The 72,089-nt window shown below is 40.8% G+C and overlaps 1 long non-coding RNA gene across 1 annotated transcript; it reads right to left on the bottom strand.

Moving 5' to 3' along the window:
• Positions 1-15,670: 15,670 nt before the first annotated feature.
• On the bottom strand, positions 15,671-62,871 carry LOC140458624 (uncharacterized). Its single transcript, XR_011953623.1, has 4 exons — positions 62,800-62,871; positions 62,054-62,160; positions 17,888-17,957; positions 15,671-16,187 (listed from the first exon to the last, which is right to left on the bottom strand). It is a non-coding gene; the product is annotated as an uncharacterized lncRNA (long non-coding RNA).
• Positions 62,872-72,089: the final 9,218 nt, after the last annotated feature.

The raw sequence follows: 72,089 nt of genomic DNA, 5'->3' as shown, positions 1-72,089 counted from the left end.
TGTGTCATGAAAAATACTTAAATCTTATGATGATTAGAAATACAGTAAATGTTCGCATCAAAGTGAAATATATTTAACTGTTTCCACGGGTAAAATAAGAATTAATATAAACAATGAATGAGAGATTGCACACTATATTAGTTATTCATGTAAAGAGCCATAATTCCACATTCACAGCACGTACTGGATTGAATAATTATTAGGTATGAGCAACAAATGAATTATAAAATTCGATCAATGAATTTAGAAATAATGAGAAATCTCGTTTTGCTATGTGACTGAGGAATATGTGCAAACAAACAGGAATTATTGCAATGAAAAATAATTGCAGGTCTGTGAATTTAAAGTCTTTGATTACGGAGATCATTCAAATAAGCAAACATTAGACATTCATAATTAATGTTGGATGGGAAGTCCTTGGATCCATTGTGGGGAAACTTGACCTGAAAATAAAGTTTCATATTGCAGTGTTGGTACTCAGAAACAATTGGTTAAATTAAAATGTGAGTCTCACTTTACTTGTTCAAAACACTTTCTTAAATAATTGTGCAATTATTATCATGACAATGACTTGATAATGTTGTTATACGAGCAATTAACATGATTCAATATTTCAAAAATACTTTGCTGTTATGTTGATTGGATATTTATTAAAATTGGTAAATTGTGGAATAAAATAGAGTAACTCCCTTTACGAATTGAAGAAAAAATGAGCCATTCAGCGATTATAGAAAAATTTTTTCTTTCTTTGCTAAAAAATGAAGGTAACACAAGAAATATGAATTTCTATCAAATGGTTTTATCAAAGAGACATGTTATTTTAATTGAGATGATTAATATTATGATCAGAGTTCAGACATTTGTGTCAGAATTTGGAAGAAAGTTAATAGATAATGAAAGTGAGCATGAAAATGAACAAATGATGCAGTCAATGACATTTGGTACATAAAGGAATTATAATAATTGTTCATTATTGTACAGTGATGAATAATGTTGGAATAGAAAATACAAAAAGAATCAACATGTTCAAAACAGTTCTTTTCTTACAATTAAATGAATCCAATAATCATTTTGCAGAGCACGTAATTTTGAAAAAAAAAGTCATTTACTGTGTTATATAAATTGAAAACTACTTCCATTTTGCAAAAATGGAGATTTTCCCAAATTCAAAATTTAGGTTTGCTGAATTATACAACAAAAATGGTTGTAATTTAAATATCTCTTGACACAAATTTAAAATAAGTAAACTTAAAGATTTTTAGAATGACAAACGTTTGTTGTTTATATTATTGTATTACAGTCAATATCTGTGATAAAGTAGAAGCATTGTTTTAAGCAACATAATCATCTTTAACTACTGAACTGAAATAGAAGATATCAATTGCACTTGTTGCATGGAATAGTAAACAAATGTTCACTGTTATCATTGGTTTCAGGAGCAATAAGTTACTTCCTCAGGTTATTCTACTGAACAATAATCAGATGGTGATGGAAGTCTTTGTGTTGCTTTATGTGTATCGTTTAGTGTGAACATTAAGTTCGATAAAATTGAGATATTTGCATGAATTAGGAACAGATTGATAATTGGCTGTGAATAATCTGATTTAAAATCAGACAGTTTTTGATTTTTTCGAGGATTGCTGAGTGAAATGTTCTTGAACCACCATGCAATCAACGGGATAAGTGAGAGATATGCAAATTGAACTTTCAAATGAACACACCCTGATATTTTCACACCATTTCAATATCACATTCAATATAAATAGATAACTGGAAAGCTAAAAACGAATCTCACACAATTCATAAACTGACCAATAATTAAAAATTGATAAATAATAGCAAGTGGCATTTGTTTACTTTACTGAGAAGTAGTTGATCTTTTCTCATATTTATAGCACTGGAGCATTAAATTCTGTGCTGTTTTAACTAAGATCTACAGAACAACAGAAAATGAATGACTCTCATGACTTTGTATATTTCAGCTTTATGACTGTAACATTCTCAAATATTTTCTGAGGAATCTTGATTGAGTGGAATTAGATACATTTTGCTATGAGTGACCATAAGAAAGTATACAGCAGATACTGTGATTATTCGAATGGATGATGATACCTCCAAATAATCCACTGATATTGTGATTGGATATACAGTATTTGTCAGCATCGAAATAAATTATAATCAAATCAATTCAAGGATGTTTCCAAGTTTAAAATAAATGCAATATTCACAATGATTAAGATTGTACATTGCAATGTCCTTGCAGTATTTATTGTACAGAAGCATAATTCCACACTTGTAGCCCTGACTGGATTGCACAATTATTAGATATAAGATACATTAGCAACAAAGGGATTTTTAAAAATATATATTCATGAATTTGAGAATAATGAGATAACTCATCTTGATATTAGACTGAGTAATATGTAGAAATGAAGAGTAATATTGCAGGGAAAAGGAATTGGAGCTCTCTGAATTTCAAAGGCTGAGATAATCATTATATTTCACCTGACCAAAAATCAGACATTTACAAAGAATATTGCAATGGATATTCTTGGTCGTTTGGTATGTGCATGGGCCTGAACAAATAGGTATTAATATAGTAGCATTGACAATAAGAAAAATGAATGGAATTTTTTTTAAAAAACACTGCATTATTACCAAGTCTATGTTAAATTGCTGTGCAATTATTGTAATTGATAATTGCTTTTAGAATCCTGACAGATAAATTGACTTAATATTTTGAAACACTTTGCTCTGATATTGATTGGATATTCATTAAGATTAAGGAACTGAAAATTAAAGCATAAAACTTAGCTGGATGATGTGAAAAAAATCATTCAGCAGCAATTGAAAAAAACAAGATTTTGTTTAAAAATGCAGGCAATGCAAGATTTATATGGTTCCAATAGTTTTCTTGAAGAGTCATGTCAATTTTGTTGATGTAATTTTTACCACAATAAATGTTTTGATATTTATTTCAGAATTAGGAGGAAAAGAATTAGGCCATGAAAGTGACTATTATTGTGAACAAAATACAGGGTCACTGACATGTGATACGGAAAGAAATTCTCATAATTGTGTGATTATTGTTCACTGATATCTAATATGGGAGGAAAAGGAGAATTGTCAACATTTTCAAGCAATTTTTTTCTTATAGTGATTTGAAAATAAAAATCATTTTGGAGGGCAATTTGTTCGAAAAAAGGAAACTGTCATTTCATATGACATTTGAGCTGAAGACTCGTTCTCGTTTCCCCCATTGTAGTCTTCACAATAATTTAAAACTTAGTGTTGGTTGAACAAAAGAACAAATGGATATAATCGAAATGTTTACTTGTACACCAAAAAAAGTAAATGTAAAGCAATTTTATCATGAAAATTATATCGCTCTGAATATAATAATTTCACACACAATAAATGTTTGTATTGAATTGAAATGTCATCATAGCTGTAGAATTGTTTTCCCTGGCAGGGAATGAGGACTCAGGAGGCAATCTGAGTTCAGGCATGTGGAAGATGTTTACTCATGCAGCAACCAGTTAATGAAGGGATCATCCCCGGAAGCCCATCTCGGAAGGGAGATCCATAACACACTGTAACATGTACAGTAAAAAGCAGCATTTTTATGGACTTTCTGCATCACAATGGCCACATGCAATGTGATTACAGCCCTTCCCTCCTCATCTAGCCACCCAATTGAAACACATAATCGCAGATGGGCATTCTAATGGACATCCCAAGACTCCTATTGGGATCTTTCCATGCATCTTATTGACTTAGATTCCAAAGTTATTCCTGAACTCTCTCGGGCATCTCAGGGTACCTTATCAGTTGAGACATTTTGAGTTCTGCCATTCATTTAATTTTATTTTATCAAAGCCAATTACTCCTCATATTGTTCACTGTCTTAATTATATATGTATAAAGAAATAGAAAAGACAGTTAATTTTAGCTTACTTGCTATAAGATTAGTAATATGACTTGTGTTATAAAGTTTGTTATGTTGTGTAAAATTATACAGCTACTCTTTTGGTCAGGACTTTATAATTAATGAGCAGTCAACATCATACCGTGAAGTTAATTCCTAAAACTAGCTAACTTCAAATCTCTGTCTAAATGCTTTTCTATAATGGTTTTAGGAGGCTTTGGTTACATATATCAAACTTATGTTGCAAAATTCCCCTATTATACTCAAGAATCTGTAATTAGAACCTTTGTTTAATATTCTGAGTAACTGTAAAATAATAACTATATCTGACAAATGAACTCTTCTGTTGTCATGATAGCTGCTTAGTGAGTTAACTGGGCTGCACCCTGCAGCTGCTGTTTATTCATTTACTGGGACAATTATCCTTTCATTTATGAAGATCAGGTTGGTCATTTGTCTGTATGTCGGCATGCTGTTATCAAGAAATGTCTGGAATGCTGTAGTCCTGGCGTTGGAGTAGGTCCATTGGTCGTGTGCTTTCTTTTAATTTAAGTCTGGAACAGAATGTTAGTCTAGTTTATCACCCCCCTGACACCTTGTATTTTAGTTCTAAGGTAGGCTGCCTGTTTTTGATTGTCAGGCATTTTGTATGAGCCAATATGGACCATTCTATTCCAGGTGGGGGCAGGCCATGCCCAGAACAGCAAATCAACTAAGATTCAAGTATTGAAATTAAAATCACCATTCGCTACCATTGGCTTCTGTACAATGCAATATGTTTACATTACTGAGCCTTAATTTCACACTTAAAGCTAGATATACTGGATTTGATCAATTCTTAAATATTAGATATAAGCAACAATTAATCTTAAAAACATTTTATAGCAAACTTAAAAATGATTAGAAATCTCATATAGCTGCCCGTTATGTGTAAAAATGAACAGCATTTATTGGTGTGTAAAATAATCAGACATCTCTTAATATGTAAGGACGAATATTAATCCAATGATTTCTGTGAATGTTCAAATGAGAAGGGAACAGATATTATCTGTGAGTGTTGGATAGGGGATCATTAATTAGTTTGTGTTTGTGCTATCCTGAAATAAGAGAACTATTATTCTTCTTTTAATATTGACATTAAGAAATAATGGATTAAATTAAAATTTGAATTTGACGATGTTTGTTACAAAACCTAAACTGAATTAGTGTGATTTTTGGAATGACAATGAATTGATAATTAATTTTAGAACTTTGGCAAAGTAAATGATTCAATATTTCCAAATGGATTTGCTCTGATGTTGACTAGATATTTCTTCATCTGTCAGCTGAGAATGCAAATTCTGGCATGATGACATGGAAAGACATTAGACATTCAGTGAACATTGATCAGAAATGGTTTGTCATTCAAAATTCTCAGATCTTCAAGATTTCTATACTTGGTTTCTCTTCTTTTCTTCTGGAGAAATATAATATATAACAAGAACAAATTCTGCATTGTATTTAATTCATGCAATTTTTCATATCATCAATATTTAGCCATTTGAGTCAGAATTATAATGAAAATTAGTCAATAAGGAAGATTTATTTTCACAGAAGCATACAGTCAACAGCATTTATCAACGTATTTGTTTCAATATTGTCTCTGAATAAATGGATAAATACGTTTAATGGGGATCTGTTGACAATGTAATGAACCACAATATCATTTTTATCATAATTTTTGGATTGGAAATCTATCAGAAAAAAAATCCTATAGTCAGGACTTGCTTCATCTCGATACATGTTACACGTAGTATCCTCGGTCATAACGTGTCATCATGGGTCTGGGAAAGATGTAGTGTGTAAATTATAATAAGGTGTCTTCTACATATGTTTGGATCTGGTGAGACTGTGATGTTTGCTATGATTATTCATCCTGAGCACAATAAGGCACGTACAAAGTCTTTTTCACCGAACAGTAATTAGGTGGTCTTGAAGACCATTAAAAGTACTTTGATTTCAATAATGTTGAGCTGATTTCCATGATCTGGGAAATGTTTCACAACATTTTACCAAAATTCTGGATTCTAAGCATTCAATGGGTTTCGTGCAAACACCCTTCACTTGTCGTCATTCTCAAGTGAGGTGTCTCATGCTCAGGCACTGGCTGGAAGTCAATTATAATTGGCACTGACAATTATAAGCTAATTGCAGGATTATTGAATTGAAAAAGGATACAGACGTACAGAGATTTTTTTTTTGGAAGGCATTGCTTTTTCATTCTAATATCTTTGTTGTCCAAGAAGTCTATGTAGCTGTTCATTGGTTCTCTTGTCCAGATAATAATTTTATAATTCATATCACTTTTATTGTGCCCGGAGATTTGAGATTTGAATCAGATTAAGAAGAAAACGAGGAGCTATTAAAACGAGAACTTGAGTGAATAGAAAGCACAGTAAATTTAAATTACTGAGCAAACAGAGAGTATTTGCTCCAAATAAGCAAATATTTTTTATGTCGAAAGTGTGGTGGTGGAAAAGCACAGCAGACCAGGCAGCATCCATGGAGCCGGAGATTCCCGATGAAGGCTTATTCCTGAAACATGGTTTCTCCTGCTCCTCAGATGCTGCCTGACATTCTGTGCTATTCCAGCACCACATTCTTGACTCTGATCTTCAGCATCTGCTTTCCTCACTTTCTTCAAATATTTGTAATGGACATGAACTGAAAATTTTAGCCTCGGCAGTTGAACAAAACCAAATTTACACTTTTTTGTGCAATATTTGGACTGAAAATTGTTTGTGATCATGCAACACATTAGGACATATGAACACCTCTTCCGTTAGAATCCTTTGCCATTCATAATAAAGAATAACCAATGCTTTGAACAACCAGTGTCGTGTGTAATTACTGAACTGAAATACCAGAGGACAACTTCTGCATTTATTGGAGGGAATGATAACCAGATCCTTACTGTGGCAGTGGGGATTGATCTCAGGAACAATCAGATAGTTACTCTGATTATTCCACTGAACAGGAATTAGATGGTCATGAAGACCTTTGTGTGGCCTCATGTTCAGTGTTTTGTGTGAGCAATGATTTTTAAAATATTGAGATATTTTACAAGATTTAGGAACACTGATAATCAAGTGTTAAAGGCATTAACTAAAGTCAACTTTAAAAAAGTTAGAATTGCTTAGAGAAGCGCAATTAAACTATTGTAGAATCCCTGTTAGCACAGTGTGGTAACAGGTCATTTCGTTGAAAAAAAAATGACCCTCCAAAGAGTAACCCATCCAAACATTTTCCCAACCATATTCCTCGACATTTACTGCTGACTAACATACACACCCCTGAACACAATGTGCAATTTAGCATGGCCAGCTCACCTAACCTGCACGTATTTGGATTGTTGGAGGAAACCACAGCAAAGTCACATAGACTTGGGGAGAATGGGTAAAGTACTCAAAGACAGTCACCGAGGATGGGATCAAACCTGGCACTGTGAGGTAGCATTGTTCATGACTGAGCCACTGTGCAACTACATGCAATAAGTAAAATCAGTGAGAGGTATGCAAAGACAAATTTCAAATAAACACCCTCCGCTATTGTCAAAGTATGTAAAATTTACATTCAATCCGAATAGATGAATGGAAAACCAAAAAAACTCCAACAATTCACGAATGAAAAATAATTAGAAATTTAATTTGATCAAAGGTCATTCCAATATTTAGATGAATTGCAATTTTTAATAACAAATGTAGGTAATTAGCTGACTAATGAATAATTGGAAGTGGCATATGTTTACTTTACAGACGAAGAAAGCGACTTGTTTTCCACCCTTGTAACACAGCAGAATAACAATGTGAATGTCCGAAATGTTTGAATCAAGCTCTTTCGAACAAAAAACTAATCACTTACAATCACTTAGCTTTTTACCTTTAAGACCGCAACATTCTCAAATATTTTTCAGGAATTTAGAACCAGCAGAACTAGTTAATTTCTTTTCTTGGGAACCCAAAGAAGAGAATAAACAGCAGATACTGTGAAGAAGTCATTCAATGCGAACATTCAACTGAAGACAACATTCCTTCTTTCTAAAAGTGTTCAACTTTCAAAAATTCTAAATTTATTGTCATTGTTTAATGAAACAATAAAGAGATGCTGATGCTTTTTTCATTGGATTTTGTTGCATGAAAAATGCTGAAGTCTTAAGTGTTAGTATTGAAGTGAAATATATTTACATTAATACAACTATGTTTCAACAGGTAAACTAAATATTGATTGTTACAATGAATGAGAGATTGTACACTGCAATACATATGAAGAATTAACATGATTCAATATTTCAAAAGCACTTTACTGTGATGTCGATTGAATATTTATTAAGATCAGTGAACTAAGGAATAAAACATAGTAGCTAGCTTTACGTATTAAAGAAAAAATTAGACATTCAGTGATTATTGAACAAAATTCTTTTCTGAACTCAAAAATATATGCAATATACAAATTGCGAATTTCTTTCCACTGGATTCCTTGTAGAGATGGTACGTTGATTAATATTATAATCAAAGTGTCAGAATTAGGAAGAGAATTAATAGATCATGAAAATGAGCATGAAAATAAACAAACAATGAAGTCACTGCTGGGTGGTATATGAAGCGATTGTAATAATTGTGTCATTATTGTACAATGATGAATAATGTTGGAATTGAAACAACAAAAAATTCAACACTTCTTTTCTTACAATGCAATGAAAGCAATAATCATTTTGGAGCATGCATGTTTGGAAAAAGCAGTCTTTTAATATGACATACAGTGAAGACTAACCTTTTTGCAAAACTGTAAGAAGTTCATAAATTCAAAATGTAGCGTTTGTTGAATTTGCAACAAAAATGGTTATAATTTGAATTGTCTCTTGCACACACACAACAGAAGAGGAGCATAAAGATTGTTAGAATATTTAGAAAAAATGTTTCCAGTGTTATTGTATTACAGTCAATATCCATGATAAATTAGAATTATTGGTTTAAACAACAAAAATTTTCATGAACGACTGAACTGAAATATAAGATATCAAATGCACTTACTGCATGGACGAGTAAACAAATGCTTACTGTTGTCATTAGTCTCAGGAACAATAAGATACTCAGGTTATTCCACTGAACAGTAATCAGCTGATGATGAATATCTTTGTGTCACTTTATGTGCACTGTTTTGTGTGAACATGGACTTCAAGAAAATTGAGATATTTACATGAATTAGGAATAGATTGATAATTGGGTGCTAAGGATCTTATTTAAGATTAGACTTTTTAAATAGTTGATAGAATTGCTGAGTAAAACACACTTCAGACATCATGCAATAAATGAGATAAGTGATTGTGAGAAACGAAGTTCAGTCACTTCAGTAACTTCAGTCCGGAACAAGACCTGAATCAGTAATGTCGTTTATTACACTGTTGCAAGAGGGGTGTGGTGTCCACTGTCCACAACACACACACACACACACTGAATTTAACGACTACACAATATTTATGTAATTCGTTACTCTTCCCTCCTCCCATTGCTCCTTTAGTGTTTACATCTATTTCTAATCTAAACCGGCTGTTTATCTCTGAACTCATTCAGCCTTGCCCCTGACCAAATGTTTATCTCTGGCCTCACAAGGCCGTTTGACCACCTCCCTCTGTGGTCTTATTGTTATTTATCCTTCTTCACTGCCATCTATTTCCGTGCTAACCAAAGCATAATTTCTTTGTATTCTTTATTTACACTGAGCCTTATGACCTTTTGATGTTTTTTTTTGTTCCTGTTGAAGCAGGAAACAGATGCTTGTAACTGTTTGTACAGGCATATCTAGCTTAACCTACCACCCCCCCCCCCCCCCCCTCACAGCACCTTAACTATTTGTCGATAACATCTACCATTATTTGCAGACACATTTCATTCTTGTATGCACATTTTAGCTAATACAAAAGCAATAATATATTTCCTTCACATAGTTTTCATTCTTGTTAACTCAGCTCTTGACTGAAACAATTATACGTTGGTGCGAGTTCATTAACCTTGAATAAACAATTATGATTGCAGAAGTAACAGAGCTTTACATATATCCCACAGTGATAAATATGCAAAGTCAAATTTTAAATGAATGCACTTGGATATTTTCACAGCAGTTCAATCTCACATTCAATATAAGTAGGTGAGTGCAAAACGAAAAAAAAATTCACACAATTCATAAATATCAATAATTAAAAATTGATAAATAAAAGGAATTGGCATTTGTTTATTTGACTGAACAAGAAATTTATTTTTTTTCCTCATTTTTATAGCACTGGAGCATCAAGTTCTATGTACTGTTTGAACTCAGCTCTTCAGAACAAAAGAAAATAAATTAATATCATTACTTTGTATATTTCATCTGTATGACTGCAACATTCTCAAATATTTTTAAATGAATATTGATTGAGTGGAATTAGATACATTCTGTTATTAGTGACCTGAAAAAAATAAATAGCAAATACTGTGATTATTGGAATGAACAACAGATGGAAGCATATCTAATATTTAATTGAAAGGCAATTCATTTGATTCTTAGATATTTTCTAATCAACATTCAGAGCTGCTCTGGCACAACTCTGTGCAAGGTGGGAATTGAAACTGTACCTCCTGGTCTGGTAGCAGAGACACTATCAGAGCTGCACAACATTCCTTCATAATGTTCCCAACCAGGCTGGGCAGGTCTATAATCACATGCTCGCTGTGGTTACTCAAGTGAAAAATAATCAGATGTTTATTGTGATAATTGGATTGGAATTAAATGGATGGATCCTGTGTGTAATGTACTTAAAATTAAATAGTAATTTATGATAATGATGGAAGTTAACAGATGTCTTAATTAAATATGATTTTTATGATAATTTGTGGAATGACAACTTGACATATTTCTGTGATTACTGTAAATTGATAAATAAAAATGAATACAGTCATTCTTCATGTTCATAATAGTTTCTCATTTTATAAAATGCAACGTAAATTTTGTTTGTTCTACACGCAAATTGGAACAAAATGATGAATTGGTCAGTCAATGTTAGTATTCAGCTGAAGACAACTTTCATTGTTTCTGAAAATGTCTGAATTCTAAGAAGTCACCATTTCCCGTGAGTGTTTAATGAAACAAGAAAGATGTCAGTCCTTTTTTTGTTTACTTCAAAAAAATTCATCGGAATTTAAATAATTTTGCACAAGAAAAATATTCAACTATTATTGTGATTAGAAGCACAATAAATGTTAACATTGAAGTGAATTACAATCAAATCATTTCAGAAGTGTTTCCAAGTTTAAAATGAAAAGCAATATTCACAATGTTTGAGAGATTCTACATTGCTAATTCCTTGCAATAGTTCTTATATGGAACCATAATTCCACATTTGCATCCTTTACTAAATTGAACAATTATTCGATATTAGCAACAAATTGATTTTAAAACTACTATTAATTAATTTAAGAATAATGAGGTATATCATCTTACTATTCAACTGAGTAATGTGCAGAAATGAAGAGAAATATTGCAGTGTAAAGTAACTGGTGTTCTCTGAATATCAATGACTGTGATGACTGTGATCTTTCAAATGAGCAAAAGTCAGATATTTACAAAGGATGTCACAAGGGCAGTTATTGGTCTTTTCTGGGTGTATTGGCCCGACCAAACAGGTTTTTATATTGTAGCATTCACAATAAGAAATATGGAAAATATTAAAAACACATTAACTTAGACTGCATAACAAGCACAAAGTGCTGTGTAATTATTGTAATTGTTAATTGTTTCTAGAATATTGATAGATAAATTAACTTAATATTTTGAAAGCACTTTGCTCTGACGTCGATTACGTAACAATTAAGATTGATAAACAGAAAATTAATATATAAAAAGCCACTTTAATAATTCTAAAAAATACTCAGCAACAATTGACACAGTTCAACATTGGGTTTTTTTGTTGAATCATATTTATCTTTTAAATTTTTATCGTGATAAATGTTTAGACATCTATATCAGAATAAGGAAGAAAATAATTAGACCGGGAAAGTGAGTACTATTGTGAAGAAAAGGTTGAATAAATGACATTTGGTACAGAAAATTATTTTGCACAAAATGACTGATAATTACGTGATTATTGTTCATTGACAACTAATGCTGGAAGTAAAAGAAACAGATTCTAACATTTCCAAAGCAATTTTTTTTCTCATAAATTAAAATACAAATCATTTTAGAGGTCACATGATTTGAAAAAGTGTCATTTAATGTGATATTTGAGATGAAAAATCGTTCTTTTTCCCCCAGTGTAGTCTTTTCAATAATTTAAAATTTAGTGTTATTTGAGCTAAAGAACAGATGGGTGTACCTACATTGTTTTCTTGCACACAAAAGAAGTAAAGTCAACAAAATTTTTAAGTTTCGTAGAGTTAATTAGCAAAATGTATTGAAGCTATCATGCATGAAGTGAGATAAGTGAGAGAGAGACAAATTAAATGTTCAAATGAGCACGTCGATATTTTGAAAGCATATCAATCTTATGAATTATGAATAGGTGGATGGAAAATAGAAACAACTTCCTGACAATTTATGAATGAATAGTAATAAGAAATTTAATTTGTTCAAAGCACATAACAATATTTAGATGAATTGCAATAGTTAGTTACAATTGTAGGTGATCAACTGACCAATGAATAATATGAAGTTGCATTTGGTTATTTTGCTGAAGAGGAATTTCGCCTGTTTATTTTTTTCATCTTTATAATACTGGAGAATAAGGATTTATGTGCTTGAAATGTCTGAACTATGTTCTTTCAAACAGAGAAACAAAAATCAGTGAGTATCATTTCTTAGACACTTCCAAATTTAAGATTGCAACATTCTCAATTACTTTTTCAAGGAATGTTGAACTAGCAGAATTAGATGCATCATTTTATTAGTGACCTGAAGAAAATAAGTAGTAGATATGGTGATGATTGAAATGCACAGCAGATTGAAGTATATTTTATGTTGTTTTGAAAAGGAGTTCAGTCTATGGTCAGGTATTGTCTCATGAATATTTGGAGCTGCTCTGACACATCTCTGCTGAAGGTGGGAATTGAAATCATTCCTCCTGATCTTGTCGTAGAGACACTGTCAGAGCTCCACAAGGACCCTTCATAATGTTCCCACCCCCGAAGGGCAGGACCATAGTCACATGCTTACTGTGGCAACACAAATGAAAACTAATCAGATGTTTATTGTAATAATTTGTATGGGAATTAATTACATATTTGCTGTGTGTAATGAACTGACAAAATGAATTAGTAATTTACAGTAATGATGTAACAAAGCAATAATGACTTTAATTAAATATGAATCTCATGATGATTCATGAGAGGAAAAAATGCCTAATCATTTGATCATTGTACACTGATGAATAAAAATCAATAAAATAAGTCCATATGTTCAAAGCAAGTTTTCACAGAATAAAAGGAAAATTCGAATGTTTTTTGCAACAGAAATGAATAGGAAAATAAATGAATTAGTCACACAATGAGACTATTCGTCTGAAGACAACTTCCTTTCTTTCCAGAAATGTTCACTTCCCAAAGTTCAAAATGTACTGTGACTATTTCATGAAACAATAGAGATTTAGTTCCTTTTGTTGTACTTCAAAACGTCACAAGAATTTTAAATGATTTTGTTCCATGAAAAATGATTAACTTGTACCGTGTTTATAAATACAGTAAATGTTAACATGTAAGCGAAACATAATTATATCAACTCAACTTTTGCTAGGGTTAAAATAAAAATTGATATTTACAACACACAATGCAAATCTTTACATTATTTCATGTATGAGCCATAATTCCACAGATATACCCTGAACTATATTGAACAATGATTAGATAATAGCAGTCATTGGATTGTCAAAATTCTATCAGTTAATTTAAGAATACTGAGAAATCTTAGTTGATTATTTCACTGAAAAATGTGGAGAAACGACCAGGAATTACTCTAATGAAAAGTAATTACAGTTCTCTGAATACTTCAGGCTGAGATTACCGTGATCATTCAAATGAGCAATCATCAAATATTTACAATGAGGCATTGAATGGGAAGTCATTAGTTCCATTATGGGATCGTTCAACTGAGAAGTAAATTGATGTTTATATTGTAGTGTTCGTACTCTGAAACAATTGATGCAATTGAAATGCGATTCTCACTATATTTGGTAGAAAGACTAACTCCAATAATTGTGCAATTATTGTAATGGCAGTGACTGGAAAATAACATTATAATCAGTAAAAATAAACTGATTTAATATTCTAAAAGCAGTTTGCTGTGATGATTATTGGATATTCATTAAAATCTGTAAACTGAGGAATTCAATATAATGGCTAGCTTTATGGATTCACAAAAATGATCCATTCAGTTATTATTCAGCAGAGTTGTTTTTGGGTCAAACATGCAGGATTACAAAAATGACATGTTTCCATCCATTAGTTTGCTTCTTGAGACGTGCTTTTAATTTATATACTTTTGTTCATGACCAATGTTTAGACATTCCTGTCAGAAGTAGGAAGTTAATAAGTAGATAGTGAAAGCGCGTATGACAGTGAACGTAAGATAAAGGGAACTTCCATAATTTTGTGATGATTGTACATTGATAAATAACTTTGGAGTTAAAAAAAGTAAATCCACATGTTCAAAGTAGTTTTTTTGGTCATAACAAATTGAAAATTAAAAAATCCTTCTGCAGTGCACATGATTTGAAAACACATCAGTAACTCGTCAAAAAAAAATACCAGTCACAGAAAACATCGGCTCGAGACAATAAGGCCCTTATGAAGGGTATTCTATTCAACAGTAATTTGAGGACCTTGAACATCTTCATGTCATTCTTGCAAAGAACACTTATTATTCCTGAAGTTTTATTATTGTAAATATTTCGACATTTGGATCAGAACTAGGAAGATTATGAGAAACGATTCACATGAGTATTTTCGTGAGTGAAAGTCAAAATAAATTTACAGTGCCAAGTTTCACTATTTTGTCTGAATAAGCAGACAAAGATTTTTAATGTGCGAGCTCAAAATGTTTTCAACTACAGTTGTACTAAGCCAAAATACATTATTTTATTTTGTGATACTTCAAGGGGATTGGAAATCTATGTATGCTGATGTTAGCATCCTTGCTCATTTGTAATAAAGCATTGTTATTGGGTTTAGCGAAATATGTCGTGTGCAATTACTGAAGTGAAATTTAAGAAATCAAGTGCATTTGTTGGATGGAACTGCTCCCAAATGTTTCCTGTGATTCTTGTTCTCAGAAACAATAAAATATTTACTCAGGTTTTTCTCTTGAGCAGTAATTAGATGACCAGGAAGACATTTGTGTGGTTGTGTGTGCCGTGTACAGTGAGCATTTTTTTTCAATTACAATTATATTATATTAATATGGGAAAGGATTAATAATCATGTGTTAAAGATCTTAATTAAAGTCACATTTTCTTTCAAAAATTACAACAATTCCTTTGTGCAACAATAATTTGGAGATGTCAGTGTTGGACTAGAGTGCATCCAAGGAACAGGAGAATCGACGTTTCGGGCATAAGCCCTTCTTCGCTTTTCCATCAACACATTTTCAGCTCTGACCTCCAGCATCTGCAGTCCTCACTTTCTCCCTGTTTGACGAGGGTGGACAAAGTTAAAAATCACATGACACCAGGTTATAGTCCAACATGTTTATTTGGAAGGACTAGCTTTCAAGGCTATGGCTCTGCATCTGGTGATCTGGTCTCTTAGGAGACACACTACTAGAGATACACAAGTGCCTTTCGTTATCGTCCCAACAAGGAAGGGTGGGATTATAATCAATTGGGATTACTCAAATGAAAACTAACCAGTGTTCATTCTGATAATTGGGCTGGGAATTAATTAGACTGTTTCTGTGTCATGGACTGAGAATGAACTAGTAATTCACTATAATAATGGTACTAAGCACATATGCTCTTACTTACAAATTAATATCAGGATAATTGGAAGAAAGATAAATCGACATATCATGAGCTTATTGTAAATTCATAAAAAATACAACTGCCGAATACGTTTAAAACAGTTTTTCTTATAAAGAAAAAGATAATGAGAATGTTTAGCAGTCGGACGGAATCAGAAGAAAAGGTCATTCACTGTGACTATTCAGCTGCAGACATCTTCTCTCCTTCCACAAATGTATAACTTGCAACAATTCCAAATGTATTCTGATTGATAAAGGAAAGAGCAAACACCTGTAAATTTTATTTTTTTTGTTTACAAAAAATGTCACAAATTTAATTTTTTTTAGCTTTAAAATATTTAAATCTTACTGTGATCAGAATTACAATAAATCTTTGTGTTGAAGAAAAATATAATCAAATCAAAAGAAACATCGATATTCACAATAATTGGGAGAGTGAACACTGCAATATCTTTCCATCACTTGATGTACTGAGCCATAATTCCACTTTTCTATCCCTTTCTTGATTGATCAGTGGTTAGATATTAGCAATAACTAAAATTATAAATATGCTGTCAGTGAACTGAAGGTAATTGAGAAACTTCCCATTGCTGTTTGTTCGAAATAAACAGTAATTATTGGTGAAATGTCATTAGATATCTCTTAATCGATGAGGCTGTGATTACTTTGATTGTTGAAATGAGTAGTATTCCAATATTTCCAATGAGCATTGGATGGAAAATCGATGCTTTTTGATGTAGACCTGATTTTTTTTATTGTAGTATTGACAGTAATAATCAATGGATTAAATTATGATGTGCATCACACCTTACTGAATATTTTCAAGTTTTCTAACACGTTTCTAGTCCAATCTTCAGTTTAAAAATGGCTCAGCACATCAGTAACTGCAAAAGTTTTCAACACATCTCCAAAGTTATTAATATTATAATTTTAAAAAATCAAAAAATTACCTCTGTAAATGTCATTGACTCTATCTTTAGATTATAGTCAAGTTCGTTCTCTACTTATTTTCTTCCTATTTCTGACACCAGTGGCTAAATATTGATTAGATTAAATGTCATATGAGTGAGATAATAGTTTTCTCTCAAAAATCTGTGCAGCACAGGAATGCTGAACATAATGCAAAAGAAACTCATCCCTTCTGCCGACCCTTGATCCATATCCATCCAAATTATCTGAATGAACATTAAATAGCCTTAATGTATCTGCCTCCACCACCAACCCTTGAAGTTCATTCCAGACACCTGCCACTCCCTGTGTAAAAAATAATTGCCCCTCACATGCCCCTTGAACTACCCACACCCCCCAAGCCTGAAATGCTTGCCTCATAGTTTTGACGTTTCAACTCTGGGAAGAAACTTCCTGACTGACAACTCTACCTATGTATCTCATGATTGTATAGACTTCAATCAATTCTTCCCCACAGCCACCGCCACTCCACAAAAAAGCAGCGTCTCCAAATCCAGGCAGCATCCTGGTAAATGCCCTCTGTACCCTCTCCAAATCCTCCATATCCTTCCTGTAATGTGGCGAACAGAAGTAAATACAATACTTTAAGTATGCCTTAACCAAAGTCTTATGAAGTTGCAACATGATATCCTGACTCTTGTAACCAGTTCCCTGATTAATAAAGGCCAGCATGCCATTTGCCTTCCTTACCACTCTATCTACTTGCATGGACACTTTCAGGGAGCCATGGTCTTGAACGCCAAGATCCCTTTGAACAACAAAGCTGTTCAGGGTCCTGCCATTAACTATCTACTTTTCCTTAATATTTGAGCTCCCAAAGTGAGACACCTCACACTTGTATGGATTAAGCTTTACCTTTAATTTCTCTGCCCATAGCTGCAGTTTATCTTTTTCTCCTGCTGCATTCTTCAACAACCTTCTGCATTTTAGTGCAGGTGCGAATACTTTGTATCATCTGCGAGCTTATTAACTCACCCAATTAGATTTTAATTCATGTCACTTCTATATATTTGTATCGTAACCAGAAGGGTTCCAGTCCAGATCCCTGTGGAAAAAAGACAGAAAATGAGGGAAATGCAGAATTCTTGAATAAATGAGGTTTTTTCAATGACAAAACAATTCTGATGAATATCTCTGAAGATGTAATTTTTGTTTTAAATTAACCAAATATTTTAATTCTCAGTTTACTGATCTTAATGAATATCCAGTACAAACTGCTTTGAATATATTGAATCATTTTACGTGTTGAGTTCTGACATTAATTATTATTTAATTGTCATTTCAATTCTCACACCATCATGAGATTCACATTTTAGTTGAATCCATTATTTCTTAGTGCCAGTATCATAATGAAATATTAACATTCTTTTCAGGTCAACACACGTGTAATCAACCAAAGTTTTCTCACCCCACACTCATAGTAACTATCTCATTCTCTTACATTTGAATTCTCATATTAATGGAACAATTATTAATTAGCCTTATCAATTAAGAGATGGCTAATTATTTTTCACTTCAATATTTCAGTTTTTTTCCGATATACTGCACAATTACATTGCAATAAGAATTTTCTTATCGACCTTAAATTTGGTTTGAGCCATTTTAAAACTAATTATTGCTAATGTCTAACTGTTAATCATTGTTTGAATGCAATATATCCAGCTGTCAATGTGGAACAATGGCTCAATACATCAACTGACAAACAATATTGCACTCTCCAATCTCTTAATCTGAGCAAAATAATTTTCAGTGTGGATGCTTAGTTAGAGTGAATTGGCTGTGAGCAAAAATGCATTCTGAGGAAGGGTCACTGGACCCAAAGTATTAACACTGAATGTTTCCCACAGATGCTGCCAGACCTGCTGAGTTGTTTTCCAGCAATTACTGATTTTGTTTCCGAGTTCCAGCATCCACAGTTTTTTGCGTTCTTGTACTGATTGTATTTCACTTCAATGCTAACATTTCTATATTTCTGATTATTACAAAAGAGCTAACTATTTTTCACATTAAACATTATTTAAATTTCACGTGTTTCTTGTGTACACAAACCTGAATTAACAAATGTTTGATCTATTCTTTTACAATAAATCTTGAATTCTTAGAAATCACAATTTTGTGAAGCTGAGGAAAGTTGTCTTTCGCTGAGTAGTCACGTTGAATGGCGAATGCTTTATTTCCAAATCATGTGCATTACAAAGTAGGTCAATGTTAATTTATGTATATGAATAACTGCTTCAAACATATTGACTTATTTGATTATCATGAGACTTATATTTATTTAAGATCATTGTCGCTTCGTTCCATCTTTCTTTTTATCCATTACACAATGGAACTGTCTAATACAATCCCAGTCCAATTATCATGATAAATATCTGAGCAGTTTTCCCTGTGAGTAACCACAGTAAGTATGTGATTATAGTCCAGCCCTTCCTGCATGGGAACATTATGGAGAGCTCTGGTAATGTCTGTGCTAATAGACCAGGAGGCAGGCGTTCAATTCCTATCTTAAACAGAGATGTGTCAAAGCACCTCAGAGTTGATTAGAAAATATCTAAGTGTCAATTGAATTACTTTTCAATCCAACATTTTCTCAACTTGTATCTGTTGTTGATTATAATGGTCACAATATCTTGAATTTATTTGCTTCAGGTCACTGATTAAAGTATGAATGTTATTAAGGTGAGGGGGAAAGTTTTAAAAGGGATCTGAGGGGCAACTCTTTTCACAACGTGTGTTTGGCATATTGAGATGAGATGTGACAGGAAAGTCAGCGGCTGGTACGATTACAACATCTAAAAGACTTTCGGACAGTTACGTGGATAGAAAACATCCAGAGGGATATGGGACAAATACAGGAAAATGGGACTAGTTTAGTTTCGGAAACCTGGCCGGAATGCCAAGTTGGGTTGAATGGCCTGTTTCCGCGCTGTCTCAGTCTAACTTTCTACAATTCAAACTTGACTGTGATGGGTAAAGGAAGCAAAAACAGATGTTATTTCTATTTTGTGTCAATGAAAAAGTGACATGAATTTTACTTAATTTTGTCACATGAAATAGTTCACTCTTATTGTGATTAGAAATACAATGAATGCGAGCATTAAAGTGAAATATAATTGAATTAATTCAACTGTGTTTCCATGGTTAAAATAAAAATTGATATTCACAATGATTGAGATTTGTCCACCGCAATATATTCACATCAGTTCACGTACTGAGCTATTATTGCACATTTATACCCCTTACTGAACTGAACAATAATTACATATCAGCAACACATAGATTTTTGAAAATATATCAGTGCACTTCAAAGAAGGAGATATTTAATGTTGCTATGTGACTGTGCAATGTGTAGACGTGAACAGTAATCATTGCAGTGAAAAGTAATTACAGTTCTCTGAATTTATAAGGCTGAGATTACTGTGATTATTCAAATGAGCAAAAGTCAGTTTTCAAAGCATGTTGGATGCAAAATCATTGGTTCCATTGTGGCATACTTGAGCTGAAATCAATAGTATTGTTACAATGGATTAAATGAAACAATGGAGTAAATTAAAATATGGATCTGACTATACATGTTAGAAAGACAAACAAATTATTCTGTAATTATTATAAGGATAATGAATTCATAATAAATGTTGTAATCTGAACAAATAAGTTGACTCAACATTTTAAAAGCACTTTGCTCTGATGTTGATTAGACATCATTAAGATCGGTAAACTGAAGACTAAAATCTAACAGCTGGATTGATGGATTGAGGACAATAAATGAGCCATCCAGTAATGATTGAAAAGAAATGACTTTTGCTCAAAATGCAGACAATACAGAAGTAATGTACTTCATTCAATTAGTTTACAGGTAGAAACATATATTTTTAATTTACTTAACTTTATCCTGATCGATGTTCAAACATCTGTGTCTGAATTAGGAAGAAAATTATTTTCTCTGATATCCTTCCATTACTTTATTCCCTAATAAGAATGCCCATGTTGTAATGGGTGACAAACATTAAATAAAATTGAATTTTCATTGCAAGAACTTGTACAAAATATCACATATTATTCAGTTCATTCATTGTCGTTGATTATCTGTTATTTTCATTGTATGATCACGTTAAATTCACTTAAATAATCAAAGTAGAATTTTCACCTCTATAGGTATGTAAAGTGAATGTCAAATTATTAATATTTCAAGTAAAACCAAATTCACATTTTGCTCTGTTTTATTCCAGGAATGACGGAATATGTTACATTATTATGGGAAACAGGAACAAGTGAAGGTGGTGGCTCTCAGACGTGAGGCCTTAAAGCCAAAGGGGCACGTGGTAGTTAAAGTGGGGGAGGTACCGAGTGACTCGCTCTCCTCAGAAGGCAGTGAGGATGGTGACACTGACTGGAATGGGTTAGATGACAAAGCGCCCACGTATGGACAGAGGGACAGCAATGGGTGGGATGACCCAACGCCCTATAAGGTCTAGAAGGCCGTGTCTATGGCATCGCTGGGCATCAAAGCTCAACTTAGACAGTAGGGAGCAACAAAGGGAACTGAAAGAAACCAAACCTGAACCGTTTACCCGCTGAATAACAGATGTTGGTGAATGAACACCCAGCCTGATAGAGAAATGGTAATAATAGGCCTTATTGGGACAATATGGATGAATTAGTAGAGGTACACAGTCTCACCGAAGATGATGTGTGGACCCTCCCTCGGCCCAAGATGCCCTGAAGTGTACAGCAGAAACTGTACCTGCAATGAGAGGATGGGGTGCGAGACGGTTCCTCCCAGAGTACAGCTGATCCATGGCGCCAGGCATTTACAGATATTACAGGGACACACTGGGGAGGGGACAGGCTGAATGGGCTAAAATAACCTTGGTGACTCGGGGAACCAAGGGTAATATCGAGGATCACACAGAGAGGAAGCCTGAGGTGTGTAAGGACCACAGGGGATTACCAAACCCCAACCTGTGATGATGAAATCGGTTTGATGCATTTAAAAGATGACATGGGACACTGTTTAACTGTAATTATAAACATGGGACTCCCAGTGGGAGATAATTCTAACCACATTCTGAATTGGGCCATGAGAGCTGAGACAAACACAGAAACACAGGGGAATAGCTGCAGTACAGGGAGGGTAATCAGACCCACAATGTTACAAGGGAAGCAGGAAAGGGCACATAGACGAGGAACGTATGCACAGAGAGGGAGATTGTTCATATTGTGAGTGGCCTGTGTTCATGTAGATATATGCATAGCCCATGAATATTCATTGATGTCCTGTTAAGGGACCAACACTTACATGATTCTAACATCAGAGCATCTTTGTCAGTTACCGATAAGGATTTACCCCTCACCCCCTCAATTACTAAAATGAGAGCAGTCGGAGACGTTACCTAGGAAGCTGGATGAAGCAAACCTGCCCCGATGTAGACCGGGAGTATGACAAAACGTATTCAGATATGGAGGTGTGACACTCAAGAAGGGACCATTCTGGGAGTTGCTCCTATTTATTCTAAAATGGCAACTATTGACATCAACACCCGAATTTAAACATGGGGATGCTCCGGCCAGGACTGGGACAGAAAGAAAAGGAGAGGCAACCTCTCCGGAGTAGATACATTGCAGGGAGACTGGGACAGTCAGAGAATCTGGTGGGTTATAGCTCGGACCCACTCAGCAGTGTGTGTAACTCAAACAGAAAAGTGGGTTGTTATCTATCGACCCTGTAGAGATCGAGGGCCCTCTCACTCCCCACACAAACAGGATCTCATCAAAGCTGGGGCTGAAGAGGCAGTAATTATGACAGTGATAGATTGACAGAAGCTGGAAATAGTCTGGGTCAATACCTGTGGACATTGAATGGCAGAAGAGAGTGGTGTTTACTGACCGAGGAGAACAGTCCACCAGGATACTATTACCTCAGGGATCCCGCAATATTCCAGTATATCCCACCGATGTGTGTTTGATGGATTTCGTCACACTGATCTTACCAACACCTCATCACCTCAAGCGGTGAGAAAGAACATATCCAGATATTAGACAGAGTATTGGATCAGGTTAGCCAGGCCAGGCTTAAAATTAACGCACAAAGAGTGTAACTGGGAAGGTAGGGAGAGACGGAACTGGGACATCATATTGGGGAAATCAAATCAGGAAGGGAGAGGGGACAGTCCCAGTGGGAACAAAAACTATGATTATAAAATTATCTACCCACATCAGGCAAACTTTAGGATTGTTTAATTATTGTGGGAACTTTGTGAGGAATTATCCAGAAATAGAGAACCGTCACGAGCCCTGGCAGAAGCGCGGACATTAACCAGTGGTGAGGGAGGCAAAATGCACACAGTCAGCATGCCTTTGGTATAGTTCATGACTGGGCTGGGTGAAGGTATATCACCCTGTCTGGGGGCCACATTGAGCATGAAGAACAAGTCACAGAGTTAGTGGCAGCAGCTAACTTTCCCAGTGAAGCAGCAGTAATGAAGATTAGAGCTCACAGGAAAGTAGAAACTCCACACCAACGGGGCAGTGAGCATGGGTGAGCATATTTATTGAAACAGTGCAGACATTTGAGGAGGATGCAGTGACAGGAGCTACAGAAGTGAGAAAGGAAAGTTTAAAGACATTTCAAGAAACAGTCCCACAGCAGGAGAAACAGGAATGGGAAAAGGGTGGGGCAGTAATAGGACATAGGATGATCCAGCAGTGCCACTGTACAAGACAAACATTATTAAAAACATATCATGGGCTGGCCCATATTGAGCAGGATAAAATGCAATATCGGATGATCAACTACAGGGGTGTTCTGGAACAAGAAGGTTTTGTCGAAGGGGTGTAGTCTGTACACAGTGTGAGCCAGGGAAAACAATCAGGATAAAATGGAGGCAGCAGCAGGGACCCAGGGGCTCATGGGAACAATTACAGATGGATTTTACATACACCCCCATCCCAATCCCAGGGAAGGAAATCTTAATAAACAGGTTTACTCAGTGGGTGGAAGCATTCCCCTGCAGATTCTGACCAACGGACACATGTTCCAGGAAACGAAGTTAAGCAGCTCTTTGGCCTGTTTGGTACTGAGCAGAAATCCCATCTCACATACCACCCCCAGAGCTCAGGGACAGTAGAAGGAATGAAGCAGACACTGAAAGCTAGTCTGACTAAGGCCCTGACAGAGACAGGCCGGGATGGGTTAGTGTACTCCCCACAATCCTAATGAAACTGACGTCAGCCCCAGCAAAGGGAACTGAGCAATCGCACTTTGAATTAGTGACCGGATGGACTATGCAGCTGCCAGAGGGTATGGTAGTGGGAGGGCAGGAGATGTACAATGGCAAGGACAGGGTGAAACAATTTGTGAAAGAACTGACAAAGCAACTGCATGAGCTGAGAGGGGAAGTTGCAGACGGACAGAGAATCAGAGACTGGGAAAGGGAGCTCATAAACATCCGAGCTGACATCCCGAACCCAGGAGATCGGGTCAGGGGGGAAATATTAGTGGAACATATGAAAGAAACGCATCCAAATGCTGGACTTGGCTGGGGGAGTCACAGAATTCCAGAGAGGGAACTCTTCCATCCTGCATTAGTAAGGAGCTCTGAATAAATATTGGTCGTGCTGCTCAGCACAGAACTCAAGGCTCCTCTTTGATATTTCTCCCAGTAACAGTTGTGCAGGGGTATGTTGGTGGCTGGAGGTCTGTGACCAGTGCCTCTGTTCCACAAGGGTCAGAGCTGGGACATCTGTCCTTTGTAATACATAGAAATGATTAGCCTGAAAATGTAAACGACTTAATTAGCAAGTTTGTAGATGGCACAAAGTGAAGAAGTTGTGAATCGTGAAGAATGTTGTCAAAGGAAACATCAAGGATGAGATCAGTTGGAAGGTTATGCGGAGAAATTGCAGATTGATTTTAATTCAGACAAATGTGACGTGATGCGTTTTGGCAGCTCATTGTAAGAGGAATGTATACACTAAAAGGAAGTGCCCTGAGCATCATTGATATACAGAGGGATCTTCAGGTGCAAGTTCACAGCTCCCTGAATGTGGTGAAGGAGGTGGATGGCAGGCTTGCCTTCTTCTGTCTGGGGAGTGAATATAAAACTGTCATTAGGCCACCTTTGCAGTATTGTGGGCTGTGTTGGGCACCGCATTATAAGGAGGATGTGGAGGCTTTGGAGAGGGTGGTAATGGGTTTACCAGGATGTTGCCTGGATTGGGAGAGGTTGGAAAATCTTGGATTGTTGTCTTTGGAAAGTCAGTGGCTGTGGAGTGATCCGAGAGGCACAGACAGAGTGAAGAATCTGAATCTTTTTCCAAGTGGAAATTACCAATTCCACAGGCCATAGATTTAAGGGGAGAGGGGGCAAGTTTAAATGAAATGAAAAGCGAAAGAACAGCAGATGTTGTAAACCAGAAAGAAAAACAGAAGTTTCTGAAAAAGCTCAGCAGTTCTAGCAGCATCTGTGAAGAGAAATTAGTTAACATTTCTGAGGAAGGGGGACCGGACCCGAAACATTAACGGATTTTTCTTCACAGATGCTGCATGACCTGCTCAGCATTTCCAACAACATCTGTGCAAGTTAAAAGGGAGTTGTGTCAGACAAGTTTCTTCTGCAGGAGATGGTCAGTGACTAGAATGTACTTGCCTGAGAGATGGTAAAAGCAGAAACAATCACAATGTTTAAGAGGCATTTGGACAGACAGATAAGCGGACATGGGGTGGCAGGGATATGGATCATGTACAGGCAGATGGAATCAGTTTGGAATGGCATCATGATCCACACAGACATGGTGGGCTGGTTATTCCGGTGCTGTCCTGTTCTGTTTTCCGGGGGGAGAATGTGTGGAGCGAGAGATAATATTTTGAGTATAATATGTCTCTTCTTTAGAACACACAGTAAGTTGATGCATTTTGAGAGAAGCAATGTAGAAAGGGAATATATATTTGAATGGCACAGACATAGAGAGCAGGATAGCAGGAATGCGGGACAATGTGTACAAATCCTTAAAGGAGAGAGAACATAAAGTGTTTTGAGTAAATGTATAGGATGCTGGGCTTCATTAATAGAGGGAATGATAACATACTCATGGAAAAGATGCTGACCATTGACAAAGTTCTAGTTAGGTCACAGTCAATCATTGCATCCAATTGTGGTCAACGGATTCCTGGTCAGGATGAGGAAGTTAAAATAGCACAGAGGGGCCTGTGCCATACTTTGCTTCTCTTTCAGGATGCATTGGCGACTCAAGGGTTAAACATTCTCCTGCCAAAGGTCTTCCTGCCGTATTGTAAGAGTACAAGGCCTGTACTCTTCCAATACAGACTGAATACCTCAGTAGGGGTGAGGCAGACCGTATCTTCAAAACAGAACCTCTTGGAGCCACACATGTGGATTCCAACATAACCCCAGATAGAACTATTTGCCCTTTCCAGACAAGACGGAGAGCCCTGTGCACAACCCTGTTAAACTGCCTCCTGCTCCCATTGTCTTCCCTCCCCTCCATATGAGCATAGGTAAGTGAATCCCCCATTTACTGAAAGAAGAACCCTTCTGCCTTAATCTCTTCCTGTCAACACATAATCATGGACAATACGATAATCAGTTTCTGTAATCCATCACACATTACCACAGGACATTGGTATTCATCAAGCTTTGTAAATTCATAATTACCAGCTTTAAACTATTTAATGGCAATCACCCATGTGACTGATATGCCTTTGTCTAATTCTTATTAAATATACTGTCTCTGTGGGTAAGGCAGAGATTCGTGAAGATGAGTCGGTACAAGTAGACACTCGGCTTCTTTAGAGATGCTTTGAAATTCTTGCCAGCTGTCCGATAATAAAGCTACTGCTGTTGTACAGAAAACTTGTGTCGTCTAGATTTGTGGAACAAAACAGACATTAACAAGGAAGGATATAAGTGATCTTCAGAGTGTGGAGTACAGACTTACTGGAGTGGTTCACTGATGAGGAAAATGCAGTCACTAGATTGATTTGAAAAGATTGCTATTTTCTTTGAAATAAACAAGTTAAATATATTTTTGATAAAGCTGTATAAGATTATAACAGACCTAGATATAGCAGACAAAAATATCTGTATTTGATAGGTGATGGCACAAGAATTAAGACCAGATGTAAGGTTTTGAGACAGCGGGAGATGAGTAAGTGTTTCTGCTGACTGTATTGGCTGGAAATATGCAGAACATGCTGCCTATTACAGTGGTGCAAGCAGAGAAGATGAATGATTGATAAAAAAAACAATTATATCAGATCTGAGGGAAATAAAATCACAGAGTTTAGGGGACGGATGGGGGATGAGAATGTTGGATTCTGCTACAGAGAGCCAGCTTGTATTTGATGGGCTTCTTTCTGTGCTATAATGCATTTTATTTGGACTTGCTTAACTTGCTTTGATCACCGATTAAATTGTCATTGAGGTAAATCTGCTCAGTGTTCCTACTCAGACCAATACAGGCTGTCCTTCGACAGCAGGAGATAATGTTTACTGCTTTATACTGGGTTCTGGGGGGGGGGGGGGGGGGGGGGGGCGGTTACTAACGGTGTGTATAACAGTCTGCCAGCATTTATCTGAAGTGGCAAAACACCAGTGCAGCCAGACTAGGGACAGACACTGGAAATGTGAGGAATACCAGAAGAGAATTCTTCACCCATCCCACCTGGACACTGGCCAAACCAGTCAGATTGGGGAGAAGCTGTTCACCTGCTGTGTGTGTGTGGGGGTGGGGCGGGGGAGGGATTCACTCAGGCATCCATCCTGCTGAGACACCAGTGAATTTACTCATAAACACAAGTTGAAGGATTTTTTTTCTCTCTTGTTCACACCAAGTAATGAATAATAGTTTTGGCAGTTCATAAAGTTTTGGATATAGAGAACGTAGCTTTGGAATTGTTCACAACATTGCTGAACATGTACAGATTCACACTGGGTACAGACTTTTATTTTCCTTTATTCATTCACAGGATGAGGGTGTCGCTGGCCCGACAGCATTTACTGCCCATCCCTAATTGCCCAGAGGGCAGGTAAGAGTCCACCACATTGCTGTAGGTCTGAGGTCACAATGTTGGCCAGACCAGGTAAGGATGGCAGCTTCCTTCCTGAAAGGGCATTACTGAAACAGATGGGTTTTTCTGACAATCGATTAATGGTCATCATTAGATCCTTAAATTCCAGAGCTTTTTTTTTATTGAATTCAAATTCCCCCATCTGCTGCAGCAGGCTTTGAACCCAGGTCTTCAGAACGTTATCTGGGGCCTGGGATTAACTGTCTAGTGACAATACCACTCGGCCAATACTTCCCCACATCACTGTCCATCTGCACAGAGTGAACAGCGGTTTTCTGGTTCATCAGAACAGGGTAATCACACATACGTTTGCTGAATAATTGCAGGAGTCAGATGTTGCTGGGCTATTGACACCCATCTCTGAACCATGTGTTCTGGGGTTTGTTTCTATTGTCTTGTTATCCTTTGGGGATAAAAACAGTTTCAATTAGCTTTCTATTAAATGCATGGCAATCAAGTCGATCCCATAACTCTCAGACAGATTAGTTTCCGTAGAAGGGCTCTCCATCTCCCCGATCTCCTCCATCCTCACCTCCAACAGTACAATAATCTCACAGAGTCTCTTTGTGACTATGAATGAGACAATCTGATCAGCTGCTTCTTTCCCTACTCCTATGTCAAGTTGGATCTTAATCGCCCCTTGCTGCAGTTGTGATCCTGCATCATTGTACAGTGATGCTCGTATTTCATGTCTTGGCCTATCAGTGTTCATGATACTGCATGTAGCTTCTTGCATATACGGTTTATAGTGCAAGAGTTTAGCTCTTTCCTTCCACCAACAGTAGAATTGTACTCCAACAAAGCTTACAGAATCACCGCCCAGCATATTCCCCAACTTGCCTCTTACCATCAAACCAGAGGATCAATCCTCATTCAACTGAGAGAATTCAGGAGGGCATGCCAGTAACAGCAGCATGAATACCTAAAAATGAGGTGTTAACCTGATGAAGTTACCAAAGAGGACTACTGTGTTCCAAACAGCATAAGCAGCAAGTGATAGACAGAGTGAAGCAATCCGGGAAACAACAGAACAGATCTAAGATCTGCAGTCCAACCGCATCCAGTTGTGAATGAAGTCAGAGCACAGCTGGTGTTCTGAGGACAGTTCTCTTCAAGATATTAACCAACAAGAATGTCAGACTGGATTAATTATCATAAAACTCAAGTCCGTTTGATATTCATATATTTACAATCAGTGTTCAATTCACCAAATGTAGCTGAAGGTAAAGATAATCTTCAAGTGATTGTAACAGTGGAGACATCTGAATACTTGATCAGCAACTTAAAGCCTGTTGTGTTTAGATAGTAATAATTTTAAAGAGATTTTAAAAAGTAAGGTGATGTGTATAATGGAATAAATTGATTGGTAGGTATCTGATAATGTTGTTTTAATCTGAAGTTAATATAGGATTAGTTAACAAATAAACACATGGTACGGAATCCCAGCCCCATGGAGTGCATATCCAGTTCCATGTGGAAAAACCAGGACACTTCTTGTCTGAGCGACAACCACAAGAACACGGAGGTGTCATGGGGAAATGTCAGGAACACTCGTTTGACTGCGGTTAAAGTACTGCACACACTTCTGATCCCCTTCTTCAAGGGTTAATGTGATCACACCAGAGAGGGTACAGAGGAGATTGATCAGAATGTTTCTACAATTGGAAAATTTCTGCTCTGAGGAAAGGTTGGATAGGCTGGGGATGATTTCCGAGGAGGATGAGCTGAGATTTAATTGAAGTGATAAAATGCTGAGGAATCCAGATCGAGTGGATAGGAAGGAGCTATTCATTAACTGAGAGGTCAGAAACTGGAGGTTTTTGATTGAAACTAATTCTCAGAAAGAAGGGGAGGGACGAATTCTTTTCACTCGGAGATGGTGGGGAGCAGGAACTCACTGATGGAGTGGCAGAGGGAGTAACCAGCATCACATTAGAATAAAAGGACATGGATGTAACTGAAATGCTGGAACATGCAGGGCTGTGGACTAAAGTCTGCAGAATGGGATCATTGTGATTTATTTAACATTTCTCCAGAATATTAAACTACAGTCCAATTTGAGAATTTATGAACATCATCCGAGCTGAATTCCAAATGTCAGAATAAATTTATCAGAAAGTTACAGCACAGATTGAGGCCACGTGGCCCATCCTGCATGTGTTGGCTGTGATAGAACTATCCAGGCTTTACAGCGTTCTGTACTCACCAATGAGAGCAACAATTTCAGACTGTGAACTCTGCCCTCTATGTTGTTATAATCTGTTTTTAGAATATATATCTTTCATAGCTGCATACCTTGTTTCCTGGTTTCTTTCCCAGCCCTAACTCTTTCCCAGCCCTGTGGCCTTGAGGGACTACGATTTCTGCTGTTTAATCTCTCCTGCCTTCCCCCATGTGCCAGACTTTCTTTTTGTCCTTGTCTCACCCCCACCTTGCTCACAACTTGTTACATTTCTGATGGTTCCCAGACCTCTGTGACTTCACTGCACCCCCGGGTCAGTGGCACAAGTTTTGAATTCTCTTCCTCATGAGATAATCGGAAATCTTTCTGGCTGCAGTTTCCCCTAGATTTTATTTTGAAAAAAAAAGAGGATTTGTGTCAGAGTCAAGTATTTTGAGCCTTCATCCACAATTCTGAGACATAATTTGACATAATTTGAGACCCTCCCACAGATGTACAGGTTTGCTGGATTGGCCGTGCTAACATGGCCTGTAGTGTGTAGGTTAGGTGGGTTGGGTTAACCATGGTAAATGTGGGGTTATGGGTGTAGGGTGGGGCAGCAGGTCATTGCAGACTCGTTGGACTGAATAGTCTCTTTGTGTGCCGAAGGGATTCTGTGATTCTAATTAGTTGTGATTGTCGTCACATTTTCCTAATGCCAGGTTCATTCAGCTCAGGTAGACACGCTGTCTTGGTGTTACTGTGGGTGCTCACTCAGTCCTTTCCTTCTGTTTTACAGCAATTTCACACTGTATGTGAGGGTGGGAATGAATTTGTAAATACAAATACTCCAACCAGAACCCCTCACCTGTTTCTGCTACTAGCATCACTCACAACAGGAAAATAAAGGTCCAGTCACAAATCTGACAGAAACGCAGAGGTTATAATCACCAGGAAAGGTTAAATAGCTTAAAACTCTTTTCTTAAGAAAAAAGGAGGCTGAGAGACAACCTGGTATAAGTAGGAAGCTTTGTGTCTGTATTTTCAGAGATTTGAAGTTGAAATCATTGGGTTGAAGCATGTTTCACTGCCCCAGGTCATCAAAGGTGCTATCGAAATGTGCATCTTTCTTTCTGTCTATCTGTCTGAGTTAACAATTAGATGGATAAGTCATTGTCTGAGTGTTTTCCCGAATCCCTGATTGAATCTGCCTCCCCCCACAATCTCAGGTGCCTCACCACTCACTGGGTCACGGAGAAACTCTGCTATTTTCATGAGAGCTTTCTTTGCTGTCACCTCTCTTAGTTTTTCTGCCTAATCCCCACTTCCCTTCATTAAATCCCAGCTGCTGATAGTCCACCCATATGGTATGTTGAAGAGCATGACAGGAGAATGGATTGAAACTGACAGTTCAATGGCCAGAATGAAAGAGGAAGGAGGAAATAAACGGGGTTTGTGGATCCCGGGGATACAGACTCCAGGATGAGTCCTTGTGGGCATTCCCGCAGTAACACGAGACAGCATTCCATGATGAGAGTTAAATGCGCGTGGCCGGAGAGGGAGCCACTGAACATGAACAGGTTTAGTTCAAACACAGGAGGTTTGTTCAGTCAGTAACAGTGTGTTCCTCATGGATGTGAAGTGAGCAGTGAGGGGAAATGTTACCACAAGCTGCAGATGGACAACTTTTATTGGAACAGGGGGAGGCCATTCAGCCCCTCAATTCTGCTCTGCCATTCAGGATGATCATGGCTGATCTGTGGACTAACTTGCAATTTTCAAAACCCTCCAAACTCATCAATAAACTCCTCTGCAACAGACAAGATGAATATTGAAAAACTGATCATCTGCAAATGCTGGGAAATCAGGAACAAAAGCAGATATTGCTGGAAAAAATCAGATCTGGCAGCATCTGTGGAGAGTGAACCTTTGGGACCAGTGACGGGTCAGGTGACCAGCTGCAGCTGACCATTCTGCCTTTTCTGTAACACTCTCTGGAACAGGTTCCGGTGTGAGGGGAATGAGACTGTCAATAATAACTGAGAAAATATGAGGATGTGCTCAATCAGCATAAAACCCATTTTGGTCTTCCACTTTTAATTCAACTGCAAACATTATTCATCAATATTTCTGAAATAGGATAATAGACCAGAAATCTTCATGTCACTGGGTCTGGGAAATTGTGCTAATTCTGACCTGGTCCAGCCGACATGTGAATCCAGACCCTGAATAATGTGGTTGACTCGGAACCATCTCCTGGGCAGTTAGAATGGATGACCCAGCAAGTGATGCCATGATCCCATGAACAAACAAAACAAATCCAATCGCTGTGGTTAGTTGTGAGCTCGCCGATGTTTCATCAAGCTGGATATCTGAGTGCATGGCTTCCCACACTCAGAGCAGGTGAATGGCCTCTCCCCAGTGAGAATTCGCTGGAGTACAGCGAGGCTGGATGGTGTACTGAACCCAGTACCACAGTGAGAGTACCTGAATGGTTTCTCACTGGTCTCCTGGGACCGGGAGAGATGATATTCACCATCCCAGGAGATACTGGGTAAAGATATCTCCAAGAGGGATCTAGTGAGAGTAGATTGGGAGAAACAGTTCACATGCATGGAAGAATCAATAATGAGGAGGCACCGATGGAAAGGGATTGACAAAAGGAGCAGGTGACATGAGACAAAACGGTTTCATGCGGAGAAAGTTTATGGAATGCACTGCCAAAGAGCGAGGTGGAGCCAGGTACAATGACGAGAATAGAATTGAACAGTTATTGGAAGGGGATGAATGGGAATGTTTATGGGTTAAAGGTAAAGAATGGCATTTGGTGAGGTGATCCTTTGGAGATCTGATGAGTCAATCAGCCTCCTTTTGTCCTTCTGTGGACATTTCATTCTGAACCCTCTAAGGAATTATCAGAGCAGGGATTGTGAAGAGGTAGGATTGAATGAGAGTCTCGGTGAACAAAAGTTTCATGTTTAGATAGTCCAGAGAAGACAGCTTCATTCTCCTCAATCTCTTCTGCCAGGGCAATGCTGCTGTTAGAATTCAATTCACTGGCATGTTCCTGGCTGCTTCAAGGACTGGAACTGGCAATTGAGACTGAAAGGTTACTGTATAAAATATCTTCGATTGTATTGCCAGATTGCCAGACACATGAGGGGCTTTAAGAAAAATAACTTAAATGATGGGCATTGAGTGTCAGAGTGCCTAGTGTTGTGGGGGCATCCCGTTCAGATACAATCTATTGGTAATTGTTAGAATTGACTTGCACTGGCTCCAGAGAAGTGGTCAGAGCATTATAACGGTGATCGGAGATGGTAACAAATTTCCCATGGGTTACAAATCGTAAATGACAGAGTAAGTATGAGTTCTGCTGGTAAAGTATATAACGTTATTCAAAATGGCCCCAACTTACTTTCAGATACAAGTGAGAGAAAGGCACCATAAGTAGGTCAATGCATTAGTCCAAATTTAGAAATTCAGGGGAACTGAAGGGAGAGCTGGTGTTGGGAGTTGTAGTAATGATAGGGGAAACCTTGTTTTGCAGACAGAGAGAGTTTCCAGATGGGAATCTCAGCTTTAACATCACATCAACTGCAGAGTCGACCAATTCCGCAGGTCCTGATCTTTATCGGTAATATGAAAGGGGAAAGCAGCATTTCTAGCCCAGAAAAATCATTCCTATGTTATGCATGTGGTCAAATATTTAACTGGTCATGTGATCTGGGAAGACACCAATGTGTTTGGACCAAGGTGAGGCTGTGTACATGTAAGGACTGTGGGAAGGGATTCACTTACACCTCCCAGCGCGACACTGACTGACACAGTCACACTGCGGAGAGGCCGTTCACCTGCCCCACGTATGGGAAGGGAACTACTCGATCTTACAATCTGCTGAGGCACCAGAGATGTCACATTGGATTTAGACCCTTCACCTGCTCCATGTGTGAGAAAGGATTCATTCAAATCTCTCACCTGCGGAGACATCAGTGCATTCCCATCGGGGAGAGGCCATTCACCTGCTCAGTTTGTGGGAAAGGATTCACTCGGTGACCTGCTGAAACACCAGCGAGCTCACTCTGGGGAAAGGCCATTCATTTGCTCCCAGTGTGGGGGGAGATTCACACAAATGCACCACCTGCAAAGTCCCAGTGAGCCCACACAGGGGGAGAGACCATTCAGATACTCAGTATAGGAGAAGGGATTCAGTTATTCATCCCACCCCCCGATACCCCAGCGTGTTCACACTGGGTAGGAGCAGTTCACCCCTCTGTGTGACAAGGGATTTATTGCGTCTTCAACACGATTGAGAGCCCAGTGAGTGCTCACAGGGAAGTGGTCATCCCCCTGCTCCGTGTGGACTGCAGGACTCTGATTCTGATGTTACTGTCCATCAGAGTCAGGAGTGGACCTTGTACATGATGACACTGTTGGAGTATTGATGTTTTTGTTGTTAACCACATTAATTGGGCTGGAGGTGACTGAACTTACATTGCCACTTTCTGAACCTCAGGATGTCTCTCTGGGCAGTAAGTCTTCACAAACAGCAATGTGACAATGAGCAGGTATCATTTGTTTTTATTTAAATTGTGACTATAGCACGGCTGTTTCACAGCATCAGGTACAAAGGTGGAGTCCAGCCTTGTACACGGCCAGTGCGGAGTCCCCACATTCTCCCCATGATAGTGTGGATCCCCCTCCAGGTGCTCTAGTTTCCTCCCATAGCCCAAAGATGCGAAGGTTAGGTGGATCAGTCGTGTTAACTTGTCCACAGTGTCCACGTACGTACAGACTAGGTGGATCAACCATGGGAAATGCAGGGTTACAGGGATGGAGTGCTCTGGGAGTGATGTGCTTCGGATGGTCGGTGGGGTTTGATGGGCCAATGCTCTCCTCCCACACTGTAGGGATTCTATTCTATGATTGAGGATAAAGGCTACACAGCAGGGTGTCCTTGGAGAAGGAGCATGTGGTGTGAATCAATGCTTTCTCTGCCTTCAGATTGAAGTAGGCACCGCAGGAGATATAGTGCTTTATCTCCACCGCTGCCCCCTCCTCCCCCCAACTCTACTTTGATTTAGTCCTTCCCACTCTTTCACTTGTAATGGTTTGCTTGGCCCATAATGGGCTTTGTTTATAAATATTTAATTGATTACATAAATGGTTTACTGCTGATGATTATATGTCAAGATTAGAGTGGTGCTGGAAAAGCACAGCAGGTCAGTCAGGATCAGAGGAGCTGGAAAATCAACGTTTTGGTAAAAGCCCTTTTCCAGCACCACCCTAATCTAGGCTCTGTTTTCCAGCATCTGCGGTCCTCACTTTTGCACTGCTGGTGATTATATGTTAACCAAAAGCAAAATGGCGTAATGATGATTTTGATGGTGGAAAGGTTGCTGTGATCATATTTCTGGGTCGGAGAAATGGGGAAAAAGAACGCTTCACAGCTCACAGAACGAGAACTGAGAAGCAGTTAAATCAACCAAAGGTTCAGACAGGGAGGGAATATTTCCCTGGAGTTTGAGTAGCTGGAAAGTGATGGCGTCTGGGAATAGACAGAATTTTTGTTTTACAGAGGTTGAAAGCTTTAAAACTGTTATATTCAGACAGTTTAATTTATTTTCTTTAATTTTATTTGCTGTGCAAAAAACTTTTACAACATTTTAAAGCCAAAATTTCCCCGCACACGTGTGGTCCCTGCCTCAGGGATTGTGGGATTTGTAGTCCCCATGAAGCCACTGGAGCCCTGTCTCAGGAAAGTGAAAGAAAAGTGTGGATTGGAGGGTGTTGTGTATAGTATCCCCATTCAGATACACAGAACATATGGACTGTCACTGGGTTTTACGGAGACATCTGCTTCCACAAGCTGATTTTCTGATGTAAGGAATATAGATTCAGCCAACTGGGGTGTGGCGAGTTTAATAGGAGGAGTAGAGTTTAAGCAGAGGTGGCTCAATGGTTAGCATTGGTGACTCACAGTATCAGGGACCTGGATTTGGTTCCAGTCTTAAGCGACTGTGTGGAGTTTACACATTCTCCATGTATCTGTGCGGGTTTCCTCTGGGTGCTCCAGTTTCATCCCACAGTCTAAAGATGTACAGGTTAAGTCGATTGGCGATGCTAAATTGCCCACAGTATCCATGCGTGTGCAGGTTAAGCTATTAACCATGGGAAATACAGGGAACGGGTGAGTCTGAATGGGATGCTCATTATAGGATTGGTGTGGACTCCATGGATGATTACCCTGTTTCTGCACGGTAGGGATTCTATTCTATACTCATGAAGAAGAATGTACCTGTCTCAATGTGCTGTGAATCTGTGGAATTCCCTATTCAAAATGCGGTGGATGCCAAGACAATGAGCAAATTTACTGAGGAGATATAGATGTTGATTTCGCAATGAGTTGAAGGGTGAGAGACAGCAGGTGGGAAAATCCAGCTGAGACCGAGGTGAGCCCAATCATCACCTTATTAAATGGTGGAGCTAGTTCGACGGGCTGCATTGCCTCTCCTGTGCCCAGTACTTATCTTCTTACGGGTAATAACTGGAAAGATGAATCCAAAAATCACCGCCTTCACCAAAGGAGATTTTTGGAAAAAGCAGGATAGTCAGGTGGATTAAACTGAGGTAAGTTAAAAATCACACAACAACAGGTTATAGTCCAACAGGTTTAATTGGATCATGATGAAGGAGCAACGCTCTGAAATCTAGTGTGTTTCCAATTAAACCTGTTGGACTATAACCTGGTGTTGTGAGATTTTTAAATTTATGCACCCCAGTCAAACATTGGCATCTCCAAATCATGTAAACTGAGGGGAGACAGTGATTTATGGTTTTAGACTGTGTAGTACATTCACACCGTCCAGAATACTTTGTTTTGAATATCTATCCTGTACTTTATTACAAAGCCAAGGTCTCTGACGATGAAAACCAAAACACCCAGGTAACATCACCTCACTTCGTAATCTGATAAAAGACTTGTGATAAGTCTGGTTGAATTTAGAAACAGTTGGAAAGCGGGAAGATTAAATCCAATCCCAAGATCCTGTGCTTAAACAAAGGAGACTACAATAGGATGAGGCAGGAGTTGGCTAATGCAGACTGGAAGTAAAGACTTTACTGTGGGACAGTTGACAGACAGTGGAGGAATATCAAAGAATTTTTCAAACTACACAGCAAAAGTATATAACAGTGAAAAGGAAGGACTGTAGGAAAGGGAGTAATCTGCTGTGGGTGGCTCAGGAAATAAGGGAGTCTATCAAACTGAAATAGAAAGCATACAAATTGGCAAAGACCAAGGAGAAATTAGGAGATTAGAAAAACTTTAAAGATGAACAGAAACCTAGATGGGATTGAGGGAGAAAAGTGATGAGTAACTATCCCCAGGGCTAGAATAGCAGTTTACACTGCTAGAGGGGAACCTATTGTGTGGGGAATATATGGCCTCTGGAATTGTTGAAGCACTTAACTGTTACCATAGAGATAATCCTGATCAAGTTCAAAATCACAGCACACTCCAAAAGCTTGTACTTCCAAATAAACCTGTTGGACTAGAACCTGGTGATGTATGGTTTTTAACTTTGCCCACCCCACCCCAACCCCAGCTCCTCCACATCAGAATCCTGACAGACAGCCGCACTGAAACTGAACCGCCTGTCAGATACCTGACTGAGCCACAGGGGCTTGAGGGAGGGGTATGTGGTTTAACCACAAAGTGTTGAGCTTAACTCGACTTTTTAACTGCCAATGCCACGGAGATAATACTGAGAGACAGCGTCCATTCAAAACTACAAACCACAAAGGTATAAGAATGGGAGCCATACATCGGACTGGCGGGGAGTTACCTGATGCTACCTGGGGGTGTTCTGCCTGTACACTATCCAGGTAACTGCCATGTCTCATCAATAAAGACTCAAAGACGACCTCTCAGAGTTCTGTGCCTGGTTATTCCTATCCTGCAGGGTTCAGGAATGAGGACACAGCAGTCAGTCTTCACAGTGGAGGATACGAAGAACATGCCAGTAATGGATAAGGAGACTGAGGAAGGTGAGGACCTAGATAATAACCATTATCACGAAAGAGTTAGAGCTGGTTAAGCTAATGGAGCTAAAGGTAGACACGTCTCTTTGCCCTGATGGAATACATCCCAGGGTGTTATCAGAGATAGCGGAAGAAATAGTAAATATACTTGGATTCAGGGTCCTACAGCAGAGGCAGGCCCTTTGGACGAAACTGGCCCATGCCGGCCAATATGTCCATCCACGCTAACCCCATTTCCCTGCACACTTGGCTCATCTGCTTCTGACCCTTTGCTATCCATGTATTTGTCCAAATGTCTTTCACATGTTGTTAATGTACCCACCTCAACCACTTCCACTGGCAGCTCAGTCCATATACATACCACCCTCTGTGTAAAACAGGTGCCCCTCAGGTTCCCTTTCATAATTTCACCTCTAACCTTAAACTGATGTCCTCTACTCCTTGATTTCCTGGGAAAAAGACTGAGTGCATTCACCTTACCCAAGCCCGTCACGATATTATACACTGCCAGAAATAGGACTCCCCTCTGTTTCCTCTGCTCTAAACAAAAACATATCCTCATTTGTCCAACCTCTCCCTCTAACTCAGACCCCTGAGCCCATTTCTTCTGCACCTTTTCCAGTTGAATAACTGAAACCTACACTGCACTCATCTAATTTCCAGTGTCTCCCCACGGCGCTGGAACAGACGTGACATCGCCAACGGATTACAAGCCATGATCGATAATTAACCCCTTTACAACAATCCCGTTTTCATAGTATTTTCCATGCTGCAGGTTACCTTCTGTCTTTCTGGTTGCATGATTAATTAAAAACTTGTCCTCATACAAAAAAAATCTGTAACTTAATTGTTCCTTGGAAATGTGACATGTATTTTCAGACTTTTAAAAACAAATGAAATCTCTCTCCACACTCACCATGCTGACATGGACTTGGCTGCGTCTCAGTACTTTTGCAGTCACACTGAGATTTGAAATATTCGCCCACGGACAGAATGCACACCTTTCCTTCCAGATGAAAATGCCAATGATATTCAGATCGGCACGGATCAAGTGACTATCAAAACTGAACAGGAAATTCAATTTGAATTTCTCATCCACAAATCTGCCCTTTCAGTACTCTACAACAGAGAAAACAAGTCACCACTGTTAACACAGGATGGAAATTCACAAGACAATTATAGGATTAAATTGTAGTTTCTTTGTTTCCCCCAAAGCTTTAATTCTCAGTCTCACAATTTCTCCCTTCTGTGAACTGAAATCCAAACCAATCTCCTCACTCCTTCCCTCCACACCCAGTTCTAGTACGCTCTCCTCTCGTTGAATTCAGCTTCCTAGCTCCTGCCTGCAGACTAAGAACCAAAACAAAGGTGTGGCACGATGGCACTGCTGCCCCACAGCACTAGGGTCCCAGGTTCGATTCCAGCCTTGGGTTACTGTCTGTGTGGAATATGCATGTTCTCCTCGTGCCTGCATGGGTTTCCTCCGGGTGCTCCGGTTTCCTCCCACAATCCAAAGATGCGTAGGTCAGGCGAATTGACCATGCTAAATTGCCCATAGTGTTAGATGCATTAGTCAGGGGGAATGGGTCTGGGGGTGCTACACTTCCGAGGGTCGATGTTGACTGGCTGGGCCGAAGGGCCTGTTTCCACACTGCAGGAAATCTAATCTAATGAAGTCTATTACTCTGACTCAGAGCCTCCTGGGTGTTGGTGAATCCTCCGTCCACCTTGCAGGGTTTCCTTCCTGGTCAGACCCAAACTGATTTTTTTCCCCAATCTGGAACCTCTTATTTATTTTCCCCAAACTGACCCTCTGATGAGAACCATCCTGCACACACTGGACAAATCATATCTAGTTGAACTAAAATGAATCAAATTAGAACTTTAATTGCAGGCCCACCTTTGTTCCTTTCCATAACATTCCTGAATCTTCACCCGAGTTCTGATAACTTTCCGCAAAATGCTCCCCCCACAGATACGCCGACCATTTGTCACGATACCAGGGCAGGGACCATTCCCCTGGGTCCTGTTCTCAGAGGGAGGAAGGGAGGGAGCAGCCAATGACAGATTAATCCCACACAGCCACAGCCTCCCTCCTTGGCACTGACCCATACTGCACATACATCAACAATTGGCCAGCACTGCGCCCGTAAACTGGTCTCCCCTCCTACAGAGCATGCTCCAGATCACACAGGATCCTGGGTGATTGACAGCAGCTGTGCCCAATAGAGTGGAGGGGGCGGGGCTGCAGCACTGGGACAATGGGATTGTAAACAATGAATGAATGTGGAGGACACTGGGGGATGGACAGGTCAGTGAGGGACAGGACCAGTGCAGCAGCAGGACGGGATCCTGGACAAACTGAGTAATGGGAGAGTCTGACAGGAGAGAAACGACAGGATGGTTCTGTTTGGAGACTCAGGCAGGGACAGCTGGGAGACAGTATGGCCTGGAGGCTTGGGCAGGTTTACTAATCAGCCTCTTCAAAGATGCTGTTACTCAACTCTGAGCCTGATCCTCCTGGTCCAGAGGTAAGGACACTACCACCATTTCTTGGTGGGCTAGTGGAAAGAAGGGAAGATTGTCTCAATCTCACTCACATTGAAACTCCATGAGCTCCTCCCACTTACTGTCTATGGTGGGGATGGAGGAGACAGAGCAGGTGGGAGGGGGATTAGGGATATAGGGACTGCCTTTCAAATGGAACTCACCTGTGTTGGTGATATTAACAAGACCCAGTACACAGTCAACAACACAAAGCTGGTGTACGGGAACTTTATCCAGAATATTAACACAGACCCCAATGTACAGAGTTAAGTCCGGGATATTAATAATGGCTTTGTGTGTGAGAAATCACGTCTCATGAACTTGAGCCGATTTTTTTGAAGTAACAACAAAGAGGATTGATGAGGGCAAAGTGGTGGAAATGATCTACATGGACTTCAGTGAGGGGTTCAACAAGGTTCCCCGTGGGAGTCTGGTTAGCAAGGTTAGATCTCATGGAATACAGAGAGAACTAGCCATTTGGATAAAAAAAACTGGCTCTAAGGTAGAAGACAGGAGGGTAGTGGTGGAAGTTTGCTTTTCGGATTGGAGACCTGTGACCAGTGGGGTGTCACAAAGGATCGGTGCTGGATCCACTAATTTTCATAATTTATATAAATGATTTGGATGTGAATATAGGAAGTAATGTTAGTAAGATGACACCAAAATTGGAGGTGTAGTGGACAGTGAAGAGGATTACCTCAGATTATAACTGGATCTTGATCAGATGGTTGAATGTGCTGAGGACTGGCAGATGGAGTTTAATTTAGATAAATGGGAGGTGCTACATTTTGGAAAAGCAAATATTAGCAGGGTATATACACTGAATGGTAATGTCCTCGGGAGTGCTGCTGAACAAAGAGACCTTAGAGTGCAGGTTCATAACTCCTTGAAAGTGGAATCGCAGGTAGATAGGATAGCGAAGGTGTTTCGTATGCTTTCCTTTATTGGTCAGAGCACTGAGTATAGGAGTTGGTAGGTCATATTGCAGCTCTACAGGACATTGGTTAGGTCACGCTTGGAGTATTGCGTGCAATTCTGGTCTCCTTCCTATCAAAACAATATTGTGAAACTTGAAAGGGGTCAGAAAAGTATTGCAAGCATGTTGCCAGGGTTGGAGGATGTGAGCTACAGGTAGAGGCCGAATACACTGTTTTCCCTGGAGCGTCAGATGCCGATGGGTGACCTTATAGAGGTTTATAAAATCAGTAGGGACACGGATAGGGTAAATACACAAGGTCTTTTCCCTGTAGTGGGGAGGAGGCATGATGGGGGTGGGAGTCAGAGGGGAGAGACCAAGACGGGAGGGTGGCTGTTATTTTGTAGATCTACAACACAACTCTGTTCCTGTTTTCTCCCTATCACCTTCAATCCCTTTGAAGGGCTCAGAACAAGTGCACAAACCCTGGAAAGTAGAGCTTCAGGGCAAGTGCTGAAGGTTGCATTTGGGATGCTAACCTTTATTGGTCTGTGCATTTATCAATAAATGGACCTGGGTTCAATTCCACTGTCCTGGATTCATGTCTGTGGGCACAGACACGCCTGTCTCTGACCCTGACTACTGGATCCCCTGTCACGATAGCTCTGCCATTCTCCCTCCTCCCGTTCTGTGCAGCGGAGCTATCTGTGGTGTCATGAACCTGGCTGTTGCTGATTTCCCCTGAGAGTCCACCCCACCTGCTCCCCCCTTATAGAATCCCAAGCGGTGCACAATATCTGTTTGAAAAGGGGAACGATCAGTGGGGAGTTCTGCACTTCCTTCCTGACCATTTACTTGATCTGATGTTCACCCATTCCCTTTCTGCCTGTGTAACCCTCACCTGCAGGGGGACTAACTCACTAAACGTGCTGTCCATAACATTCTCAGTATTGCTCCACAGTGAGTTCACTCTCAGCTCCAGGTCTGAAAAACAGTTCCCAGTAGCTGCAGATGGACACACTTCCTGCACACATAGCCGTCACGGACACTGGAAGTGTCCCTTATTTCGCACATTGTGCAGGAGGAGCACACCACTGGTCTAAGGTCTCCTGTCACAATGTCTCTCTAGTTTCAGTTAGTTACTCCCATTAGGAGAATCTAAATGAGCTAGCAATCTTCCTTCTCTTCAGACATTTCCATTATAATCGATAGCACCAATCTTTACTTAAGCTGACATTTTATACTTTAAAATCTGTTTTAAAAGAAAACTCAGCAGGTATTGCTTACAACTTGCCTGTTCCCATTGAGATCATGTGAATTTCAACCCACCCATCCATTTAGCCCTTACCTAACACTATGGGCAATTTACCTGACCTGTAACATCTTGGGACTGTGGGAGGAAACCCATGCAGACACGGGGAGAATGTGCAAACTCCACGCAGTCAGTCGCCCGAGGCGGGAATTGAACCCAGGTCTCTGGCGCTGTGAGGCAGCAGTGCTAACCACTGTGCCACCGTGCCATCCGTGCTGCCTTTTGCTTGAAAAAAAGATACTTTCCCACAGACAGAACAGACACACCTGTCTCCTTCCACAGTTAAATGTCAATGGTATTCAGATCCTGATGACCCTGCTGATGATAGAAAATTGCTTTTGAGATCTCTGTCTCAATTATTCTCAATTAATATCCTATAAAATGAATTCACAAAACAAAACTCACAGTCAGTGCAGACTGAACAGTAAAGGCAAAAATTCTCTTGGTATGTGCTTGATGTATAAATGCTCCGCTTTCAATCACCCCTCCCCCACCCAGAAAGAGGACATGTCCATGTGCCTCGCTGGACCTTGCCCCAAATAAAGATGGCGACCATAACCCAGGACCTGAGGGCCACAGCCATTTTCCCATTTGCTGTAAACGTGGGACCAAGAGTTTCTAATTCAGGCCTAACTACCTGTTCAGAGAGTAATTAAACCCTCCCAGTCTAAACTGGACCCAACTCCCCTTTCCCGTTTCCTCCTCCTATACACACCAAGGGTCATTCTAGGTCCAGTGACCCTTCCTCAGAGCCGACGGCAGCTGGGAAAATTAGAATCCCTACAGTGTGGAAACAGGCCATTCGGCCCAGCAAGTCCACACCCACCCTCTGAAGAGTTTCTCAACCCATTCCCCGACCCTATCATTCTACATTTCTCCTGACGAATGCACCTAACCTATACATCCCTGAACACTACGAGAAATTTAGCTGGGCCAATTCACCTAACCTGCATACCTTTGGACTGCAGGAAATAGGGGTATAAAGAGTAAATAATAGATGAGGACAGAGCCCAAAGAGACACAGGAACATTTGGAAAGACAAATGAGTGGATAACAATCTGGCGGGGAGGGTGCATAGCTGTTAATGGAGGGGACAGGAACCTGTGTCTGGCAGCATCTCAGTGAGGTGCTGGAAATGGTGGCTGATGATCTACGTTCTGCTGCAAAACAGACCCCGAGCTTCCAGCTGCCTGTCACTTTAACACACGAGTCTGTTCCCTGGCCAACATCTCTGTCTCATGCTTACTGCAGTGTTCCAGTGAAGCTTGATGCAAGCTGGCAGAACACTCCAGAACATACCAAAACGCCCCCATATTTCAAGGATTGCAATTTCCCCTCCCGTGTGGTCAACAATACTCTCCAGTGTATCTCCACCACCTGCCACACATCTGCCATTGAACCACACCTCTCCAACTGCAACAAGTACAGAATCCCCCAGTTCTCACCTTCCACCCAGACACAACGCATCAGCCTCCACCATTTCCACCACCTACAATCAGATCCCACCAGATCTATTTCCCTCTCCATTCCTTTCAGCATTCCACAGAGATGATTCCCTGTGAATTCCTAGTCAGATCCATCCACCCTCCACTCCCAGCACCTTCACATGTCAAAGCAAGAGGTGTAAAACCTGTGACCACACCTCCTCCCTCACTTCCAAAGGACCCTTCCACATCCAGCAGTGATTTTCCTGCACATCCAAACATCCCACCTATTATGGCCTTTGCTTTCGATGTGGTCTCCTCTCCACTGGGGAGTCAGGACACCAACTTGCGGAATGTTTCAGGGAACATTTCTGGGACACATGCACCAACCAACCCCACCATCCTGTGGCCGACCACTTCAACTTCCCTACTCACTCCGCCAAGGACATGCAAGTCCTGGGCCACCTCCACCACCAAATCCCAGCCACCCAACACCTCGAGGAAGAAAACCTCATCTTCCACATTGGGACCCTTTAACCACAGAATCAAGGTTTCTTCATCTCCTCTCCCCCCCTACCTTATCCCAGATCCAACCCTCCAACTCGACACCACCCTCTTGAACTGTCCCACCTGTCCAACTTCCTTTCCAATTATCCACTCCACCCTCTCTCCATTACCCTCCACCTACATCTACCTATTGCCTCCCTTGCTCCCTTCCCACCAACCCCACACATCCCTCTTATCTCTCAACCCTCTTACACCCCTCCTCTCTCCCCGACCCCCAATGCTGGCATTCCTGATGAAAGGAATATGCCCAAAACGTCGATTCTCTTGCTCCTGGGATGCTACCTGACCTGCTGTGCTTTTCCAGCACCACACGTTAACGCAAGCTGGAAGAACAACGCCTCATCTTCTACATGGGGACCCTGCACCCCTCTAGCCCCAGTATCAAATTCAATTATTTTAGGTCCTGAACTCTCCAATGTCCTAGCGCTCTAGCCTCTTACCCCACATACCAGGCCTTGTTACTACAGCCTACTATTACACATTACCTATGGTTAGTCACTAACAGTCCCCATAAACAGCTGTTCACCCTCCCCCAGTCAGATCGTTATCCACTCCTTTGTCCAACTGCTCCCATCTCTTTGGACTCTATCCCCACCTATCATTTACTCCTTAACCCCTACCTTCTCCATATAAACCCACATTTCTTTTCAGTAACATCAGTTCTGAGGAAGGGTCAGCAGATCCAAAATGTTAACGCTGATTTCTCTTCACAGATGCTGCCAGACCTGCTGTGCTTTACCTTTTGGTTCTTGTGAGATTTACAGCATCCGCAGTTCTTTTGGTTCTAATTTACCAGGAATTTCTAATTCAAGTCTAGCAGCCTAAAACCATGCGTTTATAAACCCTCCCAGTCCACAACAGCTCCATTTCTTCCCCAGACTTTGCAGTCTCTCCCCCTCACCGTGACACTGCACCTGCACAGCACATAGCCACGTGTTGGCCGGCTGGACCCACCACAATTCACTCCCATTGGCTGGAGGATCACGCCAATGCTCCTATTGGTCTGAAGCTGCTGTCAATCACCCAGGCCCCATTGTGACATGAGTGGGCTCCTCCCAAGAGCATCGGTTGCTGAGGGGTGACCTCATAGAGCTTTATAAAATCATGAGTTTGGATGGGAAAAATAGACAAGGTCTTTTCCCTCAGGTGGGGGAGTCTAGAACGAGGAGGTTTAGGTTTAAGGGCAGAGGGGAAAGATTTAAAAGGGACACAAAAGGCAACTTTTTTCACACTGAGATGGGTGTATGTATGGAATCTTCTGTTCAGGGAAGTAATGAAGGCTGGTACAATTACACCATTTGGCATCTGGATGGGTATGTGAATAGGAAGGGTATAGAGGGATATGTGCCAAGTGTTGGCAAATGGGACTAGATTAGGTTGGGATATCTGGTCGGCATGGACCAGTTCGACCAAAGGATCTAATTCTATGCTGTATGTCTCTATGACCCTGCCCTAGGATGAGCTTCATCATTCATCTTCGGGGGGGTTTAAACTAATTTGGCAGGGGGATGGGATCCGGACTTGTAGTCCAGCAAGTAAGCTAGCTGTGTGTCAGGATGTCCAAGACTGTAGGGAGGCTGTGGAGAAGGTAGCACTGACAGGGACTACTTGCGGACACAAAGATGGGCTGAAGTGCGTATACTTTAATGCAAGGAGTATCAAAAATAAGGTGGGTGAACTTAAGGCGTGGATCGGTACCTGGGACTACGATGTTGTGGCCATCACGGAAACATGGATAGATGAGGGACAGGAATGGCTGTTGGAGGTTCCTGGTTACAGATGTTTCAGTAAGATTAGGGAGGGTGGTAAAAAAGGAGGGGGGGGGTGGTATTGCTAATTAGAAATGGTATAACGGCTGCAGAAAGGAAGTTTGAGGGGGATCTGCTCTGGAGGTAGTATGGGCTGAAGTCAGAAATAGGAAAGGTGCAGTCACCTTGTTGGGTGTTTATTATAGGCCCCCCAATAGCAGCAGAGATGTGGAGAAACAGATTGGGAAACAGATTTTGGAAAGGTGCAGAAGCCACAGGGTCGTAGTCATGGGCGACTTCAACTTCCCAAATATTGATTGGAAGCTCTTTAGATCAAGTAGATTGGATGGGGCGGTGTTTGTACAGTGTGTCCAGGAAGCTTTTCTAACGCAGTATGTAGATTGGCCAACCAGAGGGGAGGCCATATTGGATTTGGTACTCGGTAACGAACCGGGACAAGTGGTGGGCTTGTTAGTGGGTGAACATTTTGGTGATGGCGACCACAATTCTGTGACTTTCACCTTGGTTATGGAGAGAGATAGGTGCGCACAACAAGGAAGTTTTTACAATTGGGGGAAGGGAAATTACGATGCTGTAAGACAGGATTTGAGGAGCATACGTTGGGAGCATAGGCTGTCAGGGAAGGATGTGGTGGAAATGTGGGACTTTTTCAAGGAGCAGATACGACGTGTCCTTGATATGTATGTACCGATCAGGCAGGAAAGAAATGGTCGTGTGAGGGAGCCTTGGTTGACGAGGGAGGTTGAATGTCTAGTAAAGAGGAAGAAGGAGGCTTACATAAGGTTGAGGAAACAAGGTTCAGACAGAGCAGTGGAGGGATACAGGATAGCCAGAAGGGACCTGAAGAAAGGGATTAGGAGAGCTAAGAGAGGGCATGAAAAATCCTTGGCGGATAGGATCAAGGATAACCCCAAGGCATTCTATGCGTATGTGAGAAACCTGAGAATGACGAGAACGAGGGTAGGTCCGATCAAGGACAGTGGTGGGAGACTGTGTATTGAGTCGGAAGAGATAGGAGAGGTCTTGAACAAGTACTTCTCTTCAGTATTTACGAACGAGAGGGACCGTATTGTTGAAGAGGAGAGTGTGAAACGGACTGATAAGCTAGAAGAGATACCTGTTAGGAAGGAAGATGTGTTGGACATTTTGAACAACTTGAGGATAGACAAGTCCCCCGGGCCTGACGGGATATATCCTAGGATTATGTGGGAAGCAAGAGAGGAAATTGCAGTACCGTTGGCAATGATCTTCTCGTCTTCACTGGCAACTGGGGTGGTACCAGGGGACTGGAGAGTAGCGAATGTTGTGCCCCTGTTCAAAAAAGGGAATAGGGATAACCCCGGGAATTACAGGGCAGTTAGTCTTACTTCTGTGGTAGGCAAAGTAATGGAAAGGGTACTGAGGGATAGGATTTACGACTATCTGGAAAGACACTGCTTGATTAGGGACAGCCAGCACGGATTTGTGAAGGGTAGGTCTTGCCTTACAAGTCTTATTGAATTCTTCGAGGAGGTGACCAAGCATGTGGATGAGGGTAGAGCAGTGGATGTAGTGTACATGGATTTTAGTAAGGCATTTGATAAGGTTCCCCATGGTAGGCTTATGCGGAAAGTCAGGAGGCATGGGATAGAGGGAAATTTGGCCAATTGGATAGAAAACTGGCTAACCGGTCGAAGTCAGAGAGTGGTGGTAGATGGTAAATATTCAGCATGGAGTCCAGTTACAAGTGGAGTTCCGCAGGGATCAGTTCTGGGTCCTCTGCTGTTTGTAATTTTTATTAATGACTTAGAGGAGGGAGTCGAAGGGTGGGTCAGTAAATTTGCAGATGATACAAAGATAGGTGGAGTTGTGGACAGTGAGGAGGGCTGTTGTCGGCTGCAGAGGGACTTAGATATGATGCAGAGCTGGGCTGAGGAGTGGCAGATGGAGTTCAACCCTGCCAAGTGTGAGGTGTCCATTTTGGAAGAACAAATAAGAATGCGGAATACAGGGTTAATGGTAGGGTTCTTGGTCAGGTGGAGGAACAGAGGGATCTTGGGGTCTATGTACATAGATCTTTGAAGGTTGCCACTCAGGTGGATAGAGTTTGTAAGAAGGCCTATGGAGTATTATCGTTCATTAGCAGAGGGATTGAATTCAAGAGTCGTGAGGTGATGTTGCAGCTGTACAGGACTTTGGTTAGGCCACATTTGGAGTACTGTGTGCAGTTCTGGTCGCCTCACTTTAGGAAAGATGTGGAAGCTTTGGAGAGGGTGCAGAGAAGATTTACCAGGATGTTGCCTGGAATGGAGAGTAGGTCGTACGAGGATAGGTTGAGAGTTCTCGGCCTTTTCTCGTTGGAACGGCGAAGGATGAGGGGTGACTTGATAGAGGTTTATAAGATGATCAGAGGAATAGATAGAGTAGACAGTCAGAAACTTTTTCCCCGGGTACAACAGAGTGTTACAAGGGGACATAAATTTAAGGTGAAGGGTGGAAGGTATAGGGGAGATGTCAGGGGTGGGTTCTTTACCCAGAGAGTGGTGGGGGCATGGAATGCGCTGCCCGAGGGAGTGGTAGAGTCAGAATCATTGGCGACCTTTAAGTGGCATTTGGATAGGTACATGGATGGGTGCTTAATCTAGGATAGAAGTGCGGCACAACATCGTGGGCCGAAGGGCCTGTTCTGTGCTGTATTGTTCTATGTTCTATCTATGTTCTATTCACAGTGAATGGGCAGTAACACAGAGCACAGGGGTTTGGGGCTGTTCAGCCCATTGGGGCTGTACTCTCTCGCTCTGGAGATGGTGCCAGTCTATCCCAACTCACCTCCCATTTGTCTGTAGCCCTCCAAATCCTTCCTTAAACAAGTTAATTTCCAAATTTGTTTTGACAATAACTACTGAATCTGCATGCAGCTGTCGGTCAAACTGTTCCAGATGCTCAGAACTTAGTGAGTAAAATAATCCTCACATATTTAACCTGCATTATTTGCCAGTTACCTGAAGGCAGTTACTAAAAATTGTGACGTTAATAATTTCTCCCTGTCTCTCTGTAAATTAAATACCATGGAAACAAATCTGATCCTGGTCGAAATCACTGCCTAACCTTCTCAGCTCCGAGGAAAATTATCTGACTTTCTGATAACTCTCCATAAAAGAGAAACCCATATTAATTTTTGTAGTGCCATAAAGATGTACAGCAGAGAAACAGACCCTTCGATCTAACTTGTCCATGCTGACCAGATGTCCTAAATTAATCTCATCCTATATGCCAGCTCTTGGCCTATATCCTTCCAAACTTTTGCTAATCACATACAACATCTCAAAGGCATAATTGGGTAATTGTACCAGCTTCCACACTTCCTCTGGCAGCTCATTCCATACACATACCATGTTCAGCTGGAAAAATTGCCCCTTAGATCTCTTTTAAATGTTTTCCCTCACACCTGAAACCTGTGCCCCAAGCTTTGGACTCACATATCCTGGGAATAAGACCCTGGGATTTCACCCTATCCATGCCCCACACAATTGTATCTGATGCTCCAGGGAAAACAACCCCAGCCTATTCACCCTCTACCAACATAGCTCAAACCCTCAACCCTGGCAACATCTTTGCAGATCTTTTCTGAACCCTTTGAATTTCACAATATCATTCCGATAGCAGAGAGACCAGGACTGAAAGCAGAATTCCAGAAGTGGCTGAATCAATGTGCTGTGCAGCCGCAAAATGATGTCCCAACTTCACTACTCAATGCACTGACCAGTAAAGGCAAGTACACCAAACACCTTCTTCACTACCCTGCCTATGATTCCACTTTCAAGGAATTATGAACCTGCACTCCAAGATCTCTTTGTTTAGCAACATTCCGCCAGGACCTTCCCATTAAGTGTATAATTCCTGCCCTCATGTGTTTTTCCAAAATGGAGCACCTCACATTTACCTGAAATAAACTCGATCTGACAATCCTCAGCCCATTTGATTGAAGTCTCATTGTAATCTGAGGTAACCTTCTTTGCTGTCCAGTGCACCTCCAATTTTGATGTCTACTGTAAACCCACTAACTATATCTCATATATTCACATAGAAATCATTGATATAATTGATGACAAGCAGTGGACCCAGCACCGATCCTTAAACCATATTGCTCATCACAGGCCTCCAGTTCGAAAAGCACTATCCTCAGTTTCCAACCTTCCAGCCAATTAGTATACAAATAGCTGGTTCTCTCTCTATCCTAAGGTGTCTAACTTGCTAACCAGTCTGTTATGTGGAACCTTTTCGAATGTCTTTCTGAAGTCCAAGTTAGTGATGTATGTACAAAGCCATGCTGACTATCCCTAATCACTTCTTGCCTTTCCAATTACATATAAACCTGTCCTTCAGAATTCCTTCCAACACCTTGTCTGCCACTAACCTCAGGCTCACCAGTGGATTGGTCCCTGGCCTTTACTCATCACCTTTCTCAAATAATGGCACCTGTCTTGCAGCACCTCACCTGTGGCTATCGGTGATAGAAATATCTGAGCGAGGGGCCCGGCAATCACTTCCCTAACTTCCCACAAATATTTGGGATACACCCGATCAGGTCCCACAGATTTACTCAGTTTTATGTATAAGACATCCAGTACAACCTCCTCTGTAATGTGGACAGTTGTCAAGTTATTACTATTTATTTCTCCAAAGTCTCTAGCTTCCATATCCTCTTTCAGTAAAAACTGACATGAAATCCTCGGATAGTATCTCTCCCATCTTCTGTGGTTCCACAGACAGCCATGTTGATCTTTGAGGGTCCCCATTCTCTGTCTGGTTACTCTTTTGTCCTTAGTGTTTTGTAGAATCTCTTTGGATTGTCCTTAAACCTCTTTCCCCCAAAGCTATCTCATGTATCCTTTTTGCCCTCCTGTTTTCCCTCAAGTGTACTCCTACTGCCCCTATACTCCGAGGGATCCACTCAAACCCAACTGTCTGTACCTGCCATACCCCTCCATCTTTTTGACCAGAGGTTCAATTTCTCTCGACACACAGCATTCTCTACACCCACCAGACTTGGCCTTAACAGGAACATACTGTCTATGGACTCTTGTTGTATCATTTCCACAGGCCTATGGAGTCAATGGCAGATGAGGACATGGAAACAGTCATTCTCAGTAAAGAGATAGTATTGGGAAAGATAACAGCCCAAAAGTATATGGGTCTCCTGGCCGTGATGGAATGCATCCCAGCGACTAAAAGAGATGGTGAAGGGGCTATTGACCTTCCATGCTAGAGCGATGGTTATGCTGCAGCTGTACAGCTTGCTGGTGAGGCCACACCCGGAGTACTGTGTACAGGTTTGATCTCCTTACTTCAGCAAGGATGTACTGACACTGGAGGTGGTGCAGAGGAGGGTCACTAGCTTGAGTCGGGAGTTGAGAGGGTTGGTGTATGTGGAGGGACTGAATAGACTGGGACTATACTTGTTGGAATTTAGAAGAATGGGAGGTTGTATTGGAAATAATAAAATTAAGAAGGGAATAGATAAAATAGATGCAGGGAGGTTATTTCCATTGGGGGGGGCGGGTCAAACTAGAGAGCATAGCGTCAAAATAAGGGGGTATCTGATTTAGGACAGAGTTGAGGAGGAACATCTTCATCTAAAGGGTTATGAACCTGTGGAATTTCCTGCTGAGTGTAGCAGTTGACGTTATCAACTTGACTATCGTAAGGTCAAAAGGTAGATTTGTGAACAGGAAAGGAATTAAGGATTATGGTGGGAGAGCAGGAAAGTGGAGTGAGGCCATGAAAAGATCAGCTCTGATCTTATTGAATGGCAGAGCAGGCTTGAGGGGCCAGATGGCCTACTCCTGCTCCTATTCCTTCTGTTCTTATGTTCCCACCTTCCAGCCATCCCTTTACCTGGAGGTTGTAAAGAAATATTGAAAGTTCTTGCCTTGTGCCGTCATAATTCATCATTGTCCAATTTTGAACAACAACTTTTAGATCTGGTCTATTATTTTCTGTAACTATTTTAAAACTAGTAGAATTATCGTCAGTGAATCCCAAGTGTGGAATCAGACCATTCGGCCCATCAAATCCACACTGACCCTCAGAGCCTCCTACCTTACCCCTGTAATGCTGCATTTCCCATGGCCAATCTCCCTAGCCTGTACATCCCTGAACACTGTAGGCAATTTCACATGGCCAATCCACCCAACCTGCACATCCCTGAACAATATGGACAATTCAGCCTGGATTATCCACCCAACCTGCACATCTTTGGACTGTGGGAGGAAACCAGAGCACCCGGACGAAACCCACACAGACAACCTCAATAAGGTGATCATCCTGCTCTTATTTCCCAGTTCCACCCAAGTAAGTTCACCAGGCGAACTCCCATGAATATCCTCCCTAAGCACAACAATAATGTTATCCCTAACCAAAAACACCATTCCACCTTCTCTCTTATCTATCCTTCCTCTTACATCTATTCCCTGGAACATTAAGCTCCCTGTCCTGTCCTGTCCAACCTAGCCACATTTCTGTAATACCTAGTATATCCCAGTCCCATGTTCAAAACCATATCTTAAGCTCATCTGCTTTCCCTGTCAAACCTCTTGCATTGAATTAAATGCAGTGCAGTGCTATCAAAAGGACAGACTGATGGGCAGAGGGGGTGGGATGGCCCTGTTGGTGAGGGATGATATTCAGGCCCTTGCGAAAGGGGAGACACAGAATCAGGATTGGAGTCAGATTGGAGGGTGGCTAATGTTGTCCCACTTTTCAAGAAAGGTGGGAGAGAGAAAACAAGGAATTATAGACCGGTTAGCCTGATGTCAGTGGTGAGGAAGATGCTGGAGTCAATTATAAAAGATGAAATTAAGGCTCATTTGGATAACAGTAATAGGATTCGTCAGAGTCAGCATGGATTTACAAAGGGGAATATACTGACTTGGATTGAAAATTGGCTTGCTGACAGGAAGCAAAGAGTAGTGATAAACGCTTCCTGTCGGAATGGCAGGCAGTGACTAGTGGGGTACCACAAGGTTCGGTGCTGGGACCGCAGCAGTTTACAATATACAGTAATAATATAGATGAACATATTAAAAGTAATATTCGCAAATTTGCTGATGACACAAAGCTGGGTGGCAGGGTGAAATTTGAGGAGGATGTTATGAGAATAGGCAAGGTGAGTGGACGGATGCATAGCAGATGCAGTTTAATGTGGATAAATGTATGGTTATCCACTTTGGAAGTACGAACAGGAAGGCAGATTACTATCTAAAAGAAGTCAAGTTTGGTAAAGGGGAAGTACAACGAGATCTAGGTATTCTTGTACATCAGTCAATGAAAGCCAGCATGCAGGTACAGCAGGTAGTGAAGAAAGCTCACTGCATACTGGCCCTCATACCAAGAGGAATTGAGTATAGGAGCAAAGAGGTCCTTCTGCAGCTGTACAGGGCCCTGGTAAGACCGCACCTGGAGTATTGTGTGCAGTTTTGGTCTCCACATTTGAGGAAGAGCATTGTGGCTATTGAGGGAGTGTTGGGTAGGGTCACAAGGTCGATTCCCGGAATGATCATATGTTGAAAGATTGGAGGGACTCAGCTTGTATACACTTGAGTTTAGAAGAATGAGAGAGGATCTGACAGAGACCTACAAGAGTATTAAAGGGTTGGACACTCTGGAGGCAGGAAGCATGTATCCACGGATGGGTGAGTCCAGAACCAGAGGACACAGTTTAAAAATAAGGGAGAGGCCATTTAAAACAGAGTTGAGGAGAAATGTCATCACCCAGAGACTAGTGGACACATGGAGTGCACTGCCCCAGAAGGCAGTGGAGGCCAAGTCTCTGGATACTTTCAAAAAAGAGATGGATAGAGCTGTTAAAGATAATGGAATCAAGTGTTACGGAGATAAGGCAGGAACAGGATACTAATTGTGGACGATCAGCCATGATCATAATGAATGGTGGTGCTGACTCAAAGGGCACAATGGCCTATTCCTGCACCCTCGTCAATCCTCTTTGATACATCTTCAAATAACTCAATCAAGTTTGTGAGACTTGATTTCCCACGCACATAGTCATGCTGACTATCACGAATCAGTCCTTGCTTTTCAGAATACATGCACATCTTGTTCCTCAGGATTCCCTCCAATAACTTGCCCAGCATCAATGTCAGGCTCACCGATCGATCGTCCCCTGGCTTGTCCTTACCACCTTTCTGAAATAGCGGCACCACGTTAACCAACCTCTAGTCTTTTGGCATCTCACCTGTGATAATCGATGATACAAATATCTCAGCAAGAGGCCCATCAACCACATTCCCAGCTTCCCACAAAGTTCTAGGGTACACCTGATCAGGTGCTGGGGATTAACCAATCTTTACGGTTTAAAAGACACCCAGCATGTCCTCCTCTGTAAAATGGACATATTTAACACGTTGACATCTATTTCCCCACATTCTATATTGCCCATGTCCTTCTCCACAGTAAACAATGATGCAAAATATTCAGTTAGTATCTCTCCCATCTCCTGCTGCTCCACACATCGGCTACCTTACTGATCTTTGAGGAGCCCTATTCTCTCTCGAGTTACCCTTTTGTTCTTAATATATTTATAAACACCCTTGGGATTATTCATAACCCTATTTGCCAAAGCTATCTCATGTCCCCTTTTTGCCCTCCTGACTTCCCTCTTAAGTATACTCCTACTGTCTTTAATGCTCAGGGTTTTTTTGGGATTTTTGGATTGGAATAAATGCAAAATATTATATCTTGATAAAACAAACAAGGGCAGACTTCCACTAATTTAAAACAGGGCCTCGAGTAGTGATATGGAACAAAGAGGCCGAGGGGTTCGGGTCTTTAAAGTCCATGTCACATGTAGACAGGGTGGTAAAGAAAGTGCTTAGCACACTTGCCTTCATTGCTCAGACCTGTGAGTCCAAGAGTTGGGACGTTATTCTGGATGCTGGGGAGGCCTTTTCTGGAATTCTGTGTCCAGTTCTGGTCATGCTGATATCGGGAGGACATTATGTAGTTGCAGCGGATTCAGAAGAGATTTACCAGGATGTTGATGGGAATGGATAGTTTGAATTATACGCAGAGGCTGGATAGACTGCGACTTCTTTCACTGGCGCGCAGGAGGCTGAGGAGTGACCTTATTAGACGTTTCTCAAATAATGGAGGGTTGGTATCAGTAACGTGAACAGCAGGTGTCCTTTCCAGGAAGGGACGCGATTCAAGACTGGGTACATACCTTTTAAGGTGACAGCAGAACGGCTTTAAAAAGGCCTTAAAAAGGCTTTAAAAAGGAATTTTTTTTAATTTTTGTTCAGACAATGGTTTATGTGTGGAATAAACTATCAGAGGAAGTGGTAGTTGTGAATCAGATTACAATTTTAGGGTGGGACAGTGGCTCAGTGATTAGCACTGCTGCCAGGACCCCAGGTTCGATTCCAGCTTTGGACAACTGCCTCTGTGGGACTTGCACATTCTCCCAGTGTCTCCATGGGTTTCTTCCAGGGGCTCCAGTTTCCTCCCTAATGAGAGAGCAGCCCTATGGTCTCGTAGGACAATGCTGCCTTTACCTTTTACACAGTGATGCCACTGTGTCTCTGGGATGGGGAGAGGGAATGCTGAAGGTGGTGGATGGGACACCACTCAGGCACAGTGCTTTGTCCTGGAGGAAGTTCACTTTCTTTAATAGTATTGAGGGCTGCACTGATGCAGGCAAGTGGAGAATGTTCCAACAAAATCCTGATGTGTGCCTTATAGAGAGTAAACAGACATTGGGGAATCAGGGGTTTGGGGAAACTAAGGTGTTCTCCTTGTAGCAAAGGCAGTTGAGAGGAGCTGTGACAGAGGGGTTTAGAAAAGTTACACGTTATAATAATAAACCTTATACCCATCAGCTCATTATACAAGGATTACAGGACACACATTAAAGGTTTGGGAAGATTCAAAGGAGAACTTTTATGCAGCAAATGGGATTCAGATGGAATACAATACTCACATACAATGCAAATATCCAGGTCCTGATGAATTGACTAATTCAAAGCAGAGTTAGGTGTTACAATGACTGAGATTACCCATCTGAATGTCCACCTGTAGTATCCTGTGATACAAGTTTATAAAATTCATCACTGTCAGTTTAGGTTAGAAACTCGCACCATCCCCTCCTCCTGGCCCAGGATGACTGGACACATTACCCCTTGTGGAGGTCAGCAGTCGGTTCAGGGGGAAATCTATGTGGATTTCTAGGAGTTTCCACCTTGGAATTTCATGTGACTGAACAGGGCAGATCTTTGAAACATGGGACTGAATATTCCAAGAGTCAGTGAGATGTGGAGACCAGCATTTGCTGCTTTTTTTTCCTTCCATGCTGCTGCTGTGCCTCATCAATAAGACATGGGGGGTGAAAGGCTCATGCAGCTCGATGGGCAAGTTGTCTCCATTCTGACCAATGGGCAGCAAGCTCCTCCCACAGAGTATCTCTAAAAACAGAGCAACTCTGCATGCTTCCCAACTGGCCAGTGCTCCCAGTAAATGTTTAGCAGAACTGGAGGGGGGGGGGGACTCCTAGTAAAGGCATAACTATAAAGTTCTGAGAGTATTGTGAAGAGAGAGAGATGCACAGGAGAAGGGGGCAACAAGATGTCAGATGGAGTATAATTTGGGAAAAAGTGAAGTCGGTCATTTTGGAGGGGATAAGAAGAGAACAGAGTGCTATTTACATGGTGGAAACTGTAGAAAGCTGCACCACAGAGGTATTGAGAGGAGGGGGGGGGGGGGGTAATTCTGCAGGAAACACTGAAAGCTAGCAGATTCTGGGTCAGTCACGAAATCAAGGGTTCATTTCAGATTCATCAAGTTTAAGGTAACACCGACACGGGTATGGGGTTTCAGTTGCAATGGAGCTAGGGTGAGGTGGAGACAAGCAACATTTTAGAGATTGGATCCTGGTGTTTGTGATTGCGTAGATGTCTGATCAGAAGGTCACCTTGGGGTTACAGATATGACAGCAATGTTGTGAAGAGTCTAGTTCTGCCTCAGGCTGCACCCAGTGAGAGGGACGGGCTCAGCAGTAAGGGAAAGGAATTTGTAATAGCAACTGAAGGCAACGGATTTAACCATAACAATGTTTCCTTGGAGGAAATTGCAGTTAATTGAGTAGTGGGGATGTGATAAACAGTTTGATAACTGAGTAACAGTGGAGCAATGGAGAGGGATGGTGGGAAGGGAGAGCTGGACATCGTCAGTGTACATGTGAAACCTCACACTGTTCTTTTGGACGATGTCACCTCCTGGCAGTGCGTAGGTGAGAAACAGGAGGGACCAAGGATAGATCCTTGAGGGACACCAAATACAAGGAATTCAGAAAGGAAAGGGAGAGTGGAGATGGAGCAGGATTTACAAATGATAGTGAGGTCAAATTTTAGTTTGTTTTGCAGAGTGGATGAGAAGGACATAACCAGAAAAGGCAGACAGACAGAACAAGGAACAATACCTGTGAATTGGGGAGGGGGAGTGATGAGGAGGAAACAGATTGGGAATGTCTGTAGTTTAGTGAGACTAGTAAAAGATCAAGGTGAGCTCTGATAAGGCTTGACAAGAGACTGGAGAAAGATGTGAGTTTGGGACAAAAACCAGGAACACCATGTGAGGCAGTTTGTCTCGGTGGGCTAGTGGGAGGGAGAGAAGCAGCAGAAGCAGCTGATCGGATTGTCTCAGTCTTAGTGACAGAGAAACTCAATGTGGTCCTTGCTCTTGTTGTTGGAGGGAAGGATGAAGGAGACATGATGATGGACAGTGTTTTACAAAGAAACAAAACCAGGGTTAGTGATATTTAAAATGAGTGAACAAACCTAATATATTTAACTTTTATCCAGAATATTAAAATGTACAACTGAAGTCCTTGTTCGAATCCCAGCTTGGCAGATGGTAGAAACTGAATGCAAGAAAAAATAACGAATTAGGAATTTCCTGATCTCCATGGAACTATTGTCAATGGCGAAAACAATCCTCACAACGTGACAGTCGCCCAACAAGCTACTCACTGTGTTAATCACTGCAAAGTCTCAACAAAGGAATGAAACTGGATGGACCGCTTGGCATCTAACAAGGCATGAGGAAATACAACCACAGAATCAGCCCTCTCGACTCTGCAACATCCTGCTCACTAACATCTGGCTTTTTTGTGCCAAAACGTGGAGAGCTGTCTCACAGACTAGTCAAGGAACAGCCTGACATAGTCATACTCACAGAGTAATCCCTTACAGATAATGGCCAGACACCACCATCACCATCCCTAGATAGAGTGTGGTGCTGGAAAAGCACAACAGGTCAGGCAGCATCCAAGGAGAAGGAGAATCGACGTTTCGAGCCTAAGCCCTTCATCAGCCTGACCTGCTGTGCTTTTCCAGCACCACAATCTGGACTCTGATCTCCAGCATCTGCAGTCTTCACTTTCTCCTGAAATCTCTGGATATGTCCTGTCCCACCGGCAGTACAGACCAGGCAGAGGTGATGGCACAGTGGTGTACACACAGGAACCATTTGCCCTGGGAGTACTCAGCATTGACTTTGGACAGCAGGAAGTCTCATGGCTCCTGCTGATTACCACGTACCGTGCTCCCACAGCTGATGAATCAGTGCTCCTCCATGTTGAACAACACTTGGAGGAAGCACTGAGGCAATAAAATGGTGACAAGGCTCCTCTGGGTACAGGATTTCAATGTCCTCTACCAAGAGTAGCTCAGCAGCAGGATTACTGACTGAGCTGGGCGGGTCCTCAAGGACATCGCTGCTCAACTGGGTTTGCAGCAGGTGGTAACGGAACCAGCAAGAGGGAAAAACATACTAGATCTTATCAGTATGAATCTGCCAGCTGCAAATGCATCTGTCGAAGACAGTATCGGAAAGATCGACCATCCCACAGTCTTTTTGGAGACAAAGCCTCACCTTAAAGTTGAGAAAAACCTCCATTGTGCCGAGTGGTACTATCACCGTGCTAAATGGGACAGATGTAGGAACTCAAAGTAGATCTCTCTGAGGCACTGTGGAATAATAACAGCAGCAGAACGGTACTCCAGCACAATCTGTAATCTCATGGGTTTGTACATCCCGCACTCACCCATCACAGTGGGCAGGAAAGGACGGCATGCCATGAGCAGCACCAGGCATAGCTAAAAATGAAGTGCCAACCTGGTGAAGCTACCAAGCAGGACTATCTGCATATCAAACAGCATCAGCAGCAAGCAACAGAGCTAAGTAATCCTAACAATCAATGGATCAGATCAGAGCTCTGCAGTTCTGCCACACCCAGTTGTGAATGGTAATGGACAATTAAACAACTCATTGCAGGAAGCACTACAGATATCCCCACCCTTACTGATGGAGGGGTTTCATACATCCATGTAAAAGATAAGATGACAGCATTTGCAGCAATTTTCAGCCAGATGCAAAGTGGCTTGATCCATCTCAGCATTCTCCAGTGGTTCCTAACGTCACAGATGTGAGCTTTAAGCCAATTCAATTTATTTCGAATAATATCGAGAAATGGTTAAGCAGTGTAAAGGCTATGGGTCCTTCTAACATTCTGGCAATAATACTGAAAACTTGTGCTCCAGAACTTGCCACCCACCAAGCCAAGTACCGCTCCAGCACTGGCATTGACTGACAATGTGGAACATTACCCAGGGATGTTCAACACAAAAACACAGGGCAAATCTAAACCAAGCAATTTCCCTCTGTCAGTCCACACTCGATCAGCAGTAACGTGATGGAAGTATTCATCAACAGGGCTACCAAGCAGCAGCTGCTCAGCAACAGCCAGCTGAGCGACACTCATTTTAGGCTCCACCATGGCCACTCAGCTCCCCATTGTGTTACCGCCCTGTTTCACAACCTGACAACCAGCTTGTGGGATACAGGTAAATTAATGTTATTTCTGCAATTCTGCAATTCCATTTTACAAAGTAAAATGGACTCACACCAGTGTGTAATTGTTTTAGCCACGAGCTGAGTCAACAAGAATGGAAACAATGTGGAGGAAATATATAATTGTTTTTGTCTTAGCTAAAATTGTATGTCAGAATGAGATGTGCCAGTAAAACAATAGTAGACATTACGGGCAAATATATAAGATGTTGTGAGGGGATGAAGTTAAGCTAGATACGCCTGTACAAACAGTAGGTATAAACATCTGTTTCCCACTTTTACAGAAACAGAGGAACAAACCCCAATTAAAAGGGTCATAGGGATCAGAACGGCCTCAGGAAAGGCACAGATGAAGGGGGTAGATAATGATGAAGAAAGAATATGCCTAATAATGACCTAGAGCGGGATGAGGTCAAACAGCCTTGTGAGGCCAGAAATAAGCATTTTGTCACAGACAAGGCTGGATAAGGCAAGAGATAAACAGGGGTAATGGGGGCCGGTCTTAGGGAAATGGAGGATGTAAACAGGGGAGGGAGCAGTGTAAAACAATAGAAATCAAATCATGTAAATGTTGTGTATGAATTGAATTTGGTGTGTGTATGTCCTCTACCTTATAGGCACTGGACATCTCACCCACTTGCAAGTGTAAAATAAAGGACACTGCTGATTCAGATTTTGTCTCGGACTGCAATTATTGAAGTGTGTGAGCTTTGTTTCTCACAAGCTGAATCCCAGAGGTGAGGTGAGAGTGACAGCCCAGTCCCACTCCAACACCACTATTTCTAGCTGATTCCACCCTGATCTCAGCTCATATACTGAAACTCTCATACATCGTGTGTTATATCCAGACTTAATTATCCAAACACACTCCTGGCCAGCCTCCCAAATCCAACCTCCCTGTAATCTCAAGAAAAAATAAAAGCTCTATCGCCCACGTGCTCATTTCTCCCCAAACATGTTCATCCATCAAAAGGCTCATAATCATAAGCGACAACAATTTAAAATTCTCATTCTTGATTTGATTCCTGGCTGTGATCATCCCTAGCTCCCTGCACCACATATCCTTTGAGACCTCAATAACCCATTTTCTATGAGACTCCCAACGATTTGTTAATTCATTACTTCAACTGTGTGGCTGATTCTACAGTTGCTAAAGCAACATGGTCTGGAATTTGCAGACAAAACCTCACAGGTCTGCTTTCCACCTTTAAGACATCCCTCAAAACCTGCTTTTTGGCAATGCTTTTGATCACCTGACCTAATATCTCCATCTCTGGCCTTATATCTAAAACTCTCAATAGTATTTTTGTGAAATTATAAGCATGATAATAAAACTACAAACTGTTCTTGATTTGGACATTATCTTCAAATAATCAATGTGCTGTAATGAATAATCTGTAATGTCTCTTACCCAACCATATTGTGGAAGCACCTCCACCACACAAACTGCAGCTGTACAAGAAAGTTAAACATCACCCTCTCCACAGGCAACAGGGCTTTGGCATTAATCATTGGTATCTGTGGAAGGAGAAACACATTTGATGTTTCAGGGAGTGCAAAATAGATTACAGGGAATGAAAATGGTGCAGAATTTGATAATCAGAAATGGAAGGAAAATGCACTCGCTTATTGGAAAAAAAAGAATTCTTGACTATCAAAAATATTGAAGAAGAAAGTAATCTGATAATAGAACAGCACATGGTCAGGGGCTGGGCCGCAGTGAAAAACTCATTTACAAAGGGTCTATACAAGTAATAATACAGTACTAAACAGAACAACAATACACCCATGGTTCGAGGCTGAGGAAGTTAGATATTGACAAAGTGGTTATGAGGGAGCCCTGAGGTGAATCAGAGCAGTATTGGCTGCTGTGATCCCAATGACTCTGTACTCGAGAAAAGCTGCACATGCGCCTGGCTGCATCTTGCCCCCTACAAAGATGGCGGCCGCGCACGTGTCCAGTGAGTCATTGTCCCGAATAAAGATGGCGGCGCTCACTCAGGTCTGCAGCCGCGCTGAGGCAATTCCCTATTTACTGCAAACACGGTACTGGGGCGTTCAAATTTGTGTTTTCCGACGTACACAATTTGTTTATAAAACCTCTCCATTCATAGCAACACAGTTTTCTCACATTTCCCTGTTTATTTCTTTCCTTACCGTATCCTTTCTCTCCATTACTTCCGAGTATTCATTACAGCAACTCTGCGCCACGCGCAAGGGTGATCACATGGTTTAGATTAGCCCCGCCCTTCATTCACTTGATTGGTTGGAGGACCAACCACCCACTAGGTCTTCCAGCTCCTCCCACTAGGTCTTCCAGCTCCGCCCACTATCCTTCCATTGGTCCGGTGCCGACATCAATCACACAGAGTCCCTTTGTTGGCTTTCGCACGTGCAGTGTGTCCTGCTTTAGCTGATATGTTGGGTAGTGTGATGAGAGAGTTGACTGAGGGTAAGAATTCCCTTTGTGTGAGCTCTGCAGTAGATTTCCTTTATTCATGGAGGGAATTCCCTTCCTACTCATGACTGCATAGCTGTGGTTGATGAATCAATGCCATCTGAATCAGTACATAAACACTCCATTTTCACAACATCTGAGATCTTTAGCACATTGTATCACACTCTTCTTTGGAAACAAAAAAAAACATGAAATGGAGCCTCAAGGAATTGGAGCAGGAGTAGGGCATTCATCGCCTTCAGCTTGTTCCCCCCATTCTATCAGATCATGGCTGGGTCAACCCAGACCTCAACACCTCTTTTATACTTGATCCGCAGAGCCCAAAATTGCTCAATATTTCAAAAATCTACTACCCTCTTTTAAAATAATTTGAGATAGAATCATAGATTCCCTACTGTGTGGAAACAGGCCATTCGGCGCAACAAGCCGGATCAACCCTCCGAAGAGTAACCCAACCATTCCCCTCCCACATTTAACTTTCACAAAAGTTTGGGCGAGAAAATTCTAGCCATTCACTGAGAGAAAAAATTCTTTACTTTTTCTAAAATGAATGTTCCCTTCTGTAGTGTATCCTGGTTTGAGACTTCACTGGTGCTTAAAGATCTAGTCAACATCCACCCTGTCAAGCTCGTCAGAATCTTGTTTCCATAAGATCACCCCGCGTATCTATTCTTCATAGGTCAATCCTTTCGTCCTCGAAGCAGCTAAGTGAATCTTTTTTGAATGGTCTCCTTTATTAAATATGGGAGCTAACATTGTATACAGCACTGCAAATGAGGACTCGGCAACAGCCAGTGTGGTTAACCAATCCTCAATCCATGCTAATACATTACCCCGATACCATGAGCTCCTAAATTGTGCAAGTAACTTTTATGTAGCACCTTATCATTTGTATTTTTAAAATCCAAATACAGAACATCACTGGATTGCCCTTTATCAGCCCTGCTTGTTATCTCCTCCATGAACTGTCGCAAATTTGTCAAATATAGTTTCTCTTTCACAAAACCCAGTCTACCATGTTTAATGATAAGCTTTACTAAATGTTCTTCTATTTCTTACTTTAATATTCGACTCTGTAGATTCTTTCAGTAGATTTGCTAAGTATAATTCCCCTCTTAAATCCATGTGGACTCTGTCCAATCCTGTCACTGTTCAGTAAAAAACTTGACTGTACTCCAACATAGTAAGTAAATGTATCTGTATTTATTTTTAAAAATGATTACTTATAAATGCTGGACCCATGCAATATCAATGAATTCGTGACTCAGAAAAAAACTTTTTTTTTCTGTTAATTCCTTTTCGTACTGTGTTATGCAGACAGCAAAAAGTGATCGCTCTGAATTGTGAGTAATTTTGAAAATAATATATTTTAAAAATGACATCCCAAAATGCTGCCTCATTATTGCGCAAGGAGGATTTTGCATTCAATAGTCTGCAGATAAAATCGAACAGCTTTTTGCTGCAATTTGGCCAGACTGCAGGTTACACCAAAGTATCAGTGCCTCACATTTAGGGTGTTCCCAGATAACGCACAGCTGCAGTATTTTGTTTTGCACTCAGCTATATGTTGTTCTCACTTGTTTCTTGGTGAAAGATTACAGAATTAACTTTGATTAATGAAATTATGATTTCTTTAACCAATGTTGGGAGAAAAAAACAGTCAGTATTTCAAGTGCTGATAAAGTAAAATAAACTGAATCAGTAGAAAGGGTTTAAGTTGGATATGGAACAAATGCTGGCAAATGGGTGTAGATTAATTTTGGATATCTGGTCAGCATGGGCAAGTTATACTGAAGGGTCTGATTTTGTGTTGTACAACTGTGATTTTATTCTATCAATTATTCAAGAAGTTGAAAACTTCGAGGAGTAAAAGGAGAATTTATGCAGAGAATGCACTTGAAATGATGATTGAGGTAAATCAAACTCACATTATTTCAGTACCTTTTCCTCTAGGTTCTTCAATGAACAAACTTGTTTTGTTCTCTGAATAAGTATGTATCATGTAATTTGTTTTGCTCAAAATGTTTCGTTAGGATCTAGTGAACTATTAAGAAGTGTTCATTTTTAAAATTTAGGCAGCTTGATTATTAAAAGGAGAGCGTTTTACTCCTACTGAATCATTGCTATATAAAAGGTAACAAGCTTTTTATGTTTTCTGGACACTGAATATATGGAAGTCAATTCTGAAGGAAAAACTCCTTGTTGGTAATGTTCCCACATATGTGGAGTAATTGCTTCTGGTCACTCTTCAGGCTATAGAGGCTCGGAAAGAAATGAGTTGGCCAAAGTTAGCAACATCATTTGGATGGACTCTGCTCATTGGGGAAAATTGCAGGATCTGTAGAAGAAACACGTGTTTCAGAGTGTATGCAATAAACCTGAACATTGTTTTTTTTCCACAGAGCTTGTGACCCGACTGGAGCAGCAGTGAAGCTCGTATTGTTTTTTAAATTTCCGAGCTTGCCAAATTACTGTTGGTAAATGCAGGTGACTTTATCAAAGCACATTTCACACTCCCCAGCCTGGAATTTGGTCCCAATTCTGTCAGTCCATCCATTCCTATGGATATTAGGTATTTCAAATGTGAGCACTCCATTTAACTATTTGAATTGAATACTTCAGTGGTTAAGTCCTCTTGGATTCTGAATTTCAAATTACTTAATTGTGATTTTTTTGTCCCCCCTGAATTTGCCAAGCACTGGGCAGTTCTGGAATATTCCAAGTATTTACAATAGATACATTCACACTATTGAAGGCAACCTGGTATTCAGGTAGTCAACAACAATACACAAGTAAATTTATGAATTGCTTACTGTACACCAACAACACAAGCCAAGTACTATTGAAATCACAGATTGTCTCCCAAGGATTCCCAAATCTAAACAGTACATTCCAGATATGATCACTATCACCATCTGGGAGCAGTCTCCCAAAGTGCTCCCAGAATTTAGAAAGCACATACACTGCCGTCCAAAGCTAAATCTGCTGTCACAGGCTTCACTCTGATTGTATACAGTGGTATTTATTGACCAGTTCTTTAACATGACAAATGATTTTACAAACAATTTATAAAATTCTTTAAATCCTGAAGAAATGTGATGTCACCCCTTTGTAGAAGTGAATGGAAAGTGTGATGTTTGCTTGACCTTTGGCTCTATGTATCAGACTGAACTGAACCTTTAGCAAGATGTGGGATCTTTCTCACAAACTTTGTTTAAAAAAGCAAAGATTATGCTCTGAGATTTAAATTTTCAATCAGGTTTAATAAAAATCCTTGCAAAAAAATTGAGAGTTTGACTTCAGCTTCTTTAAAGAGACATGCACTTGGCCTTCAATTTTGTGACATGTGATCATTCTTTGGTAACGATGGCTGTGTACAACACTGCAGGATGTTGTGCTGAAGTGCCTCATTGGGTGGATGAGCTTTATTACTGGTGTAACTTGGCTAATTTTGAGATGGAATGTTACTGAGTTAAATCTTGTTTTTAAACTGAGGCGTGCTTGTGTAACTCAAGTGTGGACACCACGCTCATGTTTACAATGAACCTTTCACTTTTGCAGATTAGTATTTTCCGACCTGTTTTGTAAATAAATTTCACTATAGAAAGCACAATGTTGGAGAACCGCAGGTCCAGCAGCATCTCTGAGGGGCAAAAAAAAACATTCTAAGTTCAAAGTCTCATGACCTTTTGTCCATTTAGATGAAGAGTCAGTGAACTTGAAATGTAACATTTTTTTCTCTCAGAACTGCTAAGTTTCTCCAGCACTTTGTTTCTGGGGTTTATGCCTCCAGTATCTGCAGTTTATTGTTTTGTTATCGATCCTATAATTTGACTTGGGGAGCAAGAGGCAGCAACTGTGATAAACTAGGGTAAAACTCCCCAACCATGGAATGGAGTTTTATACTTTGCAAAATACTACTGTAAATAAGAAATGCAATTAAGCTAAGTGCAAGATGACATATCACCTGCCTTGTCTCAAACTTGCTACTCACCTTTGAGGACTAATCTGTCAGAATTATGTTTGCTCCCTTCCTTTGAGATCACAGTCCACAAATGTCCCAGTTCCAATTCCTGGGCCGGGCCCAGTTGCCACATTGCAGTGGGGTGGGGAGATTTGTGTCAGCCTGAAGTTTTTGTAAAGAGAAAGATTGCAGGTTGAAGTTGACGGTTTTGACTAATATTGCATCAACAAACTTGGAGGAAATCCTTCCGAATGTATTGATTAACTGGACTGAGCCTGTTTACATGCTGCCCTGTTAGTAGTGCTGTAATAGTCTTAGTTAATAATCACACAACACCAGGTTATAGTCCAACAGGTTTATTTGGAAGCACACTAGCTTTCGGAGCACCGTTCCTTCATCAGGTGATTGTGGAGAGCACAATTCTAAGGCACAGAATTTAAAGAAAAATTTAGCGTGATGTAACTGAAATTATCCATTGAAAAATATCTTGATTGTCTGTTGAGTCTTTCATCTGTTCGAATACCATGATAGTTTCACTTCTTTCATGTGTAAATCACAAAACCTTTTTTTAAAAGTTACATTCCTGACAGTGGCCCATCAAATCACTCATTGTAGTAATCACTGCACAGTCTCAACAAAGGAATGAAACTGGATGGACCACATTACATCTACCAATGCACTGGAAAATACAACACAATCAGCCCTCTTGACCCTGCAACTTCTTTCTCACTGTCGGCCAACAACAGCAGCAGAATTGTACTCCAGGCCAATCTTAAATCTCATGGCCTGGTATATTCCCCATTCAACCATTAACATCAAGCCAGGGGATCAACCCTAGTTCAATGGAGAGTTCCACAGGGCATGCCAGGAGCAATACCAGGCATACCTAAAAATGTGATGCTAACCTGGTGAAGCTACCCAACCTGCATGCCAAACAGCACAAACAACACCAAATAGAACTATGTGATCCAACAACCAATGGATCAGTTCTGAGCTCTGCAGTTCTACCACACCTCATCAGGAATGGTGATGGACAATTAAACAACTCACTGCAGGAAGCATCACAGATATCCCCACCCTTACTGATGGAGGGATCTCACACAACCATGCAACAGACAAGACAACAGCATTTGCAGCAATTTTCAGCCAGCAGTGCCAAGTGGATGAGCCTTCTCCATTGGTCCCTGACATCACAGACGTGAATCAACTTGGTTGAAAACTTATTTCAAATCAGATCAAGAAATGGAGAAGTAGTGTAAAGGCTGTCAGCCCTGCCAACATTGTGGAAATAATACTGATGGCTGTGCTTCAGAAATTATTGCCCACCACGACAAGTCCAGCACTGGCACCTACTGACATTGTGGAACATTTCCCAGGGATGTTCAACACAAAAACGCAGGACAGAGCCAACCCAGCCAATTTCCCTCCATCAGTCGACACTCTCTCAGCAGTGAAGTGATGGAAGGTGTCATCAACAGTGCTGTCACGCAGCTGCTCAGCAATAACTTTCTGTGAATCCCAGTTTGGGTTCTGCCAGAGCCACTCAGCTCCTGATCTTGTTACAAACTTGATTCACAAACTGACAAACAGCTGAATTCCAGAGGTGAGGTGAGGGTGACAGCCCAGTCCCACTCCAAGACCACTATTTCGACTTCAGTGATATCACCTGACCTCACCACAGTCTCAGCTCATTTACTGAAACTCTCATTCATTCCTTTTGTTAACTCTAGATTTCATTATTTAAACCCACTCCTGGCCAGCATCCCACAATCACCCTCCCTATAACCTTCAGAAAATTGAAAACTCTACCGCCCAAGTGCTCACTTGTACCAGAACTTGCTGATCCATCAAAAGGCTCCCATTTATAAGCAACAACAATTTACTTTCACACCCTTGACTTAATTCCTGGCTGTAATCATTCCTATCTTCCTGCACCACACACCCTTTCACATCTCAATAACTCATTTCAGTTGAGACTCCCAATGATGTGTTTATTTTTGAGTTCAGCTGTGTGACTGTTTCTATAGATTCCAAGGCAACATGGTCTGAAATTCCCACCCTCTAAGATCTGCTTTCTTCCTTTAAGGCATTCCTGAAAAATTGCTTATTTGGCAATGGGTTTGGTCACCGGACATAATATTCTCCAGCTGTGGCCTTATGTCAAAAGTTCTCAATATTTTTGTGAAATTAAAAACATGTTGAGTTGTACAGATATCTTCTACTTTTCACTATCGCTGAGTGAATAATCTGTAATGTCTCTTACCCAACCACCTACACCATACAAACTGCAGCAGTACAAGGAAGTCAAACATCACCCTCTCCACAGGCAACAGGGCTTTGGCAATGATCACTGGTATCTGTGGAAGGAGAAATACACATGATGTTTCAGGGAGTGCAATATGAATTACAGGGAATGAAAATGGTGCAGAATTTGACTGTCAGAAATGGAAGGAAAATCCACTCACTATTGGAAAAAAGAATTCTTGACTGTCAAAGATATTGTGGAGAAAATAACCTGATAATGGAGCAGCATACAGTCAGGAGTCGGGCTGCAGTGGACAATCCATTTACAAAAAGGTCTGTGAACGTAGTAGTAAAATACTAAACAGAGCAAAAATACACTCATGTGAGACTGAGGAAGCTAGATAATGAACAAGTGGTCATCAAGGAGCCAAGAGGTGAATCAGAGCAGTGTTCACTTTTATGATCCCACAGTCAGAGATGTCTAGCACCGAAACAGACTCTTCAGTCCAACCCATTTATGCAAACCAGATATTCTAACCTAAACTATTCCCATTTGCCAGCACTTGACCGACATCCCTCTGAACCCTTCCTATTCAAATGCCTTTTAAATGTTACAATTTTGGTTGCCCTTTCGGCTCCTTTTGAATTTTCCTATCTAACCCTAAACCTATATCCTCTAGTTCTGGGCTCCACCTCCCCAGTGTAACCACCTTGTCTATTTATGCGATCCATGCCTCTCCTGATTTTGTAAACCTCTTCAACATCACACCTCAGCCTATGACACTCCAGGGAAAATGACCCCAGCCTATTATGCCTCTCCCTGCAACTCAAATCCTCCAACCCTGGCAACATCCTTAAAAAAAAATCAATTCTCAAACTTTCCATGTTTCAGTGCCTCATTCTGATAAGAGGGAGGCCAGAATTGCACACAATATTCCAAAAATGGCCGAACCAATGTCCTGTACAGCTCCTTTACTCAATACTCTGACCAACGAAGGGAAGAATCCCAAACAATTTCTTCACGATCCTATCTACCTGTGACTCTACTTCAAGGAACTACGAACATGCACTCCAAGGTCTCTTTGTTCAGCAAGACTCTCCAAGACCTTACAATTCAGTGTGAGTCCTGCTCTGATTTGCTTTTCTAAAATGCAGCACCTCACATTTACCTAAATTAAACCCTATCTGCAACTTCACAGCCCATTGGCCCATCTGATCAATATCCCATTGTAATCTGAGACAACCTTTATCACTGTCCACAATACCTCCAATTTTGGTGTCATCTGCAAACTTACGAACAGTACCGGCTCTATTCACATCCAAATCATTTAAATGGATGAAGAAACAAATCCAGAAAAAAAAACATCCATTTCTCTGGGTTTGAATGTGCTCTGTGTAAATCCTGCCCTATGACTCTCTACCAGGGAGGGCTGCACATACATCCCTCTGAACCTTGCCCCCGACAAAGCTGGCGGCCGCGCACGTGTCCAGTGAATCTTTTGCCCGAATAAAGATGGTGGTGATCATACGACGAGGTTATTTTCCCGTTTACTGCAAAAACGGGACTGTAAGTTTCAAATTTGTATTTTCCGATGTGCACCAAATGTTTGTAAAACCTCTCAGCCCATACCAACACCATTTCCGTCCAACGTCCTGCTGTTTATTTATTTTCTTACAACAGCTCTCCATCCACACGTCCCACACATCCACTGTGAGGATGCTCACGTGGTATAGTCTAGTCCCGTCCTTCATTTACTCTGATTGGTCAGAGGACCAAATGCCGCACCAGGTCCTCCAGCTGTGCCCCTGCCTTTCCATTGGTCTTCCGCTGACATCAACTACCAGGGGCCCATTGTTGCCTGGAGCATGCGCACTGCTTCTTGGCTTTTGTTGCTGTTTATTAGTTACAAGAGTGAGACACAAAGTTAAAAATCACACAACCATCTGATGAAGAAGCTGCAAAGCGAGTGCTTCCAAATAAACCTGTTGGACTATAACCTGGTGTTCTGTGAATTTTAATTTTGTCCATCCTAATCCATCAACAGCACCTGAAAGTCAAGAGTGCGGGAGGAATGCAAAATATAACAACAAAAGGACTAGGAACAGGAGAAGGCTGTCATGCCCTTTGAGCTTGCTCTGCCATTCAATAAGATCATGGCTGATCATTTCGTGGACGCAGAACCATTTACCAACGTTCTCACCATATCCCTTAATTAATTAGTTATTTCTTTTTTAAAAAGTTACCTTAGCTTTAAAGACGTTTACTGAACTAGCATCAACGACTTCCCTGGGCAATGAATTCCATCGAGATCAAGAAGCTCCTTCTCAATTCAGTCCGAAATTTGCTGCCTCTAATCTGGAGGTGATGCCCTCTTGTCCTGGCTTCGTCTGCCAGTGGAAACATTCTCTCTACTTCTATTTTATCCATTCCATTCATTATTTTATATGTTTCCCATTCTTCTGATTTCCAATGAATATAATCCCAATCTACTCAGTCTCTGTTAAGACAACCCCCTCAACTCTGGAATCAACCTAGTTAACCTCCTCTGCACCCCCTCTAGTGCCGGTACATACTTGAGCAAGTAAGGAGACAGAAACTGCATGCAGTACTCCAGGTGTGACCTCACCAGCACCCAATACAGCTGGGACATAACCTCTGCTTTTAAATACGATCCCTTCAGCAATGAAGGCCAAAATTCCATTTGCTTTCTGAGTTGATTGTTGTACCTGGTAACCAACCTTCATGCAGAAGGTTACTCAGGTGCCCCTGCATAGCAAATG

The sequence above is a fragment of the Chiloscyllium punctatum genome, chromosome 33 (assembly GCF_047496795.1).
Source record: "Chiloscyllium punctatum isolate Juve2018m chromosome 33, sChiPun1.3, whole genome shotgun sequence".
NCBI classification, from domain to species: domain Eukaryota; kingdom Metazoa; phylum Chordata; class Chondrichthyes; order Orectolobiformes; family Hemiscylliidae; genus Chiloscyllium; species Chiloscyllium punctatum.
The sequence above is the reverse complement of the archived record's forward strand: the minus strand, read 5'-3'. Positions and strand labels throughout refer to the sequence as shown.